General features: G+C 58.4%; 3 protein-coding genes across 6 annotated transcripts in view; 1 reads left to right on the forward strand and 2 right to left on the reverse strand.

Annotated features, from left to right (window-relative positions):
• Positions 1-502: 502 nt before the first annotated feature.
• DSTYK (dual serine/threonine and tyrosine protein kinase) lies at positions 503-27,052 on the reverse strand. 2 transcript variants are annotated; one of them, XR_014227046.1, is made up of 14 exons: positions 26,738-27,052; positions 18,496-18,875; positions 10,732-11,374; positions 9,106-9,380; positions 8,680-8,763; positions 7,406-7,582; positions 7,006-7,135; positions 6,682-6,838; positions 5,847-5,979; positions 5,415-5,528; positions 4,905-5,019; positions 3,963-4,097; positions 1,027-2,694; positions 503-987 (listed from the first exon to the last, which is right to left on the reverse strand). XR_014227046.1 is itself a non-coding variant. In XM_082296200.1 (13 exons), the coding sequence occupies exons 1-13, from the start codon at positions 26,961-26,963 to the stop codon at positions 2,507-2,509; spliced, it is 2,757 nt and encodes a 918-aa protein (XP_082152326.1). In that variant the 5' UTR covers positions 26,964-27,052; the 3' UTR covers positions 503-2,506. The 2 variants fall into 2 exon arrangements, 1 of the variants encoding a protein (XP_082152326.1); XM_082296200.1 differs by having other exon boundaries at positions 503-2,694.
• Positions 27,053-27,814: 762 nt separating this feature from the next.
• TMCC2 (transmembrane and coiled-coil domain family 2) lies at positions 27,815-51,860 on the forward strand. Of its 3 annotated transcripts, XM_082296255.1 has the most exons (5): positions 27,815-28,076; positions 35,764-36,270; positions 48,640-49,574; positions 49,816-49,951; positions 50,605-51,860. In XM_082296255.1, the coding sequence occupies exons 1-5, from the start codon at positions 27,912-27,914 to the stop codon at positions 50,914-50,916; spliced, it is 2,055 nt and encodes a 684-aa protein (XP_082152381.1). In that variant the 5' UTR covers positions 27,815-27,911; the 3' UTR covers positions 50,917-51,860. The 3 variants fall into 3 exon arrangements, with proteins under 3 accessions (XP_082152381.1, XP_082152383.1, XP_082152382.1); XM_082296257.1 differs by lacking the exons at positions 27,815-28,076; positions 35,764-36,270 and adding an exon at positions 43,474-43,592; XM_082296256.1 differs by lacking the exons at positions 27,815-28,076; positions 35,764-36,270 and adding an exon at positions 44,831-45,196.
• Positions 51,861-61,398: 9,538 nt separating this feature from the next.
• The window catches only part of NUAK2 (NUAK family kinase 2), a gene marked incomplete at both ends in the record, with an annotated part of 9,680 nt that continues 2,882 nt past the window's right edge, over positions 61,399-68,196 (reverse strand). Inside the window, 6 exons of the mRNA XM_082296070.1 lie at positions 61,399-62,507; positions 62,583-62,715; positions 62,947-63,066; positions 63,917-63,982; positions 64,819-64,970; positions 66,208-66,328. Coding sequence (XP_082152196.1) covers positions 61,399-62,507; positions 62,583-62,715; positions 62,947-63,066; positions 63,917-63,982; positions 64,819-64,970; positions 66,208-66,328 — 1,701 coding nt within the window. The remainder of the gene's footprint in view (positions 62,508-62,582; positions 62,716-62,946; positions 63,067-63,916; positions 63,983-64,818; positions 64,971-66,207; positions 66,329-68,196) is intronic.

Consider the following 68,196-nt stretch of genomic DNA (forward strand, 5'->3'; position numbering starts at 1 on the left):
AATAATGGAAAAGAAGGGGGGAAAAAAGGGGGGGAAAGAATAAAATGAAATTAAATTTAAAGGAAAAATAAAATAAAATAGAACAAAATACAATAAACCAAACCAAACCAAACCAATTCTTAGTGGTGCTCATTTAAGGGAAGGGTTGTGGCTCCAGGCAGGGGCTGCTCTTCCCATTCCCAAATTCTGCAGCCGGGGGTGGGATGAGAGCTCGGCCCCACTTTGGATTGAAAAAGCCTGGAATCTTTTCCCATCAAATGCTGATTCCCTCGTTCCCTTGCCCGGATTTCAGGGATGAAAAGGGGTTGGGGAAGCTCCGAGCTCCAATCCAGGCAGGCAGAGGAGCTTCCCACATTCCACCTGCCAAAATTCCCAACCCCCCCAAAAAACCAAAACCCCAAACCCCCCACAGGACTCAGGGAAGCTCCAAAAAAGGCTTCAGGGAATTGTCTGGGATGGTGAGGCAGGAAAAGCTCTGGAATCGCAGACTCCGAGGTTTCAGGTTTATTCAGACATTTTTTATTTACACAAACGCCCTCCCGCCCTTCCAAGGCCTCCAAGCTGGGCTCTCCCGGTTTTCCAGAGGTTTTTCCCGAGGTTTTTCCCCTCCCAGGCCCGGTGGCACACGGGGTTAACGCTGTTCGTGTGCCCGAGGGGTGCCCGGGGCAGGGAAAGTGGGATTGGGCTTTGGAAAAGTGGGGGAGGGCTTGGCACAGCAGCTGGGTGGGGATGGGAGAGCTGGGAATGCCAGAGGGGGATGGATCCATAAAATCCACCCTGGGAATGCCAGAGGGGGATAATGGATCCATAAAAAACACCCCAGGGATGCCAGAGGGGGATAATGGATCCATGAAAATCCACCCCAGGAATGCCAGAGGGGGGATGGATCCATAAAAACCCCTCTGGGAATGCCAGAAGGGGATAATGGATCCATGAAAATCCACCCTGGGAATGCCAGAAGGGGATAATGGATCCATAAAATCCACCCTGGGAATGCCAGAAGGGGATGGATCCATGAAAATCCACCCTGGAATGGCAGAGAGGGATGGATCCATGAAAATCCACCCTGGAATGGCAGAACAGAGGTTGGATCCACACAAATCCACTCTGGGAATGCCAGGAGAGGCTGAATCCATACAAAAGCCATGCTGGGAATGCCAACACAGGGATTGGATCCATGAAAACCACTCTGGGAATGGCAGCAGAGGCCGGATCCATCCCAACCCCGCCGGGAATGCCGGCACATCCCAGCCGGGAGGAACACAGGGGAGGAACACAAAGTAAAGCCGGGATTTTCTCTCCATCCAAAGCTCCCGAATCCATTTTTATTGCACAACGAAAGGAGAAGATTCCCACCAAAGCAGCCCGGCGTCCCCGGCCCTCGGCCACGGCAGCTGGAATTTCCAACCAAGGAATTCCACCTTCCTGCGCTGCTTTCCCGGGAATGCCAGGCCCCGCCCATCCTCTGGGAATTGCAGGGAGAATTCCCAACTCCCTCCCGGAGTCCCCACGGGGGCGTTTCCTGCTCCCAACTCCACCCCAAACAACGCAGGAGGCAAACTGGGATCTCCAGGAATTTGGGAAAGACAACCTTGCTCAGGATCCCCCTCCTTCCCTATCCCTATTTGGTTTTTAAATTCTTTCCAACCGAATTCCAGCCCTGGAGTGAATCTCAGGAGAAGGAGGAAGGATCTTTCTTCCCTCCAATTCTCAGGAAAAGCTGGGAAAAAAAAAAATCCTCATTTTTAAAAATATTCCTGTCCAGACTTCACCCAATTTAAAACTGCCACGACCTTTCCCGTTCATTCCAATCCCCAAATCCCGATCGAAAAGGAATTTCGGCACTTTTCCCACGGGAAAAATCAACCATTGGAAGGACTTTTTGTGCTGCTACAAAGTGGAACCTCGGAGGAGCCGAGAGTGGAAGCGAGGGCAGGTTTCTCCAGCCACTCCAAGAAATCTTAGGAAGCTGAAGGAGCGGGGCAAAAAGAGGAGGAAAAGCTGGGATTAGGGATCAATAGCTTATCCAGGCGGGGTTTTGCAAGTCCCCGGAGTAAAACACGGAAGCTTCGCTCCTGTCCATGTAAACATTTCCAGTGGTGCAGCAGCTCCTTGGAGCTTCCCAACACTTCCTTATCCTAAAGTTTGGTGCCTTTTTTCCTTCCTCTCCGAGCGCTCTGGAATTCGTGCCGCTGCCTGAGGAGCGGGATCCTTATCCCGGAGAGCACGGGAAGGCTTTTCCCATGGCACGGATCCCACGCCAGGCTCGGGGGGGCATTGGCAGAGTCCCCTCTCAGTCCCAAGGGTTTGGGTTTTCCCCACCTGGGCTGCACAATTCCATTGGGATAACGGGCTGGGATTGGGATGGAGCCCTCAGCCCCCTCCCCGAGCCACCTCTGGCTGCTCCTCCCTGTCCCACTCGGGGCTGGCACGGAGCCCCCGGCAGAGGCAGGGCTGGAATTCCCCCCCCCCCTCCGCAATTCCCAAATCCGGCCGCGCTTCCCGCTCAGGTGGAGTCATCCAAGCCTTTGTTGGGATGCTCGGAGCCGGCCCTGCAGAGCCTGTCCATGATTCCCTGGAGCATGGGCTGCACGATTCCCAGGAGAGGCCGTTGGGAAGAGTCCCCGTCCCAGCAGGCTTCCATCAGCTGCCAGCACTCCTCGTCAAACACCGGGAGACGCTCCGGACGAACCCCTGGAAAACACCCAGGGATCCATAAAAAACCACCCTGGGAATGCCAAGAGAAGCTGGATCCATAAAAAACCGCCCCAGGAATGCCAGGAGAAGCTGGATCCATAAAAAACCACCCCAGGAATGCCAGGAGAAGCTGGATCCATAAAAAACCACCCCGGAATGGCAGAACAGAGGTTGGATCCATAAAAAACCACCCTGGGAATGCCAGGAGAAGCTGGATCCATAAAAAACCACCCTGGGAATGCCAGGAGAAGCTGGATCCATAAAAAACCACCCTGGGAATGCCAGGAGAGGCTGGATGTGCACAAATCCACCCTGGACAAGAGCTGATCGAGTGAAAAAGGGAAGATTTGGATGGGATTTTGGGAATAAATGGATCAAAAACTCCTGGAGCAGCTGGAGCAGGACAGGGATTGTCCCCTCGCACTGGGGAGGAACTGGGATTGAATTCCTGGGTCCAGTTCTGGCTCCTCAGATCAGGGAGGACATCCTGGGCCTGGAGCGTGTCCAGGGAAGGGAACGGAGCTGGGAAAGGGCCTGGAGAATCCTGAGGGAGCTGGGGAAGGGGCTGGAGAGTTCCTGAGGGAGCTGGGGAAGGGGCTGGAGAATCCTGAGGGAGCTGGGAAAGGGCCTGGAGAATCCTGAGGGAGCTGGGAAGGATCTGGAGAAATCCTGAGGGAGCTGGGAAGGGGCTGAGGAAATCCTGAGGGAGCTGGGAAGGGGCTGGAGAAACCCTGAGGGAGCTGGGAAGGGGCTGGAGAAACCCTGAGGGAGCTGGGAAGGGTCTGAGGAAACCCTGAGGGAGCTGGGAAGGGTCTGGAGAAATCCTGAGGGATTTGGGGGGGCTCAGCCTGGAGCAAAGGAGGCTCAGGAGGGGCCTTGTCATTCCATAAGTCCCTGACAGGAGGGGGCAGCCAGGGGGGATTTGGGATTTTATCCCAGGGAACAGGGACAGGAGGAGAGGGAACGGCCTCAGGCTGGGCCAGGGGAGGCTCAGGGTGGAATTTCAGCAGGAATTTCCTCATGGAAAGGGCGCTCAGGCCTTGGCAGGGGCTGCCCAGGGAGGTTTGGAGGTGTCCAAGGAGTTCCTGGACGTGGCACTCAGCGCTCAGGGCTGGGATCAGGCCCAGCTTGGACTCGATGATCCCAGAAACGTTTTCCAACCTCAGGGATTCTGGGATTTTTCCCTTTCACCTCTCCAGCAGCAGAATAAAAGGGGATTTTCCCAGCACCTGAGGCATTCCCAGAGCCCAGCCCAGCCCAGGTACCTCTCCTGACGTTGTTCCACAGGTGATCTTTGCTCGCACACCTCTCGAAGGCCTCGGGTAACTTCACGTGGCCCGAGCACAGGTACCAGAACAGGATCCCAAAGGCATAAACATCCACGGAATTGTCGTATTTCCCTGGGAGAAAAAAAAAAAAAAAACCCACATGGGATCAGCAGGGAAAATCCCCAGGAGCTGGGCAGGCTAAGAAGTGATTCCAGTGTCCTGCTGTCCCAAATTTAACCCTGAATTCCACAGCAGGGAGGCAAAACTTGTGTGCAGTAACAGGGCAGGAGTTGGGATCAAAGTCAGGCTTTTCCAATTCCCAGGATTTATAAATTTGTCCCAGGAATTCCCAAACCGGAGCTCAGGTGTATTCCAGAGTTAAACACCAACCCCTGGGAGGTTCAGCTCTGTCAGAGACAAACATCAGCCTCCCATCCCAGAAATGCGGGATTTTCCCTAAATTCACACCAATCCAGCTGCTCCATTGGAGCCCAACCTTATCCAAGCAGGGACAGCTCTGACAGACCAGAAGGATTCTGGAAAAATGGGATTGGAACTTCCCAGTGGTTCTAAAACTCAGGAAAAAGCCTCGGAGCAGCTGCCAGAATTCCCAATGAACCCAAACTCGCTCCACAAGGCACGGACAGCCTGGGAATTCCTCACAGGGAATCCTTCCTGGAATATTTCCCTATGAAAGCCAAGGATCTCCAGCTTCCCCCTAACTGATCATTTACATTACTAATTGCAAGGTGTTAATTACCTCAGCACAGCTGAGCAACCCCATCGCTCTCTGCCAAGAGCCAAGCTTAAAACACAGGAAAAGCCCCCAGCAGGCACCAAAAGCAGGGAATTCCCCAGGGTTAAAAGGGCCTCACGAGCAACTGAGAGCTGAATTCCAAGGAATTGCCCACAGAATTCCAGGATTCAGGGGGGTCCTACCTGTGAAGAGCTCGGGAGCCATGTGGATGGGGGTGCCCACGATGCTGCCAGACATCATCGCCTCGGGTTTGCAGAACCCCAAATCCGTGATTTTGGCCCGATTCTTTTTGTCCAGCTGAGGAAAAAGGCAGAGGCAGGCAGGTGAGAAGCACGTTTCTCCCAGAAAACATCGATTTTTGGGATCAGTTTACACCATGAGGGCTGAGCACCTGCTTTGAACTCATTTTCTCGGGTTTCCTGGCTGCTCTGGGGCATTTCCCTGGAGGCACCTGGGGTGTGGCTGGGATTTAAGGGCAGCAGGAACTGGAAATCCTCCTCCTGGCTGAGGCTGGCTGCACTCCACAGGAGTCATTCCCTGCTCCCCTTGCCCCAGGCTTCCAGCCAGGAAAGGAGGCAGGGAAACCTCCTTAAAACATCCCATGTGGGGAAAGTTATTCCTTCACTTGGAGCTTGGGGTTTTTCTGCATTGAAAAGGCTCTGGGATGAGGAAGAGGCAGGGATTTTCCTTACCAGGACGTTTTTGAGTTTGATATCCCTGTGCACCAGCCCCTGGCTGTGCAGGTAGCGGATCCCTTCCACCACATCCAAGGCAATCTGCAACCGTGGCTCCAATTCCAGCCCAGCCTGAGGGGGGAAAAAACCACAGATTTCACACCTTCAAGTTAACTTTGGCCTCCTCTTCTTTATCAAAACACTGAAAATTGAGCAATTCCAGCTTCGTTTTACAGATTAATTTTAATAATCCGATTTTTATATTAGAGAATTATAGGGATTTTTTTGTTGTTGTTTTAAATTAGAGGAGCACAAGTTTGGGTTGGAAGGGAGATTTAAAGCTCATCTTGTCCCATGGGCAGGGACACTTCCCACCGAACCAGGTCACTCCAAGCTCTGTCCAGGGATAAAACAAACACAAAATATGAATTTAATCACAGAATTTGGCACCTTCAGCCCCGTGTAGAGGTCCCTGTGCAGCCTTTCCATGATCAGCAGCACAGCAATGCTGGAGCCTCCTCCGTAGCCGTAATCGATCACGGACCCGTGCAGGTGCACGAGCCTCTCGTGGGACTGCAGGGACCTGCAGAAGGTTCAGAACAGAAAATTTGGGTCATTTTTGGCCCCTGTCCCCCACCCCAGGCCAAGGAAGAAGCCCCCAGAGCTGCAGCTTCAGCACAACAGCAAAAATTCCCAGCACAACAAAAACGCCGAGCGCAGCTCAGGGCACAACAACCTCAGCTGTCTGAGCCAATTAAACTCAAAACCAACAACAACAAAAAGCCCTTTTAAAGGTCAGAGCTCCCAAAAAAAGCCCCACTCTTCTCTCAGCTGCCTGTGCCTGCAGCTGGTCACTGCTGCTCTCGGCACTGCAGAGCCATCCTGGGCTTTTTTGGGGATTCAGATGGGAGCAGGAGAGGGAAAGGAGGGAGGATTCCCCACCAGGAACCAGGGGAGGAGAACTGCTGAGTATCAGAGGCTGTAAATTGTGCTTCATTCTGAATTTGGGCAGCAGAGGATCAGACTGAGGCGGGAAGGAGCAGCTCTGCCCCTCACAGCCCAGGCGTCCTGCCCGGCTTAGGGACGGCTGAGCTTTCCAGGAGCTCAAATCCCAGATTCCAGAGCAGAACTGCAGCAAACCAGGGCCTGGATGTGGCACTCAGAGCCCTGGGCTGGGTGACAAGGGGGGGCATGAGCCACAAGCTGAGGGCTTTTCCAGCCTGGATGATCCTGGGAAACCTCAAGGAGCTGCCTGTGGGATGGGGGGAGCACTCAGGATCCACACCTCATGTAGTGAAACTCCAGTGCCAGGTCGTTCCAGTGCTTCTCATCCGGAGGGACGACGGATTTGAGGGCGCAGGGGAAGTGTCCCCCCCAGCTGTCACACAGGTACACCACCCCGTACTGGCCTCGGCCCAGCTCCCTGCCCAGCTTGGGCTTCCCTGCAAGGCACAAATCCCTGGAATCAGCCCCTAAATCCACGTTTTTTCCCTCCAAGTCAGAGGTGCCACTTGGAGCCTGGAATCCGGAGTGAAAAATCCAAGCAAGCTCCCACTGCTGCCTGGGGAGGAGGGAGAGGGCAGGAAAACATTCCCAGCGGGATCCTCACCGTGCAGCAGCACATCCTGCAGGGATCTGCTCTCCAGGGAGAGCCGGGCCAGCCGAGGAGCGTGGTCCTTCCTCACCTTCAGCCACAGGTCCTCTGTCCTCTCCAGCCGGCCAGAGTGGCCGTCCTCCAGCTGCAAGGGACACCACACACTCACCGGGAATATTCACGGATGCTTTATACATTTAACACACACAGCTCGACTTTGGGGAGGTTCTGGGGGCCTTGGCAAGTCTGGTTTAAAAATAAAACCCCGTATTAACGTTCCCATCAGCTCTCCCTGGAGAGCAGCTGCACCGAAGAGCACAAACTGCTGCTTGAGCTGTCCTTGCAACCAAAACTGCTCTTTGCCAGCCTGAGTGCAGAGCTGCCGGGCAGCTCCTGCCGGGCACTGCCCCCTGACCTGGCGCAGGGAGGCCGCGAAGGCCTCGTGGGAGCTGTTGAGGCGCGTGCGGAACTGGCTGCAGATGCTCTTGGCCAGTTTGGAGGCGCTGAGGCTCTCGATGGCATCCTGGGCCACCTTCCTCTTCCAGTCGCTGGTGATGGCCGGGGGGCTGACCCACGTGATCCGCTGGATTATCTGGGAAAAGGGAAAGCCAAGGATCCGTGGGTTGACTCTGCTCGGATTCCGTGCGGGAACGGTCGCCGTGCACGGAGCTGGGCTGAAGAATCACTTTGATTCATTATTTACTAATCATTTAGTTCACTAATTACTTACTCACAGGGTGGGGAGGCCCTGGACCAGAGAATCCGTGGCTGCCCCATCCCTGGAAGTGTCCAAGAGGGGGCTTGGAGCAGCCTGGGATAGAGGGAGGTGTCCCTTGGAATGGGATGAGCTTCAAGTCCTTCCCAACCCAGCCCAGCCTGGAATTCTGGAATATTTAATTTAATTATATTGATTAAATATTTATTTTAAAGCAAACCCCTTCTTCAGTGGGGTTTTTCCTGTTCTGGAGGAGCACGGGAATGATTTGAAGCATTTGGAAACTCCAGTTTTGGGCAATTTGGGGTTGTGGGGTTGGGTTTAGGACCATTCCCTCTCCTCCCCCCGGAGCAGACGAGATTTGCTCTGGTTTGGTTTCCAGCTCTGGCTGTTAAAGCTTTGATCTCTCTGAAATTCCTGCTCTGAGCTGAGGATGAACTTCATTCCCTCCTTTGGGGGGATGAGGAAGCAGAACACGACGTTCCCTCAAATAATTGCTGGAGTGGGAACAAACTCTGGATTCCTCCTTCTCCCTTCCCGGGACAGGGATCCACACGGGATCCTGCAGCTTCTAATGAGGGCTGAGGCAGAGCAATTTAATTACCCACTAATTACAGCAAGTGCTGCATCCAACACCTGGAATTGCCACACCCTGATGAGGTCCAGGAAAAAGCTGCTTCCCTGGAGATTTTGGGAACACCTCTCCCTGATTTTTAGGACACCGTTGCGCTCAATCCCCTCTGGATTTGAATCCTGGAATCCCAGAAGGGTTTGGATTGGAAGGGATTTGAAAGTTGATCCCATCCCACCAGCCCAGCTTGCTCCAAGCTTCATCCAGCCCGGCCTGGGGCACTTCCAGGGATGGAAATCCACGGGAAAAAACCCACAGCTCCCGGTGCCTGAGCCCAGAGTGAATTTAGGGAGCAGCTGGGAGGATTCTTTGCTCCACAATTAACTTTTCCAAGTGTCTATACCTGTTTGATCTGCTCCCACAGCATCCTGGTCACCGTAGAGCCGGAGTGGAAAGTGACTTCCACGTGATAAGCTGCATTGAGTATCTGCAAAGCAGGGAAAAGAGGAAAAGATGGGAATTCTGCCAGCCAGGAGCTTCGCTGGAGCCTGTGAAAACGGCAAACTTCGTGTTCTGTGGGATACTCCACGAATCACTTGGAGAACTGATCTCCTGTGTCACCTCTGGGGTGTTTCTACGCTGTGATTTGCTTGTTTTTTACAGATTTAAGGAAAATTGCACTGTTAACCCCCCCCATGGCTGCATCAGCAGCCTGGATTCCCACACATTCCCGAGCTGCTTCCCTGATTTCCCTGCCTCCATCTCCCCCCCACCTTCCCAGAGCAGGACAAAGCCACCACTGAGGAACATTCCAGAGCCACCCCAGCACCTGTTTGAGATAATTGCTCGTGATGTGCACGGAAACATCCTTGGGCTTCTCCAAACTCCTGGCGGGATGCACGGCCACCTCCCAGGACTCCTCCAGGCTCTTCAGGCACCTCTCCAGAGTGCCCACGAAGCTCTCGCGCAGATAATCCACGGAGCTGATCAATTTGTTGGCCACGGCTTGGTTGAGCCTGGAAATGATCAGCTCCTGGATCTGTTTGATGCAGCATTTGATGTCCCTGGAGCTGACGGGCTCGCCGTTCTCGGGGAGGATGATATCTGCACCGAAAGAAAGGAAAAGCGGCCTCTGCAGCTGGTTGGGTTGGAATAAGCGCAGCTGAGGGCTGCTCGGAGGAGCCCCAGCCCAAAGTGCCCCAAACAGGGTATTTTTAGCATTTTATCCAATAGTATTTCTTCTTCTTTTTCCCGGTATCATTTATTCCTATTCTTTTTCCCAGTATTTTTCACTCCTCTTTTTCCCAATATTATTTATTATTCTTTTTTCCAATTTTTTTTTCCAACACTATTTATTATTCTTTTTTCCAACACTATTTATTATTCTTTTTTCCAATATTTATTTATTATTCTTTTTTCCAATATTTATTTATTATTCTTTTTTCCAATATTTATTTATTATTCTTTTTTCCAATACTATTTATTATTTTTTTTCCAATATTATTTATTATTCTTTTTTCCAATACTATTTATTATTCTTTTTTCCAATATTATTTATTATTCTTTTTTCCAATATTCTTTTCCCAATATTTATTATTCTTTTCCCAATATTTATTATTCTTTTTCCCTATATTTATTATTCTTTTTCCCTATATTTATTATTCTTTTTCCCTATATTTATTATTCTTTTTTCCCTATATTTATTATTCTTTTTTCCTATATTTATTATTTTTTTCCCAATATTTATTATTCTTTTTTCCAATATTTATTATTCTTTTCCCTATATTTATTCTTTTTTTCCCTATATTTATTCTTTTTTTCCCTATATTTATTATTCTTTTTTCCCTATATTTATTATTCTTTTTTCCAATACTATTTATTATTCTTTTTTCCAATACTATTTATTATTCTTTTTCCCTATATTTATTATTTTTTTCCCTATATTTATTCTTCTTTTTTCCAATACCATTTATTCTTCTTTTTTCCAATACCATTTATTCTTCTTTTTTCCAATACCATTTATTCTTCTTTTTTCCAATACCATTTATTCTTCTTTTTTCCAATACCATTTATTCTTCTTTTTTCCAATACCATTTATTCTTCTTTTTTCCAATATTTATTACTTTTTTCCCAATATTTATTCTTCTTTTTTCCAATACTATTTATTCTTCTTTTTTCCAATATTTATTCTTCTTCTTTTTTCCAATATTTACTATTCCCTTTTCCAACACTTCTTTTTTCCCCAATATTTATTCCTCTCCCCAATACTACTCATTCTTCTTCCATCCAACATGTACCATCACTCCTCCATCCCAAACTCCAATCATTTCACCCACGAACCTCCCCATCCCCAACCTCTCCCCTCATCCCTCACCCGCACCACCCTCAACAGAACACCACCAACCCCAAACCCTCCTCCTCCTCCTCCTCCCACCCCTCTCCACGCGGGCATCACCTCGGAATTCCATGCTGGCAGCATCCTCCAGCAGCTCCTCCTTCATGCTGCCCAGGGTCTCCACGATCATGTCCTTCATCTCCTCCTGCTTGCGGTTGGCGATGCCCAGGAGCGACTCGAAGAGCTCGTTCTCCTTGCGCCGCGTGTACTGCAGCCGCTTGGGCGTGACCTGCAGGTCGCGCTGCATGTCGAACGCCTGGTTGATGAAGATGTTCAGGCAGCGGCAGTGAACCTCGTTCAACCTCGTGGCCGCCTCCACCAGGTGTTTCTGTAGCACCTGCCTACAAAAAGAGCTCAGCAGCCGCAGTTTTTCCGGCTGCTCTGCCAGCACGGAGCCGGCGGCGCCGCATGAGCTGCAGGGGCTCAGGTATTCCAGGTGCAGCAGCTGGAAGTAAAGGGAGGATTTGTCCTTGTCGGGTTTTTTGGGAGAGATCAGCTCGCTGCCGGGCTCGGGCACTCGGAAGAAGAAGATGGGGAGGGAGAATTTTTCCTTGATTTCCCGCAGCTCTGTCTCATCCGACGGGGACAGCTGGGGCTCGCTGATGGCGAAGGTGACCACGGGCAGCACCTGGTTCACTAACTCGGCCAGGGTGGCTTCAGCTGACTGGAACCCCCGGCACGGAGCCACCACGATGTCCACTTCCTGCGGCAGGGAAAACCAAAAGGACGAGGTTTGGAGAGGTTTTTTTCCCGTGGAAAAACGCCCTGGGATTCATTCCCAAAGCGGAAAAAAAACCAGAGCTCTTCAAAGCAGATCTGGGGTCTCACCTGCAAGGCTGATCCCTGACTCCAAATTCCTTGTTTTGCTTTGGAATTTTAGGCCAGTTTAGGATAAAGCTCAGGACAAGTGTCCCAGGAAAGAGCCAGCATGGAAAAGCTGGAATTTTTTACCATGGGAAAACACCCTGGGATTCATTCCCAAAGTGAAAAAAAATGGAATTCTTCAAAGCAGATCTGGGGTCTCACCTGCAAGGCTGATCCCTGACTCCAAATTCCTTGTTTTGCTTTGGAATTTTAGGCCAGTTTAGGATAAAGTTCAGGACAAGTGTCCCAGGAAAGAGCCAGCATGGAAAAGCTGGAATTTTTTACCCTGGGAAAACACCCTGGGATTCATTCCCAAAGTGAAAAAAATGGAATTCTTCAAAGCAGATCTGGGGTCTCACCTGCAAGGCTGATCCCTGACTCCAAATTCCTTGTTTTGCTTTGGAATTTTAGGCCAGTTTAGGATAAAGCTCAGGACAAGTGTCCCAGGAAAGAGCCAGCATGGAAAAGCTGGAATTTTTTACCATGGGAAAACACCCTGGGATTCATTCCCAAAGTGAAAAAAAATGGAATTCTTCAAAGCAGATCTGGGGTCTCACCTGCAAGGCTGATCCCTGACTCCAAATTCCTTGTTTTGCTTTGGAATTTTAGGCCAGTTTAGGATAAAGTTCAGGACAAGTGTCCCAGGAAAGAGCCAGCATGGAAAAGCTGGAATTTTTTACCCTGGGAAAACACCCTGGGATTCATTCCCAAAGTGAAAAACATGGAATTCTTCAAAGCAGATCTGGGGTCTCACCTGCAAGGCTGATCCCTGACTCCAAATTCCTGATTCTGGGCCAAATTCTTTGGAGTTTAGTCCTGAGTTTTATCCTAAACTGGGCTAAGTGTCCCAGGAAAGAGCCAGCACGGAAAAGCTGGAATTCTTTAGATTATCCCTGCTCCATTTTGCACCAAGCCTCCCTCGACACCTCCAAGAGCTGCCACTTCCTGAGGCAGGGAAGAATAAAAACCAGAAGGTTTGGAGAGGTTTTTCCATGGAAAAACACCCTGGGATTCACTCCCAAAGCAAAAAACTGGAATTCTTCACAGCAGATCTGGAGTCTCACCTGCAAGGCCGATCCCTGACTCCAAATCCCTGATTTTGCACCAAAACTTGGTGCAAAAATTTGGAATTTGAGCCCAGTTTAGCACAAAACTCAGGACAAGCGTCCCAGGAAAGAGCCAGCACGGCAAAGCTGGAATTCCTTAGGTTATCCCTGCTCCATTTCTCAGCAGCCCTCCCTCGATGCTTCCCAGAGCTGCAGCTTTCCCAGTTTTCCACGTCTTTTCCAACAGCAGGAAGCACCACCTGACCCCTGAGGCACCAAGGGAAAGGCAGCACAGCAACCAATTCCCAGGAATTTGCAGCCAGCGGGAAGGGACGGCTGCAATTCCCTCCAAATCCAAGGAAAAAGCTGCGAGGTGGATTTTATTCCGTTGTTTTCTCACTGCTCCGGCCTCACTCCACTGCTGGACGGGGCCACTTTGGGATCTGCTTCCTCCCCTCCCAGGGAAGGAGCCTCTGGATGTGCAGGAACAGTGAGAATTCCACGTGTCCCTCCTGAAAGAAGGGATGTGAAAGGTTTTTGGGAATTTCAGAGCCGTCTCTGGCTCCTGAGAGAGGTGATGATTGAGGATTCTTCCATCGTTTTTCCTGACCGTGTCTTCCATCCCAGGAGCTCCCAGGAAGCTCCTCCCATCCCAGAATTCTCTGGAGCTGATTCCAAACCTTGCCTGGGATGCACAGAAGGGGATGTGCAGGGCTGCAAAATCCACCAGGACCCAAAATTCCATTTCAAACCTCCAAAATTCCATGTCAAACCCCCAAACTTGACGTCAAATCCTTTAAAATTCCACGTGAAGCCTCCAAAGTTCCACGTCAAACCCGCAAAATCCCATTTCAAACCCTCAAAACCCGACATCAAACCCCTCAAAATTCCATGTGAAACCTCCAAATCCCATGCCAGGCCCCCAAAATTCCATGTCAACTCCTCAAAATCCTATGTCAAACTTCCAAATTTGTGTCAAACCCCCAAATTTCTGTGTCAAGCCCCCAAATTTCTGTGTCTAACCCCTCAAATTTCTGTGTCAACCCCTCAAATTTCTGTGTCAACCCCTCAAATTTCTGTGTCAACCCCTCAAATTTCTGTGTCAACCCCTCAAATTTCTGTGTCTAACCCCTCAAATTTCTGTCTAACCCCCAAATTTCTGTGTCTAACCCTCAAAATTTGTGTCAACCCCTCAAATTTCTGTGTCAACCCCTCAAATTTCTGTGTCTAACCCCTCAAATTTCTGTGTCTAACCCCCCAAATCCCGCCTCAAACCCCCAAAATCCCCGTGTCAAGGCCCATGAGTCACCAGAACCAAAGGAGGAAGCCAGAGCTGTCTCCAGGAAACAGAAAAAACCCAACACCCACAACCCCCAACCCCTGCTCCTGCTGCTCCCGAAAAACCTTTTCCGAGGAGAATTCCAAGGATATTTCTCACCCAGCACCTTTTTTTTGGGGGGGGGAGTTGTTTTCCAGCTCACAAATGTCCTACAGGAGTTGAAGCAGCTCTTAAGGATCAAGAGAATACAGGGAATACCTGTGAGTCACAGGATTCCTGGGATTTTTGAGCTGGTTCCCACAAGGTCACCCTGCTGTAAACACCCCGGGGCTCTCCTGACAGAGCTCTGGGCATGGAATTGTTCTCCAGGCGCTCCATCCCTGTTTTCCTTCACTAAAATATCCAAACTTCCCATACAGAAAGAGGGATCGTGGAAAATCCTGAGGTGGAAGAACCCCCCAGGATCACAGAACAATCCCAAAATCCCACCCTGCACATCCCTGGGAGTGTTGTCCAACCATTCCTGAAGCTCTGGAAGGTTTGGAACAGTGACCATTCCATGGGGAGCCTTTTCCAGGGCCTGACCCCTCTCTGGGGGAACTTTTCCCTGATATCCACCCTCAGTTTCCTTGGGATCCTGGCAGAGGTCACGGGGAGTTTGAAGAGGAAACCACACAGATGTTCTGTGTTCTCATCCGTGGATTCCAGCCTGCAGTTCCTGGAGGATCCCAGCACCCCAAAGAGGAAGGAAAATCAGGGACTGAGCAAATCCTGACCCACATTAATTCCATGAATTCAGTGGGATTCCAACCTGCAGTTCCTGGAGGATCCCAGCACCCCAGAACCCCAAAAGGGAAGGAAAATCAGGGACCAAGCAGATCCCAGAACCCCAAACAAGGATGAGAATCAGGGATTGAGCAGATCCCACCCCACAGTAACTCCATGAATTCAGTGGGATCCAGCCTGCAGTTCCTGGAGGATCCCAGCACCCCAAAGAGGAAGGAAAATCAGGGACTGAGCAAATCCTGACCCACATTAATTCCATGAATTCAGTGGGATTCCAGCCTGCAGTTCCTGGAGGATCCCAGCACCCCAGAACCCCAAAGAGGCAGGAAAATCAGGGAGTCAGCAGCTCCCACCCCACAGTAACTCCGTGGGCTCATGGGGATCCCTCAGGGCCCGCCGGAGGGTGCCCGGTTATTGAACCCCCAGCGAATTCCTCTTTCCAAAGCAGTTTAAAGCATTCCTTGGCTCCATCCCAAGGAGCCGTGTCCCATTTTCCCAGGCTCGGGGCACTTTCATCACTGTTTGCTCAGCGAGCTGAGGTGCAGCAAACCCAAATCTGGGCCCTTTTCACCCAAATCCCTCCTCAGACGACGCCTGCAGGCCCAGCTCCGTCTTTTCCTGCTCCAATTCCGTATTTTGCCTTCCAAGAACAGCCTGTGACTCACCCCAGTCTGACAGCTCCTGTTTTTATTCCATTTGGGAGCTCATTCCGTGCCTCCCTACTCAGCTGAGCCACTTTTAGACCCCCACATTCCACTTGAAGCTCTTTTTGTTTGGTTTTACACAACTTCCCCCACCCAGTTTTGCTGAAATCCCACCCATTTCTTCTGTTTCCATGGGGATCTGAGGAGGGAAAAGTTGAGTCACCAAGAGAATCCCACACCTGCACCTCTGGCATTCTCCAAAATCCCACATCAAACCCCCAAAATCCCACCTCAAACCTCCAAAATTGTGTGTAAAATCCCCAAAATCCTACCTCAAACCCCCAAAATCCTATGTCTAACCCCCAAAATCCTGCGTCTAACCCCCAAAATCCCGCCTCAAACCCCCAAAATTCCATGTAAAATCCCCAAAATTCCACGTCAAGCCCCCAAAACTCCATGTAAAATCCCCAAAATCCCGCCTCAAACCCCCAAAATTCTGTGTAAAATCCCCAAAATCCTGCCTCAAACCCCCAAAATTCCATGTAAAACCCCCAAAATCCTGCCTCAAACCCCCAAAATCCCGCCTCAAACCCCCAAAATTCTGTGTAAAATCCCCAAAATCCCATGTCAAGCCCCCAAAATTCTGTGTAAAATCCCCAAAATCCCACCTCAAACCCCCAAAATCCCACCTCAAACCCCCAAAATCCCATGTAAAATCCCCCAAAATCCCGCCTCAAACCCCCAAAATCCCGCCTCAAACCCCCAAAATCCCATGTAAAGTCCCCAAAATCCTGCCTTAAACCTCCAAAATCCTGTGTCTAACCCCAAAATCCTGTGTCTAACCCCACTGGATCAGGGAATTTCATTTTTCCCAAAGAAACCCTGAGGTGCCCACACTCCCCACGCTCTTTTCCTGACCGTGAACTCTTCCCCTGGAAAAAATCCATCACAATTTTGCTCCAGAAATTAGGGAAAAGCAGGACTTCCCTCAGAGCTGTTCTGCAGCCCCAAAATCTTGGAGAGGATCCAAAAAAAACCCCAAAAAACCTCCATTTCTGGAGCCAAATTCCTCTGGTTCCAGAAGCTCAGTCCGGGCCTAGCAGAGCTTTGCTTAAACTTAGGCTGAGCAGAAGGGTGGGATAATCCAGGCCTTGGAACAACAGCCCAAACTCCTGGAGTTCCACAGGAATTCCACAGGAATTCGTCCCCACCTGTAAAATTCATCATCCTCTCCTGTAAGCCATAAAAAAAAAATCCCAAATCTCTCCTTCCTTCAGCCCTTGAATTCCCATCGGGAATCCTTGGGAATCCGTGATTCGCTCTCCCTCTCCTCTGGAAGAGTTCCTGATTCCAGCAGCCCTTTTGAATTCCATCTGAGGAGTTGTTTTCATCTAAACGTCCCCAAAATATCCGAGGGAGCACAGAGGGATCTTTGTGGCTCCCAGGAGAGCTGAGGGAGGGCTGCTGGAGCTGGCCCGGGGCAAGAAAAACAAAGAAATCTCCAACTAAAAATCCCCTTTTCTGCCTGGCAAAGCAGGATCTGGGAAGAAGATGCAGGCCAGGCGTTTCTTGGCCGAAATTTGGGGGAAAAAGGGGATGTCCCACCCATAAATAGGGAATTTCTGTCCTTTCAGAGGGCGCTGGGAGCCAGCAAGGCACTAAAATTGTCCCGATCTTGTTAGGACAGGCTTAAATTTAGGTTTATCAAATGTATTTCCAGCTGGGCCTTCACTTTTTGCTCAATTCCTGGATCCAGAAGAGAACTCCCTGGATGTTTCCTTGCTCAGGTGTGGAGCTCCTGCTCGTACTCAGGCGAGAACAGAGCCTCTCTCTGCACTTAATTTCTGTTTAGGAATTAATTAACTGCGAGCTGCCTCTCACCTTCCTGCTCCGGACAGGCTCAGGACTGAGTTTAGCTCCTGTTTTCTTTTAAAAAGTCCTAAATCCAGCTTTGAAAAAACCTAAACCATCACTTCCCATGAGTTAAAACTGAGTTTAGCTCCTGTACTCTCTTAGGACTGAGTTTAGCTCCTGTTTTCTTTTAAAAGACCTAAACCCAGCTTTGAAAAGACCTAAACTGTCACTTCCTGTGATTTCAAACATTCCTGTGCTTGAGAATCGGCTTTGGCAGGGCCAGAAAGGGACCAGGGCAGTGCCACCCCAAATTCCCAACAGACCATGGCAGGGACAGTGGCAGTGCCACCCCCACAGACCAGGGCAGGGACAGTGGCAGTGCCACCCCCACAGACCAGGGCAGGGACAGTGGCAGTGCCACCCCAAATTCCCAACAGACCAGGGCAGGGACAGTGGCAGTGCCACCCCAACAGACCATGGCAGGGACAGTGGCAGTGCCACCCCAAACTCTGCACAGACCATGGCAGGGACAGTGGCAGTGCCACCCTAAATTCCCCACAGACCATGGCAGGGACAGTGGCAGTGCCACCCCAAATTCCCCACAGACCATGGCAGGGACAGTGGCAGTGCCACCCCAAATTCCCAACAGACCAGAGCAGGGACAGTGGCAGTGCCACCCCCACAGACCAGGGCAGGGACAGTGGCAGTGCCACCCCAAATTCCCAACAGACCATGGCAGGGACAGTGGCAGTGCCACCCCCACAGACCATGGCAGGGACAGTGGCAGTGCCACCCCAAATTCCCAACAGACCATGGCAGGGACAGTGGCAGTGCCACCCCCACAGACCATGGCAGGGACAGTGGCAGTGCCACCCTAAATTCCCAACAGACCATGGCAGGGACAGTGGCAGTGCCACCCCAACAGACCATGGCAGGGACAGTGGCAGTGCCACCCTAAATTCCCAACAGACCATGGCAGGGACAGTGGCAGTGCCACCCCAAATTCCCAACAGACCAGGGCAGGGACAGTGGCAGTGCCACCCCCACAGACCATGGCAGGGACAGTGGCAGTGCCACCCTAAATTCCCAACAGACCATGGCAGGGACAGTGGCAGTGCCACCCCCACAGACCATGGCAGGGACAGTGGCAGTGCCACCCCCACAGACCATGGCAGGGACAGTGGCAGTGCCACCCCCACAGACCATGGCAGGGACAGTGGCAGTGCCACCCCCACAGACCGTGGCAGGGACAGTGGCAGTGCCACCCTAAATTCCCCACAGACCATGGCAGGGACAGTGGCAGTGCCACCCCCACAGACCATGGCAGGGACAGTGGCAGTGCCACCCTTACCTTGAGCAGCGCGCAGGGCAGCATCACCTCGAGCTCGGCCGCCCTCTGCGCGGGATCCTCGGCGTCCGCAGCCACCCGCAGGTCCTCCTCGGGGATGGTGTCCCAGTGCCCGCTGTGCGCTGCCAGCGCCTGCACCAGCTCGTACTGCCCGGGCAGCGCCAGGCTGAGCCGCGTCTGTGCCCCGTGCGTGAAGCGGACGCGCCGGCGCCCGCAGCGCTCCTCGCTGCCGCCCTGGGCGCCGGGCAGCAGGCGCTGGCCCAGCAGGGCGTTCAGGAGGCCGCCCTTGGCGTTGCAGTTCTGGCCCAGGATCAGCAGGCACGGCTGCCAGCTCACCGAGCGCTGCAGCTGCTCCTCCTCGTGCCGCGGGAACGAGACGGGGCCTGCGGGGGGAACGGGGCGTTAGGGAGGCGTGGGAGAGGGGGCGCAGCGGGATCGCTGCCCCGCAGCCCTGGCACGAGCACCCGGAGGGAGGGAATGTGTCGCTGGATGCTGCAGTGCCCGCTGTGCCAGCACGGGGGGGGCACGGCGGGGCCATGGCCAGAGAGCCCTCAGAAGAATTCATCATTGTCACGGGATCACGGAATGAAGCAGGATGGAAAAGAGCTTTGAGATCATCAAGTGCAACCTGGGAATCACGAAATGCCAGAATCCCAGAATCATGGAAACCCAGAATCCCAAAATCACGGAAACCCAGAATCCCAGAGTGAACCACGTTGGAAAAGACCTTTGAGATCATCGAGTCCAGCCCATGAATCACGAAAACATGGAATCCCACAATCCCAAAAATCCCAGAATCCCAAAATCACGGAAACCCAGGATCCCAGAGTGAACCAGGTTGGAAAAGACCTTTGAGATCATCAAGTCCAGCCCATGAATCACGAAAACATGGAATCCCAGAATCCCAAAATCCTGGAATCCCAGAATCCCACAATCACAGAATCGACCATGGAATCCCAGAATCCCAAAATCACGGAATCCCAGAATTCCAGAGTGAACCAGGTTGGAAAAGACCTTTGAGAACATCAGTTCCAACCTAGGAATCACGAAAACATGGAATCCCAGAATCCCAAAATCCTGGAATCCCAGAATCCCAAAATCACGGAATCCCAGAATTCCAGAATGAACCAGGTTGGAAAAGACCTTTGAGATCATCGAGTCCAGCCCATGAATCACGAAACCACGGAATCCCAGAATCCCAAAAATCCTGGAATCATGGAATCAATCACAGAATCCCAGAATTGCAAAAATCCCAAAATCCTGGAATGAACCAGGTTGGAAAAGACCTTTGAGATCACCAAGTCCAACCTAGGAATCAAGAAAACATGGAATCCCACAATCCCACAATCACAGAATCCCAGAATCAATCACGGCATCCCAGAATCCCAAAATCAATCCCAGAATGAACCAGGTTGGAAAAGACCTCCGAGATCATCACGCCCAACCCAGCCAACGGGCTGGGACGGTTCCCTGGTGTTCCAGGAGGCCCAACGGGGTTTAAGGCCCCTTCCCAAAGGATTTAAGGCCCCATCCCAAAGGATTTAAGGCCCCTTCCCAACAGGGTTCAGGCTCGGCTGTACAGAACGTTCCTGCCCCACGTCAGAAATAAATTCAGCCAAGCACGGATCAGCGACACTTCCACCCCCACTCCCAAACACCCGGCACTTCCCAAGGGTCCCGCTGCACCAAAATCCAGAAAAAGCAGGAAACCCTCCAGGGATGGGGGGGGGGGGAAGGGAAAATGGCAAAATTCCTTCTGCACAGCAGCAGAGAAGAGCGAGGCTGCTGAGAGGAGCTGCAGGAGGAGCAGCAGCAATTCCCTGGGACTGACAGGATCCTCTGGGAAGAGGCAGCATTCCAGCAGCCCGGGAAGGGATGAGCCCCAGGGAAGGCACTCTGCCGACAGCCAGAAGCTTCTGGAGCAGCCTCAAACCCAACCAACTTCCCTCCCTGGCAGCTCCAACAATAAATAAACACCTTCCCTGAGCTGGCACAGTTTGCCAGGGACTGGTTTTGGGAGGAGGAAAGGAAATTACTCAACAGCTGCCGCTTTTGCAGAGCTCCCTGTAATCACCCTCCTTACTCACCTTCCCTCTCTGCAGCATCGCCGACGAAGAATTCCAGGGGCAGTGGGATGGAACAACTCCCTGCACTCAGCCGGCTGCGGTAATTCAGGCTCAGGAGTGAGTTTAGCTCCTGATTTCTTTTTTAAAAAGTCCTAAATCCAGCTTTGAAAAGAGCTAAACCCAGCTTTGAAAAGAGCTAAACCCAGCTTTGAAATTCAGCTTTTCAAAGACCTAAACCCAGCGTTACCTCGTGCCCAGCAGCAGAACAACTCTGACAGCACCAAAAGCATGGACACCAACAAATTCCTCATCTGCTTCAGGAACACGAAATTCCAGGGACGCACAGCCCAGGAATGAAGAGAGAAACGGGAAATGGAGCCTCCAGTCCCTAAAAATTCCCATTTTGAGAGCTACAAAGCACCAGGACGGCCCCGATACCGGCAGGAACAGCAGGGGTTTTACGGGGAAGGTGCTGCTCCACCAGGGCTGTTAAAATTCCTTCCATGAGTCACTTTCTGGCAGCCCAAAGGGCCTCAGCCCCAGGAAAACAGGATCCTCCCCTCCACCAGGATCCTCCTCACACTCCAAACCCAGTTAAAGAGATCCTACCACACCTCCTGCTCCTCGGCCTGGCAGTTTAATCACCCCGGTTTAATTAAACGCAGCCAAATTTGGAGCAGCGCTTTGGGTAGTCTTAAACCAGCCTAAAGCTTAACACCCTGCCTAAGGTTTGCCTTCCCCTCAAACAGGATTTTGGAGGAATTTTTCCACTCTGAAACGAAGGAAAAACCCTCTCTGCGGCTCAGCAAAGCCCTGTCCTGCACCTCTGGCCCACACGAGCGCAGATCTGCGCCCCGAATTCCCCCTAAATCTGGGAATGGTGAAGGGAGGAATCACTGCTTGAAGTGTGATTTTTGGAACACATCGAGCGACCCAAGGGGCTGGAAGGATCTGGAAAAATCCCACAAGCAGCACATCCCAGCCCTCGTCTGCGGGAAGAGGGATGGCTTTGATCTGGGGATGTCCATCGCATCCTCCCCTGGGATTCAGACTCCCAAGCATGAAAAAAGCAATTCAGGGAGGGCTGTGCAGGCAGAGCCTCTTCTCTGTCGAGGTTTTTGAAGGGAAAAGAGGCAGCAGAGATTCCTCTCCTCATTCCAGGCAATTTGTGGATCCTTAATTCCAGGGGGGGAAAAAAAAAAAAAATCGCAGAGCTACAGCAGCTTCATTGAAATGATCGAGGAATTGTTTATATGGATGTGTAAATGGAATCCTGGGATGGTTTGGGACACATTCCCCTATCCCAGCATGCTCCAGGCTGGCTTTGGACACTTCCAGGGATGAAGCAGCCACGGATTCTCTGGGAATTCCATCCCAGCCCTTCCCCAGCCTCACAGGGAGGAATTCCTTCCTATATCCCATCTAAACCTTCCCCTCCTTCAGCCCGAGTCCATTCCCTTTATCCACGTGAAAATTCCCCTTCCAGCCTTCTTGCAGCTCCTTTGGATACTGCAAAACTGCTCCAAGGTCCTCCCAAATCCATCTTTTCTCCAGGATCTGGGGTTAAAATTCCTTTTAATCCAAGGTTAAAGGTTCAAACAACTTTCCCAAGGTGCTCCCAAATCCACCTTTTCTCCAGGATCTGGGGTTAAAATCCCTTTTAATCCAAGGTTAAAGGTTCAAACCCCTTTCCTGCATTCCCACACCCCACGGACACGGATCCGGGCAGGGAAGGACCTGGCACAAAGCAGGATCAGAACTTCCCAAAGGGAGTGTTGTCCAACCATTCCTGAAGCTCTGGAAGGTTTGGAACAGTGACCATTCCATGGGGAGCCTTTTCCAGGGCCTGACCCCCCTCTGGGGGAACTTTTCCCTGATATCCACCCTCAGTTTCCTTGGGATCCTGGCAGAGGTCACGGGGAGTTTGAAGAGGAAACCACACAGATGTTCTGTGTTCTCATCCGTGGATTCCAGCCTGCAGTTCCTGGAGGATCCCAGCACCCCAAAGAGGAAGGAAAATCAGGGACTGAGCACATCCTGACCCACATTAATTCCATGAATTCAGTGGGACTCCAGCCTGCAGTTCCTGGAGGATCCCAGCACCCCAGAACCTCAAACAGGAAGGAAAATTAGGGATCAAGCAGATCCCAGAACCCCAAACAAGGATGAGAATCAGGGATTGAGCAGCTGCTGCCCCACAGTAATTCCATGAATTCAGTGGGATCCAGCCTGCAGTTCCTGGAGGATCCCAGCACCCCAGAACAAGAAGGAAAATCAGGGACCAAGCAGATCCCAGAACCCCAAACAAGGATGAGAATCAGGGATTGAGCAGATCCCACCCCACAGTAACTCCATGAATTCAGTGGGATCCAGCCTGCAGTTCCTGGAGGATCCCAGCACCCCAGCACCCCAAAGAGGAAGGAAAATCAGGGATTGAGCAGATCCTGACCCACATTAATTCCATGAATTCAGTGGGATTCCAACCCGCAGTTCCTGGAGGATCCCCGCACCCCAAACAGGGATGAGAATCAGGGATCGAGCAGATCCCACCCCACAGTAACTCCAAGAATTCCCAAAGGGATGGAGCGACGTTCCCGTGCCCACAGGAGCCGTGCCAGGGGTCGGAGCCCGAGCTCCATCCCGGATCCGTGTGCTGGGATCGGCCATGTGACGAACACTTCAAACCCCAGCGCCGCGTGCATCCCATGAATTCCCCGGGATGAAAGGAGGCCTGTGCAGGGAACAAGGGCGGCTCTCACCAGGACTCCTCTCCAAATCCGCTCAAACGCTTGGAGAACAACCTCAGCTTGGATTTGCGGAACCTATGGAAGTTCTATTTGTGGAATCTACGGAAGTTCTAAGCGCTGCCTGATCCCTGTTTCAGCACTTTGATGGCCCCACACGTTGTTATCCCATTTTCCACGGTGCTCAAGGACAGCCAGACCCTGTTATCCCAAATATTGAGGATTCCCCAAGGATTCCTTTCACCTCCCTGAGGAGTTATTCCAGAAATCCCACCCCAGCCAAGCTCTCCGCTGCTCTCAAATCCAACTTTTGACTCCCAAAAGGAGCCGTGGTCTTTAGGGGATCCTGGTGCTGCCGGCTCAGCAGGAGAAGCTGAGGTTGGATTTATGGAATCTATGGAAGTTCTAAGCGCTGCCTGATCCCTGTTCCAGCACTTTGATGGCCCCACACGTTGTTATCCCATTTTCCACGGCGCCCAAGGACAGCCAGACCCTGTTATCCCAAATATTGAGGGTTTTCCAAGCATTGCTGCCATTTCTGAGCTGCTGCCGTGACTCCCAGCAGGCTTTGACCACCTCAGCACATTTGTACGGCCTGAGGTGGCCAAAGCCGGCCTGGAGCAAGCTGGGACAGCGGAATGTGTGGGGCTGGATGGGATTTAAGGTCCTTTCCAACCCAAACCAGTCTGGAATTCGAAACAAACCCGATTTAGCTCCACATCTGCACAGAGGTGTTAACTCCAGCAGAAAACAAATCCAAAGAATTCCAACTTCAGCCGCTCCAAAGGCTGCGGAACCAAACTCCATCCTCCGAAGCTCCTTGGGAAGTGCCGCCTTTCATCTCCCTGAGGAGTTATTCCACAAACCCCACCTCAACCAAGCTCTCCACTGCTCTCAAATCCAACTTTTGACCCCCAAAAGGAGCCCTGATCTTTAGGGGATCACAGCGATGCCAACAGAGCAGTCACACCTGAACAGGACAGAGCCTTCAGTCAGCAGAGATCAGCAGGAAAACGCCTCCAAACCCTCTGGATAACTCCCTAAAAAATACATTTATTTAGGGAAGCTGAGCTCAGGGCTTTCCCCTATGACACAACATTAAGGGAAGCCCCAGTTGCTGCCCAAAACTCCGGGGGATTTTCTCAAAAATTCCTCAAACAAAGCAAAAGAAACCTGCAAACCCCTCAGGCTTCCAGGGCAGAGCGTTCAAACTGTTACAGAGCACCGGGAACAACCCCAATTAGCTGAAAATCAATTGATTTTTGTTTTTTTTTCTTAGTGCCTTGACCTATTTTATACTGCAAGCTCTTCATTCCAGCTTGGTTTTTACAGCTCCCCAAGAACCCAAAAACCTCGAGGATCGTCACAACCCTCGAGGAAAACATTCCCAAGAGGCAATTCCGGCCCGGGAAGAGCTGGAGCACAGACAGGATTCTGCTGACTCCCTCGGAAGGGCAGACAGAGCAAACAAGACTTTCCCTTCCCTCACAAACAGTAGCTGCAAGGCAGTGACTGCCCTGGGATTCCGCTGAGTTCTGCTACCAGGAGTAACCTCAGAGTAACCATCTTTGAGTGATGGATGGAGAGTCTGTCACCCTCCGAGCAGGGAAAGAGAGAAATAAAAGGATTTATTTGCTGCCTGAAGCGCCAGCCCTGGCTCTGCTGAGGGGTCAGGGCTGCTACTCAGCAGATACTCAGCAGATACTCAGCCCTGTTTGTGGCCAGAGCAGCCCAGGCTGTGTTGGGAAGCTGATCCAAAGGGAATTTGGATCAGCTCTGCAGGTGCCTCACAGGCAAACCCTTCCCGTCTGTTTGGTTTCCAAGACATCCACGTTTGCTCCCAGGGTTTATTTGCCCATTCCAAGCCGTGGGTGTTGTGTCCTGTCCACTCCACTTCGCATTTCCCTTTGTGTTGCACAAAACTCACCCTGCAGAAGTCCTTGGACAAAATTCCTCTCCCTTTGGTACCGCCTAGAGGGTGGAATCCGGGAAAAAGTCAAGGGAAACTGTGCTCCTTAAACCTTCTGACACCTAAAGATCTCCCCAGGGGAAGAAGGACACCTTCCACTATCCCAGTTTGATCCAAGCCCCGTCCAGCCTGGCCTTGGGCACTTCCAGGGATCCAGGGGCAGCCACAGCTTCTCTGGGAATTCCATCCCAGGGCCTCACCACCCTCACAGGGAAGGATTTGTTCCTAAAATCCCATCTAACCCTGCCCTCCGGCACTCCATCCCTTGGAAACATTCCCTCTCTTTCTCATCAGCTCCTTCAGGTCACCCCAAATCCTTCTCTTCTCCAGGCGGAACAACCCCAAACTCCAACATCACAGGTTCACCTGTCCTGGCTCTGCCCCTTCCCAAAATCTCACTCCCCACCCAGCCCAGTGAGAGGGAGAAGCAGCCACTTCCCAAAATCCTGCTGGTGTTCCCAACACCTTCCCAGCTACAACTCCACAGCACCCCAAGGGGAAAATTAACCCCAAGTCAGCCAGAAACACCCAGTGTTTTTTTTAAACACACCGACAGAAAAACTCAACACTTCAAACACAAAACCACAACTTGGGAGCACGAGACAAGCGGAGAGAAGAATCCTGGTCAAGTAGCCAAGAGATGACTCAGGAGGCGTTCGGGAATGAATGGAGATGATCTTTATGGGTGCTTCACGTCACACCAAACTCCTCTCACAAGACAGTCTTATGGGAAGACCAAGTCCTGCCCGTGGCAGGAGAGGTCCCACCCGCAGCTCTTGTTTGTCAACAGCAGCAGATGACCAGAGAGCCGCTGAATGAAGCCACTCTTGGCACGCAACTCCGGAACAAGCAGGCCCCAGGGAACGCCAGCCCCTCATCCCACCCGCTCCAGGTGCTGCCTCTTCCCAGCCGCCCCTCCCTGCGGGGCTGGAGCTGGGGGTCAGGGAGAGGGTCCCCAACATAAAACCAAGGGATATCCTGAGCTGGAAGGGACCCACACGGATCACGGATGCAGCTCCTGGCCCTGCACAGACACCCCAAAATCCCAGCCTGGGCATCCCTGGCAGCGCTGCCCAAACGCTCCTGGAGCTGTGGCAGCCTCGGGGCCGTGCCCATTCCCTGGGGAGCCTGGGCAGTGCCCAGCACCCTCTGGGGGAAGAACATTTTCCTCATATCCTTCCTAAATCTCCCCTAAATCACCCCCTGCCCTCCACGCTTCACCCCACGAAGCCTCTCACACCCTCAAGGCACCCCCAGCTCTGGAACCCCCATTGGAGACGCCGCGTCCGCCCCCCCGCTGGACACTTCGCTCCGCACCGCAACCCCCACAAGCACCCCCAGAGACCTCCGCTCACCCCCACAGACCGCTCACCCCCACAGACCCCTCACCCTCACCCCTCCCACCCCGGCGAGGCCTCCCCGGCCCCGCCCGCTCCGCTCCCCGCCCGCCCCCGCCCCTTTCTCACCGCCGTCCCCGGGACCCCCATCCCCATCGGAGCGGGGGCCGTCGCCGGCGGGCGCCGAGGCGAAGGGGTGTCCCTGGGAGTGTTTGACGTCGCGGAAGAACCTCTTGGTCTCTCGCAGGTTGTGCTGCAGCCGCGCCAGGTGCCGGTTGTAGTGGCCGAAGGAGCGGCAGAGCTCCCGCACGGCCCCACCGGCACCCCGCCATGACGGGGCCCCCTCGCCCTCCATGTCCTCCGAGTCCGCCCCGCTATCCCCTCCCCACCGCGGGCCGCACTCGGGCCCTGCCAGGGCTGCCGCCGATTCCGGGAGGAACCTCCCCGAGGTTTTCCTCGCCTCCCGACCCCCCCCACCCCCCCGCCCCTCCCGCCTCCCCGACCCCCGCGGCCGCCGCCTTCTCCCGAGGGGAAGCGCCTCCACCAGCCGCGCTGCGTGTGCCCGGAACCTTTATCGGCGCGCCGCAGGGCAAAGGGGGAGGAGGCCGGGCGCACCCTGCGCGCGAGGCGCGCCGGGAGATGTAGTTTATTTATATCTAAATTCATTATCACGCGCGGCGCGCTCGGCGATGTCGGGAGTTGAAGTCTGTCGCGCCGCAACGCCTCATAGGAACTGTAGTCTCTCGAAGCCCGGCCGCCGACCTCTCTCCGCGGCCTCTGCGCACCCCCGCGAGGGGCGAGAGAAAACAGACAAAAAAAAGAGAACGACCATAAAACGACGCGTTTAAAAAGGGGAAGCAACAGGGGAAGCTGAAACGTCGCCTCCTGCTCCCCCATCCCGCGCTGCGCGGACCGGCTCGGCAGGAGGCGGCGCGCCCGTCTCAAGCCCCGCTCCGCCTCCGCCAATCCCCAGCGGCGGCCCCGCCCTCCGCGCGTCTTCATTGGTTAATTCACCCCGCCAGCACCGCCCCCCGCTCCCTCTTAACCAATCAGCGCGCCGTTCCCCGCCTCCCTCGCGTCACCATTGGCCGTCGGCGCTGTCCGTCAGGCGCGGCGGCGGCGGCGATGCCGGTGCCGGCGGCGGGCGCGGAGCCGCCGCGGCGCGGAGCCGCCGCCCGGCCCGGGCTCGGCGGGGCGGACGGGCCGGGGCCGCGCAGCCCTTGGGCCCCGCAGCGGCCGCCGGGGAGCCGCCCCCCGCCGCGGCCATAGGCGCCCCCAGCGCCGCGGGCACGGCGCTCCCGGGATGAAGCGGTGCCGGTCGGACGAGCTGCAGCAGCCCGAGGAGGATCCCGGCGCCGCGGGGGAGTCGCCCGGTCACGGCGTGATGGAGGGCAAGGCCGGCGAGGCGGCGGCCCCCGAGGCGGGCGCTGTCCCGCCACCGCCGCGCTCCAAGCCCCCCGACCTGAAGGTGAGCGGCGGGAGCATCCCGGTGGGACGCGGGAGGATCCCGGAGGCTCGGCGCGGGGGGGTTCCCGGTGGTGGCCGGTGTGGTGAGATCCCAGCGGGGTCACCGGTGCGGTGGACCCTGGGGGTGCCATCATCCCCACCCCCCCCCGGTCCTACAGGTGTGACCTTGGAGAATGCGGGATGGTTCCTGGATAGGCGCGCTCCCGGATTGGGATGCTCCTGGGAACAGGGTGCTCCCGGATGATGGTACTCCCGGGAATAGGGTGCTCCTGGCGTGGGGGTGCTCCTGGCGTGGGGGTGGTCCCTTTACAGAGATTTTTCTGGGATTAGGATGCTCCTGGGATTGGGACGGTTCTTTTGCGGGGATCCTACTGGATGAGGATGCTCCAGGGATGGAGGCACTCCTGGGACGGGGATGTTGCTGGAACAGGATGCTCCTGGGATGAGGATGCTCGTGGGGTCGGGATGGGGATGGTCCTCGAATGATGCTGGTCCCAGCATGGGGCTGGTCGTGCAGCGGGGATACTCCTGGGATAGGGGTTCTCCTGGGATGAAGAAATCCCAGGCTGGGAACAGGGGTTTGGGGGCTGCCCCCCTGCAGAGGGGCTGCGCAGATCCCGGGAAATCCCTGCCGGGAGCGGGGCGGGGTGGGGGGGGAGGCTCCGGGAGGATCCGGGAGGATCCGGTGCTGCGGCACCGGGAAGTGACGGTGTGGAAATGGCCCCGAGGCTGCTCCTGCCGGGCCTCGGGGCTGGGGCCGGTGGATGAGGAGAACAAATCCCGCGGCACCGCAGCGCTGCGGGAGGGACGGAGCCCATCCCGGAGGGGGGGTCCGGCCTGAAATCAGGCACAGAATTCCCCTGGCTTTGGGAAAGAAGCAGCTCCGACCCCCGGCTGCTCAACAGGGTCCCGCTGGCACGGTTTTATCCCGCAGGGATGAATTCCCAGCGTGGAACTTCAGGGTGTGCAGGCGTGGGAATGCCGTGGGCAGAGTGGGATCGGCTCAGAGGCTCCCTGTGCTGGGACGGAGGGGATGCTCCCACTCCTTGGTTTCAAAGAGAGCTGGAAAAAGTGGGAAATGTCCCTGCTCAGCCGTGGGATCCAGGATGGAGCCCCTCGCTGCGTGGCCTAGAAGGTGTCACCGGCGCGGTCAAGGTCACGTGGAAGCCGAGAAGCTTGGCCAGGACTGACAGAAAGGCATCCCTTCCAGAAAGGCAGCCGGGAAATAAAGTCCCTGTTCCCAGAGGAAAACTCGGCTGCTTTGAGCACCAGGAGCCCCATGGCTGCTGGGGGTCACACGTGGGGCCTTGTCCTCGATGTCCCAGCAGCAGCTCCTGCTCCTGAGGCTGCTTTGGGTTTGCTGGTGAGGGGGACAGCCAAGGCCAGGCACATCCATGGGCTGGGAGGCCCTGGCACAGAATTCCCAGAGAAGCTGTTGCTGCCTGTGGATCCCTGGAAGTGTCCAAGGCCGGGTTGGACGGGGCTTGGAGCAGCCTGGCATGGTGGAAGGTGGGGAAAGGAGTGGAACAAGAAGATCTTTAAGGTCCCTCCCCACCCAAACCATTCCATGGTTCTCTGATGCCGTAATTCCGGGATCCATGGGGTTGTGGAGCTCAGGCTCGGTGGCTTGGCACATCCTGGCTTAGCCAAGGTGTTGTTTCCCACCCCTGTCCTTCCTCCGCCCCACCTGGGGCACAGAGGCTCGGAAAGGGCTGGGAATGTGGGGCCAGAGGAGCTGCAGCTTCCCACGGCTGCACCCACCACCCCAAACATTCCAGGGCTGGCACATCCCGCCCAGAGCTCCGGCTCCGCAGCCTCATCCGGCAGCAGCATCCAAGGCCAAACGCCATTGATTTTATCGAGCTGGCTGTGCCACCCTCCCAGTGCTCACCTCTAATGCGTTTGGAGCTCAGCAATTAATTACCTGCATGGAATAAATCCTCAAGCCGGCAGAACACAGGAAGAGCTGGGGCTGGCTGCTGCCCACACCGGGCACTCTGCCACGGCCACCACGAGCCGGCCACTTCACCCCTGCTGCCACAATGAGGGGCATCTTTAATAAATCAGAGTTTTCCTGCCCCAAACCCCCTCTGGAGCTGCTGGTGGGGTGGGTTCAAGCTGGTGCTTGGTCCCCAAACCCACAGACTCCTGTTGCCGTGGATGGGGAAGGATCAGAGGAAACTCTTCTTCCGTGCCAGCTGAAGATGGATTTGAGGTGGCACCCTGGAAACAACAGCCTGCCTCGTGTCACCTCCGTCCCCGCACTCCGGCAGATCCGTGGCAGCTCTGCCTTCCCCAGCCCTGGCTCCAGCTCCTCTGCCGACAGCCAGGGCTCCGTTAGGGAAAAAGAGGGGAAAAAATAAGCTGTGGCCAGGAGCAGAGCTGGTGTGTGGCAGCTCTGCTCAGGAATCCGTTGGTGGCAGGGATTCCTGCGGGAGGGACGGGATCCGTCCAAAACGCTGCAGGAGACTCCCAGCTCCTCGTGGCTGCCGTCCCACCACGGCTCGCTCCCATCCCACTTCCCCTGAGCCAAGGCTTTTCCCTGGATCTCTGTTTTCCCCAGCAGTCTGATCTGGCCCAGGGCTGGAGGTTGAAGCCTGACCTCAGTCCCCTCTCCCAGTTCACGATTTTGGTCTTCACAGCTCCTGAACCCAAAAGCTGGGAGCAGCAGGAGCCCGGAGGCATTGGCCTAAGCTCTGCCCTGTTCCCAGGGCCTGATCCAAGCCCCACATCCGTGGGCAAAAAACTTCTGCAGGGCTTTGTGCAGCTGGGGAGCCTCTCCTGAGGAGGGGGGAGATGAGGGACGAGGGGAGGTCCCACCGCAGGAGCAGCGGGGTTGGGACAGGGGTGGCTGCAGGGGACGGGGTGGAGCTTTAACCTCCCAGTTCCTCCCAGCACATCAATCCCACTCAGCTGGATTATATTTTTGGAGATCCCTTGCTGGGAAGGGATGGATGTGGGGGTGGAGACCTCCGGGTGGGATTCACCATCCCAGCCATGGCAGTGCAGGGAGGATGAGAACTTTCCTTCAGCACGGTCCCTATTCCGAACCCTCGGCGCGTTTCTGTTTAATCCCTGGCACGAACAGTTCCCAGGCGCATTTTGGCGTGGAAAGGACGCTGCCAAGGTGAGCTGGCTCCCCTGTGGCTCCGGGCTCGAGCTGTTGTCAGAGCTGAGCAGAGCAGAGCGATCTCTGGAGCAGCCACATCCATCATTCCCATAGGGAATCGCACTTCCAAAGCTCCCAGGCTGCTGGAAAGGACCTCAGGTGGTCTCCAGCTGTGCAGCTGCACCTCCCGGATCCTCAGGGGCACAGAGCATCCTTCCAGGCTGGATATTCCCTGGAGTTTGTGCCAGGCACAGCCGAGGGCCAAGATCTGAGGGTGGGATGGATGCTCGGCCTTCCCAGGATCTGAGGATAGGATGGATGCTGGGCCTTCCCTGGATCCAAAGATGGGATGGATGCTGGGCCTTCCCTGGATCTGAGGATGGGATGGATGCTGGGCCTTCCCTGGATCTGAGGATGGGATGGATGCTGGGCCTTCCCTGGATCCAAGGAAGGGATGCTTGGCCTTCCCGGGATCCAAGGATGGGATGCTGGGCCTTCCCTGGATCCAAGGATGGGATGGATGCTGGGCCTTCCCTGGATCCAAGGATGGGATGCTGGGCCTTCCCTGGATCCAAGGATGGGATGCTGGGCCTTCCCTGGATCCAAGGATGGGATGCTGGGCCTTCCCGGGATCCAAGGAAGGGATGCTGGGCCTTCCCGGGCTCCGCTCGGTGCATCCCAGCAGGAACAGGCTCGTGGGGGTGTGGCTTCTCCGTGCCTCTGATCCCAGCCCTCCCAGATCCCATCCCGCAGGATTTCCATCCTTGCTTCCCACCAAATCCCGGCTCTCAGCATCCCCGCAGAGGCGGCAGCCATGGCAGAGGCCGCCCGCTGGTCGCTCCCCCAGGGGCACAGCTGGCACAGCTGGCACAGCTGGCAGCAGAGATGCCACCCGCAGATGCCAGCTGGGATCCGGAGCTCACAGGGATCTGCACCCCCTGGGCAGGGCATTCCCTGCTACTCCTGAGAGCATTCCCACACCTGAGCAGTGAATCCCGATATTCCCCAGAGCATTCCCACACCTGGGCAGTGAATTCTGTGTCATTCCTCAGAGTATTCCCACTCCTGAGCTGTGCATCCTGATATTTCCAAGCATTCCCACACCTGGCCAGTGCATCCCAATATTCCCAAGCATTCCCACTCCTGGGCAGTGATTTCTGCGTTATTCCCCAGAGCATTCCCACTCCTGGGCCGTGCATCCCGATGTTCCCCAGAGCATTCCCACACCTGGGCAGTGAATTCTGTGTCATTCCTGAGAGCATTCCCACTCCTGGGCAGTGAATTCTGCGTTATTCCCCAGAGCATTCCCACTCCTGAGCCGTGCATCCCGATATTCCCCAGAGCATTCCCACTCCTGGCCAGTGCATCCCGATATTCCCCAGAGCATTCCCACTCCTGGGCAGTGATTTCTGCGTTATTCCCCAGAGCATTCCCACTCCTGGGCCGTGCATCCCGATATTCCCCAGAGCATTCCCACTCCTGGCCAGTGCATCCCGATATTCCCGAGCATTCCCAGCTCCGGGTGCCCAGCATGACTAACGTTTGTCACATGCCGGTGCTCTCGCGCTGTCCCCGGGAGCAGCAGCGCCTGTGGGGGAGTTCTTTCTTTGCCATTTCACAACATCCCCGCGTTTTCAGCGGGAGGAGCGGCAGCTCGGGATGCTCCGAGGGACGGGGCTGAGCCGGGCTGTTTGTCCCCCCTTGGGGACAGCCCTGACCCTGTCCCCCCGCCTGCCTGGGGGTGCTGGCTGGTGGCCGGACCCTCTTGGTGCTTCCAGAGGAGAATCAGCTGGAGAAGCAGCAGCAGGACCGGGAACCCCACCCAGGATCTGCCAGGATCCTGCTGCTCTTTGGGGGCTGTGGCCTCGCCCCCGTGCCCTAAAATATGGAATGCTGAGGGGTGGGATGGGGTGGGAAGGGATGAGGCTTCCCCACGTGTTTGTGTTGTTCTCCGAAGAGCTGCAGAGCCTTGGCTGGAGCCTCTGGGCGGGCCGGGGATGTAAATAATGAATAATTAATAATTAATAATCCTAACCATCGAGCAGGATTTCGCAGCTTGGGGCCGAGCTGGAAGGTCGTGGCAACCAGATCCTCTCCTCGTGTGTCCGTCTGAAAGCCGAGGAGGGGGGTTTGGGTGCGGGGCAGAGGTGGGGAATGTTCAGAGAGGAGCTGGGAGGTCTCAGGCTGAGTGGCAGCAGCAGGAAAAGCACCCTGGAGAGCCTGGCACGGCCAGGTATTGCCAAAGAGTCCCGAACCCTCATCCAAGTGCCAGTTTTCCTGCAAGATATCCCGGGTTGGGCTAAAATGGGATTTTTCCAGCTCTTCTCGGTGCAGTGGGACCTGGAGCAGGGGCTTTGAAGTCCATAAAAACGAGTCCCCAGCACCAAGCAGCAGAGCGTGGCTGTGCCAAGGAGAGAGTCCAAAGAAATAAAGATATTTTTGGATTCCCCTCGGTGTTTCACAGCTGAGCAATTAAGCTGTGTCCATTGCCTCGGTTATTAAGCAATGGCTGTTCCAAAATAGCCTCTGCTCCGAGCCACGAGCGGTTGCGTGCCAGGAAAATGCCTCTGCTTGGGAAGCACAGGAATATCCTGGGAAAACACGAGAAAACAGAGCTTTTGGAGCAGCAAAGGACTCGTTTGTGGCCACCACTCCCGGCCCTTCAATGCAGACCCACTCTGAGCTTGCCAAGCTGTTGATGGAGCAGCAGAGCTGGAATCCCTCCTTGCTTCCCTCCTCTTTCCCATGCAGATCCCGTGCCTGCCGAGCCCCTGAAAGCCTCTTTCAGGAAAACTTGGAAAGGGCCTGAGGAGAGTTTGTTGGGAAAGGTGAATTTCTGATGGAAAAGGTGAATTTCTGTTGGAAAAGGTGAATTTCGCTCGGGAGGAGCTGTTGGACCGAGGAGCCCTGAGGGCATCTGGCTCCCACCTCCGAGCTGCTGCTGCCAGGAGGGGGAGAAATCTGCCCTCCTTTCCTGCCAGCTCCGCTTTTAGTTGGTTTTCATCTCCCTCGGGGAAGGGAGTTGGTTGTTTCTTTTCACTTGGACCTTCTGCAGCTCTGGCTGTGCCTCTGAGGGGTCTGCGGTGCCCTCGATGGGAGGAATCTGGGGGTTTGGAGTTATTACCTCTCCAATGCTGCCTCTGTTTCCATAGAGACCCTATAAATAGAATAAAATTTAAATGGTTATTTCCTCGAGAAGCGAATCGGCACCGGAGATTTGTTATGTATTTCCTAGGAAAAGCCTAAAAGGACAGAGATTTGCGTTGTGAGTGGCTCAGGGAAGGATGAAAGGCTTTGCCTGCGGAGTTTGGGGACACAGGATCCCGTTGCTGATCCCTTGTCAGTGTTCTGGGTGTGGTGAGAATGGTGGATTCAGACTTTGTTTGGGATTTTTGGGAGAAGGAGCCCGTTCTGTGTGGCCATGAGCTCCTCCTCTGTCTGTAGCTCCTGGAGGTCAAGTCTGGAATGTCACAGCTTTCCCAAAATCTGGAGTTTTTCCCGAGTATCTGCTGGGGCTCTGAGGAGCTCCCGGTTCCTGCTGGTTTGGGAGCAGGAATAAACGGGAACAGCATCCCTGGGGACAGTCCCTGCTGCAGGAAAGTGGAGGTGAGGTGGCCCCAGACGTCAGCAGGGTCAGGACTGGCGTCCTCACAGGGTGGTGACTCCAAAAGCAGGTCAGGATCGTGCCTTGTGATCCTCCAGCTCCTGCCAGAGGCTGCTTCAGGAGGGAGAGGATTTTTTCTTATCCCAAATCGTTGATTCGCTGCCTGGGAGCCGTGCTGGAGCAGGGATCTGGGCTGTGGGATGCGCTGAGCCCTTCGGAGATGCTGGAAGTTGCTGTCCCTGATCCACCTCACAAAATCTCCCGGGATGTAAATCTGGGTGTTCCAGTGGAACCCTGGCCGGGCTGACCCGGCCGTAATCGGGAGCAGGATCTGTTCCACCATCCATATTCATGACTTGGCCGCCGCCGGATTCCCGGGAGCCTCCCGTGTGTTTCCTGGGAATGTGGGAGCCGGCCCTTGGGAAAGGGAGACCTGGGGGTCCTCAGGGGAGCAGCGTGTCCCCGTGTCCTGCTGGAAACCAGTGGCTGCCCAGTTTGGACTGGATTTGGTGGCACAGGGCCACCAGCTGTGGTTTCACGCCTGGGGGGAGAGGCCAGCCGTGGGCCATGGAAAATCCCACAGGGAAAAGCCCCTTCCTGGAGCTCATGTCAGAGAGCAGCTGGAACGCCAGCCCGAGCCAGCCCAAACCACCACGCTCTGTGGGGTCATCAAATGGCCACTAACACTTTGTATTTCCAATATTTCCACTAATACTTCGCATTTCCGAGCACTAATATTTATTATTTCCAACATTCCCACTCATATTTCATACTTCCCATGTAAACATTCCCATCCTACAACAAGTGCTGGCAGCAGAGCTGCAGTTCCCTTCCACGGATCCCTCTGGGCTGCTCCAGGGGGTCCCCAGAGCCCTCTGGAAGCCTCGGAGCTTTGATTTGGGCTCGGGGCTCGTGTGGGCACCGTCGGCGGGGCGCTGCTGGGTAACAGGAGCCGTTCCCTCCCTTCTCCCGCAGAAAATCCAGCAGCTCTCCGAGGGCTCCATGTTCGGCCACGGCCTGAAGCACCTTTTCCACAGCCGCCGGCGCTCGCGGGAGCGGGAGCAGCAGAACTCGCAGGACTCGGGGCCGCCGCCCCACGGCGCCTCGGACCACGAGTCCCCGGACGAGAAGGAGCGCTCGCCGGAGATGCACCGCGTGTCCTACGCCGTGTCCCTGCACGACCTCCCGGCCCGGCCCACCGCCTTCAACCGCGTGCTGCAGCAGATCCGCTCGCGGCCGTCCATCAAGCGCGGCACCAGCCTGCACAGCGGCAGCCGCCGCGCCAAGAGCGGCTCCCTGGAGCCCCAGAAGGGCAGTCCCCACCTCGGGCGCAAGGCCCCCCAGGACAGCGGCCTCACGGCCATCCTGCATCAGCACCAGGGCAGGCCCAGGTCGTCGTCCACCACGGACACGGCCATCCTGCTGGCCGAGAGCGGGGCTGTCTACCTGCTCACCGAGGACACCGAGGGCCTGGCGGATAAGGTAGGGGTGAGGGGGTGCTGGGGGGGTTTGTCCTGGAGGGAAGGAGGGTCTGGGGGGATTTTCTGGCTCTCTGTATTTCCCTGAGGGGCAGTGAAGCCGGGGTGGGGTTGGGCTCTGCTCCCACAGAACGGTGATGGGACAGGAGGATGTCACCTCAATCTGTGCCTCAAGAGGTTTGGGTTGGACATCAGGAGGAATTTCTTCCTCTGAATAGTGATTAGATGCTGAAAGGGCTGCCCAGAGAGGTTTGGAGTGCCCGTCCCTGGAGGTGTCACCTGGACGTGGCACTCGGTGCTCAGGGTGGGGGTCGGGCACAGCTTGGACTCGATGATCCTGGAGGGGTTTTCCAACCTCAGTGATCCTGGGATTCTGTGGCTGCACCGGGGTTAGGGGGGCACGAGGACAGAGCAGGGAGCCAGGTTGGGCTGGGTGCAGAGCACCCCAGAATTCCATCGGGATGAGGTTGTCCCTCAGGGCAGTGCTGGTGGCACCGGGCAGTGGTGGCAGCCCCTGGGAACCACTCGTGTCTGGAGCTGCTGGAATTGACGCTTCTCTTGTGGGGAATTGAAGGCAAGGACAGAATTCCCAGAGTGGGATTTGAGGGAGAGAAAAAAGGGCCTGGCACGACTCTGTTCCCATGGGATGGGGCGGTCCAGAGGCGCGTCCAGAGTTCAGCCAGGCGGCTGCGATTTGGTCCCATCCCAAGTGATTTTGAAACCAGGCTGGTGGACAGGATGGTGTTTCCATCTAGTGTTTAGTGCCATTAATTATGCAACAGCCCAATTAGCACTCGCTGGGTTCCAGGGACAGGCAGTGGGAGGTGCTCTGGGAGCCGGGGAGATTGTCCCTGTTGGCTTCTCCCCTTGGCCTTCAGAGCTCGGGGGGGTTCCACACCCTGCAGCTGCTCCCTGCAGCTCTCAGGGCTATGAGGAACCTTCTTTTTGTGTTTTTACTTCACCCGAAAGTCCCAGCAGGGAATTGGCAAAGCTCGGGATGGGGAGATGGCCAGGCAGGCTCCGGCAGGGACGTGGGAATCGTGTCCCAGAGGATAAAAATGTCTCTGTACCAGCAGCTTTCCAAGGAGCTGCCCAGAATCTCCTCTCCCCACTTCGCTGTGAGCAAATCAGGGCACCCCAACCCTTCCCTGGCAGTTCCTGCTCCTCCCCTCTGGAATGTCCCACCCGGATAAAGCCATGCAGCGGCGTCAGGTTGGTCATTTGAGCATCCGAAGCCAAAATTCTTCCCTCGTGGCCTCCTCTGGGGTGTAGCCCGTGGCACTGCCTTGCCAGGATCCCAATCCCACTGGGATTATGGCCAAAGCTTCGATCCCGCTGGGGCAGAAGCGTCCAGAGGGAGGAAGAGCAGAGCAGATCCAAGTCCGCTCCCGGAGCAGCACAGAAAGGGGATGAATAATTAACTGCATATGACACAAAGAGTAATAAGAAGAGAGCCAACACCTTTGTGAGGCAGTGGAAAAATGACTTATTTAGAGAAACACGAGCCGTGTGATATTCCCGTGCCGGATTATTTTTCCAGGAGCCCTCAGGAAGCCCTGAGCCTGCTGCCTGCAGCAAACCAGCTCCTTTTCCTCAGGGATGGCTGGGTGGCTCCCAGAGTGGGGGCTTGGCATCATCCCTGCCTTGTCCCCTGGGATCTGGCACCTCCTCCCTGTTTCCCCTCCCTCTGGAAGCCCCACGGGAGCCGTTTCCCCACCCCCCCCCCCACACACACACAAATTTCATGCTGGATTTTCCACCCCTTCCATGAGGAGCAGACGCTGGATGGATCCCTCGTGGGATGGCTCAGCCTCACCAAGTGCTTTTGGGACAGCTGTAGATTATTCTTTATTGCTTTTAATTTTTTTTTTTAAATTAATTAACTGAGTTCCTGCAGTTCTCCCTTCTCCTGCACTGGTTCCTCACCCTATGGACCCTGCCAGGGCCTGGCACACAAAAATTCTTCCCCCTTGCACCCCCTAATTGCCCCCAGGAGCAGCCTGTGGTGACAGGGGACAGCCAGAGGGGCTCGAGGGGGTCAGTGGGACCATGAACAGTCTGGGATTTTGGTGCTGGGTGCCAGTTCTGGCTGGGGTTTGTGGTTTACCCCAAAAGCAGCACTGCCAAGTGGGTCACCCCCTCCTGGGGTCCCCTTCTTGGGGACCAGCCTTCCTTTTTTTGTGATTTTGTGATTTTCCCCCTCCCCAACCTTCCACCCCTCCCCGTGCCCACCTTGTGCTTGCCGAAAGCTGGGGGTGAGTTTGGGGTGAGCCGGCCATGCCCTGGCTCCCGCTGGCAGTGGCGACCAAGGGTTTGGGTGCCAGCTCTGCTCCAAGGGCCGTGTGGTCAGAGAGTGCCTGCGGGTTCCAGCAGCCGGGAGCATCCCTGCACCCCAAACACCCTCTCGCTCCCCCGTGTGCCACACGGAGCTCCTCGGCGTCGGGAGCACCCCAAACACCCGCACGGAGCGCGGCTCTCGTTCGCCCGAAGGTGGCGGCCCGTTTGGGGCGTACCCGCCGCGTCGGGAGCAGCGTGCGGCCGCTGCCGGTGCTCCCCACGGGGCCGTGCTCGCGGCACGTGTGACGGTGGCACCGCTGGGGCCGGCGGAGGCGGCGGCAGGGACGGCGCACGGCGCCGGGAGCGTGCTGGGGAGCTTTCTCCTGATCTCGCTAATCTCCTGCTGGTGACCCGCCAGGCAGAGGCGGGCTCACGGGAATTAGCGGCTGCAGCGGCCGCCGAGGCCCCGGCGCGGGCAGCAGCGGCCGGGGGTGTCCCCACAGCCGGGGCTCGGTCCGGTGCTGGCGGGGCAGAGCATCCCCGGGGGACCGCGGTCCCCGGCGGCGCGGCCGGAGCTGGAGCGGGGCGGCCGCGGGGTGCTGTGCCTGGTGCTGCCGGGGAGCTGCACGGACTGCGGGGACTGCGGCATGGTCCACGTCCAGGTGAGCCCCGCCTGGGCACCGGGGCCCCGCGGGGGGACGGGCGGCGCGGGGGGAGCGGCGGGGCCGGTGGCCGTTAGAGGGCGGCGTTACCGCAGCGGGGCCGCTGTCCTGCTGTCCGGCTGTCCTGCTGTCCGGCTGTCCTGCTGTCCGGCTGTCCGGCTGGCCGGCTGTCCGGCTGTCCGGCTGTCCTGCTGTCCGGCTGTCCTGCTGTCCGGCTGTCCTGCTGTCCGGCCGTCCGGCTGTCCGTGCGCGCTCCCGGCCGCCCTTTCCCCGCGTCCCCGAGGGGTGGATCCGTCACAAGTGTCACGAGTGCGAGTGCTCGGCTCTGGACCCGCCGAGTGTCCCCCGCGGGCTGCGAGGGGCCGGACCCCGGTCGGGCTCGCTGCCCTCGGTGTCCCTTGGCAAGTGACAGCGCCAGCTGCCACCGCCGGCCGTGTGCCCCCTCCGTGCCCCTCCCGGAGCAGATGCTTCTCCTGTGAGGCACTGGGGGGACAGGGGAGCAGGGGGGGCTTCCTGCCACACCTCAGGGTGGCTCCTGAGCTGTGAGCCACCCGTGTTTATGGGATCACAACCCAAGAGTGCCGTTCCCCTGCTCCAGTCTCCTCTCTCTGTGCCCCTGTCCCTGCTCCAGCCCTGCAGGAGAGTGTCCACAGTGTCCTGGGGCTCTCCAGGAGAGTGTCCACAGTGTCCTGGGGCTGTGTGGACCTGTCCCTACAGCCCCAGCCCCGCTGTCGTTCTGCCTCAAGGGCATCAGCCCTCGGGACACAGGGCGGGATTCATCCCGCTAAATTTAGATTCCCCCCGGGTCAGCGGCTATATCAGGGCCAGACGGATTACAGGGAGCAGGGAGAAACCCGGAGTCTCTGAGCACCCACCCCGGGGTGGCCGTGGCCCGTGGGGACAGAGGGGTTTGGGGTGGCCGGGAGGCTGCGGGATGGCTCAGGGATGTCAGGGAAAGTTCACGTCCCCTGCTCAGGCCTCTGCTCCCTGCCTGGGGCACGTCCAGCTCGGCCCTGGCTCCCTCCGGCCCTCCTGGCATCCAACCGCCGTCGGTTCCAGGGGGAGGATGTGGTTTCTGCCTCCTCCAGCTCCAGTTACCTGGGCTCGGTCAATAACTGGGACAGGGACAGGGACTCTGGCCCCACATCTAAGCCAGACAGAATTTTCCCAGGCAGGAGTTTTCCCTCGCTTGCTGCCTCAGTTTCCCCAGCTGGAATCCAGAGCCAACTCATCCATGAGTTTGGTGAAGTGTCTTGGATCTCCTCAGGAGGATTTTCTGGCAGATCCTCCCCTCCCACCCAAATTCCCGGCGAGTTCTGCTGTTCAAATCCCAGGGAAGGAGGTGAAACAGGCAAAAGGGAACAGAGGGAGTGGTGTAAAGCTGCCCTTCCTGCACCCCCCAGCCCCCAGGACATCCCTTTGGCACCCGGATCCCAAGGGGGTGATCTGGGGAGCACCAGGGTGAGGAGACCCTACAAGTGCCAGGGGGTTTTTTTTGGGAGGGAACTCCTGACCTGGGCTGCAAATGGAATCAGGTGTGAGAGTCCAGGTGAGCTCCCACTTCCCACTTCGCGCTTCCCACCTCCGTCTCCCCACGTGTGGCAGGGGAAGGAGTCCGTGAGCCAAGGCTGGGAGCTCGTTCCCCGCAGTCATTCCCGCGCTCCCGCTGGGATGGCGCTTGCGGGAGCGCTTTGGAACGAGCAGATAATAGCTGGAAAGACAAAGACACCCGAGATTGCTGCTTAATTAATTCAGGAGGAGAAGAATATCAGACTCGGGTACTGATTCACCCCTCAGCGAAGAAGACATCGTGTTCCTCAGCCTCGGTGACATATGGCTGTTGATTGCAGCCCACCAGCAGCTCCCGCTCCCGGCAGGCAGCGCCGCGATCCCGGGGGATTTGGGGGTGGATGCCCGGGGTGCTGGGCAGGATTTGGGGCGCAGGGTTTGTGTCCACACCGTGATCCCTCCAGGCCATTCCTGCTGCTCTGGGCTGGGAGCGGGATTTGGCTCCAGAGTGCGGATGAGGGTCCTGTTTGTGAGTCCTCACCTTGCTGAGGCTGCGGCTCGGCCTCTCCCTGCTTCTGCCTCAAATCCTCCGTGCAGAAGCTCCCAAAAATCCCCCCCAGTTGCACAAACCCTGCTGGAGGTGCTGGGTGGATTCAGAGCTGTGTCACCCAGTGAGTGCTGGAGCTCCCGGGGTTACTCCCTCTGGCAAAAACAACAGCGGGAATTCTCCCAAATATTCTCCAAGCACAGGCAGGGCCCTGAATGGCTTCACCCACGATGGGGGGGCACCGAATTGTCCCTTCAGAGGCGTCCCTTGCTGTGACCTGTGAGCCCAGGGCACAAGGGACGGTGCCCACCTTGGAGGATGTGGTGTGGAATTAGGAAATGCCGGGTTTGGCGTGGCGTGGACGGGCACGGAGGCACAGGAACTTCCCAAGGGAGAATCCCGAGATCTTTCCAGCTGTACAACCACTCTCCACCGAGTGCCCTGAGCCCTGTGGGATGGTGGCACCATCCCAGCTCCAACAGGGACCGGGAACGGCTGTTTGTGTTTGTTCCCTTTGGGAAGCAGCCGGGCCCGCAGCGCTGGCAGTGCTGTTTGTTCTCCCGGCACAGTCGGAGGATTGGGATCGGCCCCGTGGCTCCCAACCTGTTCCTGCTCCCCTGGGCTCCCCCCCAGCCTGTGCTTCTCGTTCTTGGCTGCGAATCCTTTGTCCCTCGGGCTCCTCGGCCATGACAGAGGGAGAGGATCCGGCTGCTTCCCGCAGCTCCGGCCCCGCAGGAGCGACCCTCCCGAGTCCTGCCCCGGGAAAAGGATTCTGCTCTTAAATTCTCTGCTGGGCATCTCTGTGAGTATTCTCCCCCTCTGCTCCCCTTTCCAGATTCCAGATTCCCAGATGTGGGATGTGCAGGGATAAGGGGTGAAGAGCAGGGCGGTACCTGCGGGAGGAGGCCAAGAAGCTGCTTGCTCCAGACGCCAAATCCACTCAGGAATGGGATGCTAAGGAGCGCTGGATTTGGCAGATCTTCACCTCTGTCATCATCCCAACAATCCAGATGCAGTTTTCCCAGCCCATTCAAGGAGGGTTTTCCTGCTGGTTTTAATTCCCACTTCTCTGTGTCAAGCCCAGCCCCAGGGAAAGCAAAGCCCAAGCCCCAGGTCTGCCCTGTGCTCGTGTGGCAGCAAAAGGGGACCCGTCTGGGGCTCAGCCCAGGACTTGGTAGCTGGATCCTGCACTGCCCAGCACCAGCACACACCAAATCTGCCGGGATTCTGTGGAAAATCCAGGGATTTCCTTCACATGGGAGCTGGCATTTGTTTGTTTGTTTATTTATTTATTTATAAATTTGCCTCGTACAGTCAGGCCTGAAAAACAGCTGCGGGGGGTAAGGATGCTGGGGTGTCTGACACCAACCTCTGGGGTAATTCCCTTGCAGAATTCCCATTTTTCCCATGCCGGGAAGGGTTTTGCATCCTGTGGAAGGGAGTCTGTGCCCTTGGCAGGGGAGATGCTGCCCCGCTGCTCCACCTCGCTGGGCTGGGGAGATAACCAGCGACGTTCTTTGTTGTTTGCAGTGATTTGTTGGCCTTCCCCTCGTGCTGGGGAGCTGGGAGCAGGTGTTTTCCTGGGAATCCAGCACCCAAGGTCCCCAGTAAGGCACAGAAATGCTCTCCAGGGCTCGTTGCAGCATTCTGCCTGCACGGGCTCTTCCTGAGCATCCCTGCCTTTATCAAGTCCTCACTCCATCAGCCTCCTCTGGGAAATTCCTGCTCCTCCCTCCTTCCCCAAGGCCAGGGACAGGCCAGGCAGGGTTTGTGGGGGGCTCTGAGCTGGCAGGGGGTGTGGGGGACATCACAGTTCCCCCTAGGATGAGCGAACCGCTCACTTCCCAGCCCCTGGCAGCCCCAAAAACCACGGCGGGAAGCAGATGGGCTGCAGGGCCGGCCCCAGCACCTTCAAGAGGGAAATGGAAAGCAGGAAGGGTGCTTTCCACAGTGTCCTGTGCAGCTGGGTCATTTTCCTGCCCTGCTGAGACAGCAGAAGAGCGATGGGAAGTGACCTCTGCCTCCTGTGCTAAAAGGAGAAGTGATGATGCTATGGCAGCCACCAAAGCCACGCTGAGCGGCCCCGGTCATCTGCCCCGAGTCATGCCAGAGGCATCCACGGCCCGGGGCTTGGCCGGGCAGCTCAATCCACCCCCTGGGATCAGAGGGATGGGCCAGGAGCAGCGCCTGCCCACCAGAGAGCCGAGGAGCCCCGGCTGCTCCCGGGGGCAGCGCTGCGGTGTCACCGCCCGGCCCCCGCGGCTCCGTGTGGCACCGGCAGGGAGCTCTGCCACGTCCTCACCCTGCCCTGGCACGGCTGAGCACCGCATGGTAGGCACGGCTGGGCTCCGGGCTGAGTTTACCAGGGAATCTTGTGTTTCCCGGTGCCCGTGGGGATGGACGGGATCGCGGCCGCGGGAGCTGGGGCTGGAAGGGGATGAGGATTTTGGTGCCTGGCAGCTTCACATCGAGCATTGGGCCACGCCATGCTGCTCCAGCTCTGCCTTGTGCCCGTCCTGTGGGGAGGGCACGCCGGGCACAGGCACCAGCGCTGCCGCGGAGGGCCTGGCAGTGCTGGGGGGCTGAAGGCAGCACAGCTCGGGGTGCACCCAAAGTGCCAGGCTGCACTGCCAGGGCACGGATGGGTGCGGGGACAGCCCGGCAGGCGATGGCAGCGCCAGGCTGAGCGGGGCCCGGCTGTGGGAGCAGCACGGGCGTCCCCATTAACCATGGATCTGGGTCACGGGCAGCTCCTGGGTCCGGCTTGCACCATTCAAAGGGCGCCTGCAAACGCTTCCTAAGCTGCTGTTGGGGTTTTTTTTGAGGAATAACTAAAGCAGAGAGCGGCGAAGGAGCCGGGCTCAGCCAGCCCGCTGTCCTTGGCCACAGTGGGTTTGAGGTTTCAGACACGCTGAGGACTTTGCTGTGGCTCAGCACAAGCTCTGCGCTTCCATTCTGCTTCCCCGAATTGCTCAGACACCAGCCCTGCTCCGTGCAGGTCTGGGCTGAGTCAAACACTCAGCTCAGGTCCCCTTCTTGGTGCCTCCCCAGCTCCTCTGGCCTGGCAGAAACGCAGCCGAGCCTGCTCGGGGCCATCCCTCCTTGCTTTCCATCTGTCCTGTTTAACGTCTCCGGAGCCGCTGTGAATCTCCACACCGCTGTCTGGGCAGTGGCTGGATGTGTTTTCTGTGCCGGCTCTGTGGCACAATGGGGTCAGTGCAGCCTTTCCCTTCCCACTCTCGTGGGGTGACAGGGACAGATCCAGGTCCGGGTCCAGGACACCTCCTGGTGCTGGCACGAGAGGCCAATTCCCGGCTTTTAACTCCCTCAGGCTGCCCAGCTCCTTGCTCGATGATTGGATTTTTTCCCCCGGCTGTTTTCCACTCGCGTTTTTCTTTTCTGGATGCCTCCCCCTGCCTCTCCCAGGCTTTTCTGTCCCGCTCTGTGTCACAGCAGATGACACCAGCCCGTGCCGACCTCCTGCGTCAGGGCACAGGCAGCGTATGGGGCTGGAGGCGTATGAATATCCCGGCACGGGGACGAGGGGGGTTTTGCGTTACAGCCCTGAAAGCTGCGCTCGCTGCGAGCTGTAAACAGCTCGGGCAGATTTCCTGAGTCGGCAATCCCGCCGGAGCCAGCGCCTCCGTCCCTGCGCGCCGGGAACGCGCCGGGAGCGCTCCGGGAACGCTCCGGGAACGCTCCGGGAACGCGGGGCCAGCCCTGACGGGGTCTGCAGGAAGCTTCTACTCCTCCTCCCTCCGTGCTGCTCCCCCAAACTTCGCTGCCATCCGCTGCTGCCTTTCCCAGCCGGGAATCCTGCCATGGCAGCCGGCACTGCCCGGGCAGCGCTGCCAGCCTTGGGGACACCGCGGGGACACGGCCGGGCAGCCCACGCCAACTAGCCCTGGGGCACCCCAGCCCTGCCCGCCATGGAGGTAGGTCCTGGCAGCTTTTGGGGTTCGGATGAGATGCTGGGGAGGATGGTGATGGGTAGAGAGACCCACGGGGGAATTTTCGGTACCTCCGTTCCTCAGGGAATGAAACCGGGACTGAAACCCCCCCCAGCGCCGCCCGTGCTCGGTGGGAAACTCCAGTGCAGCTGGAAGCCTGAACGTTAATCCCTGCGTTATGTAAGGAAAATTATTGTCAGACTGGGAATGAGGAGGGAGCTGCTGCCAGCCCGCTGTGCCCAGCCAGGGGTGGCACAGAGGGGGACACGGCGCTGCCGGCCCCGGGCGGTGCCGCGGGCTCGGAAGGAGGGTGGGAAGTGTGAGTCAGGGCTCCTGCTGCTATTTTCAACACCTGAGGTGGGTCTGGTGGGAATAACAGCTCGGCTCGGCTCGGCGCAGGGCTGGGAGCCTGTGTGGGGACGGGGACAGGACGGTGTCCCCGGTAACGCCGGGCGGTCCCCGGCTCAGAGGATGCTGTGCTGGAAAAGTGCTCTGAGGAGCAGGGGCCACATGAAATAACTGCCCCAAAATCCCCCTCCCCACGTCCCCCACACACCTGCGTTTCTGTGCTGGCCGTGGCCTCTCCCCAGTGGCCACCAAGTGCCTCGGGCACGATGACACTTGTGCTGCGGAGCTGAGAGATCAGGGCAGCAGCTCCCTGGATCTGCCCTGGATTTGGCATCTCTCGACAGCTCGGTGGCACCCGTTGTTGTTTTTTCTATGCTGGAAGGTGCCCGTGGTCCTTCCCACGGCTGTTTTGTCCCTGTGATGGATTCCAGCCAGGAATCACGGTGGCACTTTGTAGGGTGAGTCCTCGCTCGGGGCGGATGCGGCCACGGCTCATCCACGGCGCTTCCCAGTGGGCTGCAGGGCATGGAAAACAGAGCAGTTCCGGGGGTGATGTCAGCGCCTCCAGGGCTTTGCTCTGAACTTTGCAATAATTGTGCAATTTCTGAAGAACGGGGTTAAATCCAGGCGTGGATGTGCTGGGACAGCCACGGCCCCGAGCTGCTCACCTGCCACCTGGGCTCGGTTCCATCCGAGCTGCAGCACCAAGGAACCCAGCATTGCATAATTGTGCCCGGCTGCAGCCCTCTAAGTGCCGTTTGCTCAGCTCATTAGCTCGAGCCTTTTGCCTGTCTCAGCTCTCCTGGGCTCAGCTCTGTTGATAAGAATAATTTCCCTGCCCGTGTCCTGCATTCCTCCCGCATCCCACATCAGCCCCGGCTCTGCCCTTCCCGGCCTGCCTTGGAAAACAAGCGCTGGGAAACATCATTTTCATCGGGCTGTGCCTTCCAGAGGGTTTGCTGCATGTAGGGAAAGTGTGGCTTTCCGTAATCCCCCCGTTAAATCCCCTGCGCAGTCATTTGGGCTGGCTGGGATTTAGCAGGCAGGGCCCGTTAATGCCGCAGGGATCCACATCCAGGCTTTTTTTGGGGGGTTGTTTTCAAAGCCATAACCTGATGTGCCTTTCCCCAGTGTGGCAGAGAGCAGGGGGCAGGATTTGAGCCCAGCGCTGGGTCCCTGCTCCTCCCTACCCATCCTGCCCTCCCAGATGTAATCCTGTGGATAAATCGTGGAATTATGGAGCGGTTTGGGTTAGGAGGGGCCTTAAAACCCATCCAGTGCCACCCCTGCCAGTGGGCAGGGACACCTTCCACCGTCCCAGGCTGCTCCAACCTGGCCGTGGATGCTTCCAGGGATGGAGCAGCCACGGATTCTCTGGGAATTCCAGCCCAGCCCCTGCCCACCCTCCCAGTCAGGAATTCCTTCCCAATATCCCATCTAAACCCCCCGTTTTCCAATCCCAAAGATTGGCTTTACAGAGGGCACCTCCCTCTTTGGAAAGAGGGCTTGAGCAACCTTTCCCCTCCCCTCCCCAGTGGGTGTTTCCCGTTTCAGCCTCTCCAGAGCTGCCTTTTCCTTTGCCACGGTCACTTTTTCCCTTCTCTGCCCAGAGAATTGCACAAAATCTGGGCAAAAAATCTGTTTCCTGCCGTTCCTAATTTCTGCCTCTCGATAAGAAACCAAAACAAAACCCTCCGTGGAGGGCCCAGCCTAAAAATAGCCTGGGAGTGAGGTCTGAAAACCACAAGTTTGTTATGACTTGGATTTTGTTTTTAAAAAATTGCCACTCCAGCCTGAGCCCGTCCAGCTGGGATCGGCCTTTTCCTCTCACCCTCCAGCCCTTGCTCCATCACCGCTGCAGCGAGGAGAGAGGAAAAGCCTTGGGGAGCAGCTTGGGGGAAGCTGAGCTGAAATCCCAACGCCCCCAGACTCCCAGCAGGACACGAACAACAGGGAAAGGAGGAGATGGAAGGGAACAGCAGGGCCCTGGCTTTTCCAAGCCCCTGCTCCAGACGGGAGCGTTCCCAAGCAGCATCTCGAGAGAACATTCCTCCCCTCCTGCAGCCTGCGTTTCCTGGTGATAACGCACTCCCAACGTGATCCCGAAGCATTATCCCTATTAAAGGGTCATTCGGGGAAAGTGGGATGGAAATGAGAAATTATCCAGATCTGCCAAGGGTATTTAACTTTCAAGCAGCTCTTAATTAGAAGCCAGGAGCCATTTACACAACCAGGGGGGGATTTTGCATAAGAATCTGCGTTTAAAACCCAGCAACTGGGAAGATTTAGGGGATTTTTTTTTGGTTGTTTTTCGTTTTTCCCAACTGGGCAAGCAGCATGTCCAGGATGGGGAGCACAAGGCAGGGCCTGGCTTGCCATCCAGGCTCTGCGAATGTGGCTTCAGGCGAGTGATTTCCTCTCCCAAAGCTCCAGTTTTGCCATCTGTGAAATGGAATTTTGGCGTTTGTCCAGATTTCCTGCAGTGGCAGCTGGTGTTTGCAACAGGAGCTGGGCACTGCCAGGTGAGGGAGCTCAGAAAAGCAGAGGAGTCCCTGCAGCTGCAGCGCTGGGAGCAGGAGCTGTTCCCCAGTGCCCCACAAATTGGGGTGAGGGCAGTTTCTCTTGGGCTGGACAACTTTGGGGTGCACCCAGGCTAAAAGCAGGACCGAAATACCTCTGGGTTGCTCGATCCTCGTGCTCTGCGCTGGTCTGGGGGGAGATTTGGTGATGATTCCTGGTTTTCCTCACCCCTTTTCCCTGGCTGGCTGGAGAAATCCCAGTTCCCATCTCTGCACAAGGCGAGGGTGGAAAGGCAGAGTCAGTGGCTGCTCCTTGCCGAAACCCACTGGGAAAATCCAGCCCTGAACTGGCTGCTGTGCTCTTTCACTGCTGTATTCCTGGGATTCCAGCAGCGGTGCCGTGGCTGGGAAATCTCCAACCAACTGGAAAACTCCCCAGCTACTCTGGTTAATTATTCCCCCGCCCAGTTCTCGCCTCTCCCTCTGCATCCCAAGCCCGGTTCCCTCCTGGGGTTTTTCCTCCCTCCCCTGAGCATCCCCCTCCTTTTTCTCCTCCTCCAGCTGGACAAGGGCGACGTGACCACCCTGAACCTGCCCTCGGGCGCCGGGCACGGCGACGCCGACGGCCCCGTGTGCCTGGACGTGCCCGATGGCACCCCCGACCCTCACCGCACCAAAGCCGCCATCGAGCACCTGCACCAGAAGATCCTCAAGATCACGGAGCAGATCAAGATCGAGCAGGAGGCGCGGGATGACAACGTGGCCGAGTACCTGAAGCTGGCCAACAACGCCGACAAGCAGCAGGCGTCGCGCATCAAGCAGGTGTTCGAGAAGAAGAACCAGAAGTCGGCGCAGACCATCGCGCAGCTGCACAAGAAGTTGGAGCACTACCACAAGAAGCTGAAGGAGATCGAGCAGAACGGCCCCTCCCGCCAGCCCAAGGATGTTTTCCGGGACATGCACCAAGGGCTGAAGGATGTGGGCGCCAACGTCCGCTCCAGCATCAGCGGCTTCAGCGGGGGCGTGGTGGAAGGGGTCAAGGGGGGGCTCTCGGGGCTGTCCCAGGCCACCCACACGGCCGTGGTGTCCAAGCCGCGGGAGTTCGCCAGCCTGATCCGCAACAAGTTCGGCAGCGCCGACAACATCGCCCACCTGAAGGACACGCTGGACGACGGGCACCCCGAGGAGGCCTCCCGGGCGCTGAGCGGCAGTGCCACCCTGGTGTCCAGCCCCAAGTACGGCAGCGATGACGAGTGCTCCAGTGCCACCTCGGGCTCCGCTGGTGGCAGCAACTCAGGGGCGGGGCCCGGCGGCTTGGGGAGCCCCAAGTCCAACACGCTGGACAGCCACCACAACAACTTCGACACCATCCTGGAGGAGCTGCGGGAGATCAAGGACAGCCAGTCCCACCTGGAGGACTCCATGGAGGACCTCAAGGCCCAGCTGCAGCGGGATTACACCTACATGACCCAGTGCTTGCAGGAGGAGCGCTACAGGTAGGGACGGGCGGCTGCCAGGGGTGGTGTCACCCGGGGTGGCTCTGTGGGCACCACAAGCCGCTCTCCTGGGCTCATCCAGCCAAGAGACACGGGGAGCTGCAGCCCTCCTCACTGCCAGACCTCCGTGGAGGACCTTGAGATGTTTTCCCACAACCAGGGGAGGGTCAGAGGGGCTGGGTGGTGTCCCCAGTGCCGGGGGGGTGTCGGGGAGATGTCCCAGCCCAGCTGCCCTGCGCAGGTACGAGCGCCTGGAGGAGCAGCTGAACGACCTCACGGAGCTGCACCAGAACGAGATGACCAACCTGAAGCAGGAGCTGGCCAGCATGGAGGAGAAGGTGGCCTACCAGTCCTACGAGAGGGCACGGGACATCCAGGTAGGGCTGTGGGAAAGCTCAGCCACCCTCTGCTACCTCCAGCCACGGGGTGAGGGAGAGACCCTGGGCTGGGAAGGAGGGTGGGGGAATGGGATTCCTTCTCCCAGCAGCCTCCAGGTGAGGTGGTCCCTGCAGTGCTGTCACAGCAAGGAGCAGGTCACTAAACCTTGTCCCCAAAACCAGGCAATCCCAGACTGGTTTGGGTTGGAGGGACCTTAAATCCCACCCAGTGCCACCCCCTGCCATAGGCAGGGACACCTTCCACTATCCCAGGCTGCTCTAAGCCCCATCCAGCCTGGCCTTGGGCACTTCCAGGGATCCAGGGGCAGCCACAGCTTCTCTGAGAATTCCATCCCAGCCTCTCCCCACCCTCACAGGGAGGGATTTCATCCCAAAATCCCATCTGCCGCTGGGAACCCATTCCCCCTTGTCCTGTCACTCCCATGCCCCTGTACACAGCCACTCCCTGCCCTCCTGCTGTGCTCCAGCTGGGTGACCACATCCCAGGGCTGTGACAAGCCACGTGTGGGCCAGCACAGTCCCGCAGCACCCAGCCCTTCCCCAGCCCAGCAGCGAGCCCCGGGGTCCCCGGGGAGGCACCGAACCCCTCCAGGGACACCTCTGGATGCGCTGCCACCGCTGTCCCCCGGCAGGAGGCCGTGGAGTCGTGCCTGACGCGGGTGACCAAGCTGGAGCTGCAGCAGCAGCAGCAGCAGGTGGTGCAGCTGGAGGGGGTGGAGAACGCCAACGCCCGGGCGCTGCTGGGCAAGTTCATCAACGTCATCCTGGCCCTCATGGCCGTGCTGCTCGTCTTCGTCTCCACCATCGCCAACTTCATCACGCCGCTCATGAAGACCCGCATGCGCATCCTCAGCACCGCCCTGCTCGTCCTCTTCCTCTTCTTCCTCTGGAAGCACTGGGACTCCATCAGCTACTTCCTGGAGCACGTCCTGCTCCCCAGCTGATCCGCAGATCCGGGGGGTTTTCGTTTCCCGACGAGGAGAGGGACAGGGGGATGAGGGTCCAAAGCCTTCTCCGCACGCTCGGTTCGGCTGCTTTCCCAGCCCTCCACAGCTGTCACCTGGATCTGGGATCCATCGGCCCTCGGGGATGTTTGGGAAGGGTGGGATGGGGAGCGAGGAGGAGTTTGGGAAGGCACCGGTGATTTCTGGGTTTTTATGAGGGGGTTTTGGGTGGTTTTTTAAAGGTCAGCCTGAAGTCCCTGGGAAGGAGATCTTCTCCAGGGGTCTTCAGTTGGTGGGAAGGATTGAGCTGGACCAAACCTGGCTCTGCAAGAACTCCCAGCAGGGAGAGGAGAGGAGAGGAGACGAGTTCATTGGGGCAGGATTTTCCCTTTCGGCCTGGACAACCAAGGTGGCAAAAAGTCCTGGGACGGAGCGAAAGCGAAGCAGGTGGAGATGGAGGCCGCGGGTCCGGGGCAAACACAGCAGGACACACACGTCCCACCAGCCTCTGCCACACCCAGCACAGCCCAGCCAGGACACAGCCCCGGTGTCCCCACGGGGGGCTGGGCACACCCAGGGCACTCAGCACAGGCACGGGCACCACCCCCCGCGCTGGCTCCATTTCTTGACTTCCCAACTCTTTGGCTTTAGTTGATCCGATCTCTTCAGGGACACCAGGGACTCTTCCAGCCTCTGCCCCGTGTCGTGTGCGTGTGCGTGGTTTTTAATTTAACTCCAGACTCTGTTTCCATTTGTGAATCAAAGCTGGTGGGGCAGGGGGAGGAGGGGGAGCGGCTGCCCCCCAGCCCCCCCAGCCCCACCCCGGAGCACAGCATGCTGTCTCGGGTGGTTCTTAAATTATTTCATACCTATATATTTATGTAATATATCTATACACACACACATATATAAATATATATATAAAATACCTGCACAGCCAGGGCCTCCTCTGCTGCAAACGGGAGCTGCTCCACTCGCTCTGAGGCCCTGAACCGCTTGGCCTCAGGTGAGAATTTGGCCCTAAACCTTTGCCGTGGTGATTCCCAGGGCTGGCACAGGGTGTTTGGGAGGGTTGGGGGTCCCTCTGCTGCCTCCTCTGTGCTCCCAGGGCCAAGCCAAGCCCTCCTGTGACCCCACACAGGAAGGGACCTTAAAGATCAGCCAGTGCCACCCCCTGCCGTGGGACACCTCCCACCATCCCAGGGCTGCTCCAAGTCCCATCCAGCCTGGCCTGGGACACTTCCAGGGATCCAGGGGCAGCCACAGCTTCTCTGGGAATTCCATCCCAGCCCCTCACAGGGAGGGATTTCATCCCAAAATCCCATCTAAGCCTGCCCTCTGGCACTGTGCAGCCGTTCCCTCAGTGCTTGAGCATCGCCTCTCACACCAGCACAGCCTGAGCATCACAGCTGGGAGGTGATAAAGGTTTGGTATCAAAGATAAGGCTCAGCCCAGCCCCAGGGCAGGAGCAGGGCCGTGCCCAGGTGGGATGCACAGGGATGGATGGACAGGACAGAGCTTTGGGGAGGCTCCCGGGAGCTCTGGAGGGAGTGGTTACCTGAGCCTGGGGGGCTTGCCCAGAGCTGGGGGATCTGTCCCACCCTCAGCTCCAGCAGAATTCCCTCCTCTGCCTCATCCCAGCCAGGTGCATCCAGCACCAGGTCAGCCCTGAACCCACGGGAGGAACAAAATCGTGAGTAACTCAATTCAAAATCCCCTAAACTCCGCTCTGTGCCCTGCCTGGCTCTGCCTGAGCCCAGACCGGGAGCGCGGGGCTGCAGCTGCTCCAAGCCCGCCGGCCCTGCCCGGAGGGAGGGAGGGAGGAGATGGGGGGAAAAACTCTGTCCTGGGGGTTTTCAGCGTCCGGACGGGCACGGGGCTGCGGGAAGGGGGAAAGGAGGAAGGGAAGGGGATGCAGCGGGAAGGGGATAAAGGGATGCGGGGATGCGGCGGGAAGGGGATAAAGGGATGCGGGGATGCGGCGCTGCGGCCGCAGGGGGGCCCCCGGTCTCCGCCGCAGATCCCGGAGCCGCTCCGGAGCATCTTCCCTGAACGCCGGGCAGGGGCAGGGGCGCGGGCAGGACCCGAGGTGGGGTCACCCACCCCAATTAACGCATTAACCCCTTCCTGCCCGCAGCGCAGCGTCAGCGATCGTGACGTCACAGGATGGTTTGGGTTGGAGGGGACCTTAAAGCCCATCCAGGGCCACATCCATGGGCAGGGACACCTCGCACTGCCCCAGGGTGCTCCAAGCCCCATAACCTGGCTTTGAACACTCCCCTGGGACAGCCACAGCTTTTCTGGGAATTCCATTCCAGGGCTTCCCCACCCTCTCTTTAGGAAACGCCTTCCCTCCATCCCATCCGAGCTGACCCGGTTTTAGTTAAAACTCTTTGTACCCCTCGTGCTGTCCCGCAATCGCCGTGAAGCGGAGGAGGTTTGGGGGCAGGAGCCCCACACGTGTGAACCCTGCCACCCTCCCCTCCCCCCGCCGCCTGTGACACTCGGGGACATTCGCATCATGTCCTGGCACTGCCCAGCCCCTGTGACCTCCTTGGCAGCAGCCGGAGGAGGCCCCACTGTTGGGGCAGCGAGAGAGCTCCTCCAGCCGGGGCGATCCCATCCCTGTGGGAATTTCGGGATCTCTTGCTCACGGCCCCATGTCCAGCTGTCCACTCCTCCGCTCCCCTCCCTCCAGCCCCAGCGAGCAGGGTCGTGCTAGCCAGGAGTGCCATCCCTGCTGCCCCTCCAGCACCCTCCGGCTCCCCAGGCCGAGCCCCGCTCTGATGGGCGAGCAGCTGGCACAGGAGGCCACTGGCACCTTCCCATGCCCAGCAAGGGGGAGCTGCGAGCCAGCAAATCCCGCGCCGGGAGCCGCCGGTGACATTGGTGACAATTCCCGCATGGCATGTGCGGCGCGGGGCTCCCTGAGGACTCGCGTTCTCCCGGCGGGGTCAGGGGGGCTCCTGAGGGCCCCCTTTGTGCGGGAGGCGCAGCTTTGACGTCAGCCCGGCAGGAATTCAGGAATTCCTTAATTCCATTCAGGCCTCCCTGCCCGCCGCTAATTGCGCTTTATGTAAGAGCCGCAGCTGCGCTCCCGGCCGCCCCCGGCACCGGGATAAGCGCGGGGGACAGGGAGTGGGGGAGCGGGACACGCCGGGCTGGGGCCGCCGGGCACGGAGACCCTCGTGGGGCACATGCAGGGATTGGTGCACTCAGCGGGGACATCGAGGGACAGGCTGGGGGCCTGCGGGGCCGAGGGGCACCTGGCGTGGCACAGCAGGATGTCCCTCTGTCTTCTGTTTGGGGCTGCTTTGCCGCATCCCAAGGGTGCCCCGGGGGTGCCACCGCTGTCCCCGTCCCCTGCCCTGTGTGTCACCGCGGCCAGCCTGGCTGAAGTAATTATAATAAATTGTTTTGGTGTCTCAGGGTGATTGCTCCTCACGGGGACAAAGCGAGCGCGGGTTCGTCTCCGGGCGTTGTGGTCCCGTTTCCAGCTGCACCAGCCCTGCACTGTACCCCTGCTGGGAGGACTCCCAAACACCCTCGTGCTGTGCCCACGGGGATCGCCCTGCGTGCCCAGGGCACCCGGAGGTGCCCACCTGCGTCCCCAGTTCATCCCAGTTCAAGCTGGACATGGGTACCCTCACCCGATCCAGGCACAGCGCGGGGGAGTTTTCCCAAGGAGGAGGAGGATGAGGAGGAAGGGATTTGGGAGGGGGAATGCTGGCAACCATCGATGGGGACACGGCGCGTCCCCGGCTGTCCCCTCCCCCCGGCGGCGTGGCCGAGCTTAGGCCGTAAAAAGCGGGAGCTGGTACCAAGGATAACATGCCACGCATTCCTGCGCCGTCTCCGGGGGAATTTCGGCCATTCCACATGAAAAATACTCCCGGCCCTCGGGTCAAAGGGTCTGCAGGAAAAATTTCCGAGCGGAAAAGCTTCAAGCGGTGCAGAGCCATGGCTGGCGGCCGGCCCCGGGCGCTGCGGCTCACCTGGCGTGGCCAGGGCCACCACGGCAGGTGCCAGGGCCACTATGGCCAGTGTCAGTGCCAACACTGCCAGTGCCTGGGCTACTGTGGGCCGTCCCCATGTCGCTGTGACCAGTGCCAATGTCACCACGGCAGGTGCCAGTGCCACCACAGTCAGTGTCTGTGCCACTGTGGGCCATCCCCGTGTCACTGACCAGTGCCAATATCACCATGGCCAGTGCCAATGCCACCGTGAATTGTGCCTGTGCCTCCATGGCCAGTGCCTGTGCTACTGTGACCAGTGCTACCATGGCCAGTGTCTGTGCCACTGTGGGCCATCCCTGGGTTGCTGTGGTCACCACAACTGGTGCCAATGCCCAGTGCCAGTGCCTGGACTACTGTGGGTCATCCGCGTGTCACTGTGACCAGTGCCAATGTCACCATGGCCCCTGGGACCAGTGCCACCACCACAGGATGACCAGCAGTCCCTCGAGCTCGTGTGACCCTGGCAGCCCCGAGCTCGCCCCCAGCACCGGAGCAGAGCCCCGGCCGTGTCCCACTCGTGGCCAATCCAATTATTTAATTGCACGTTTAAAAATAAATCATCGTCCGGGGTTGGCGGGGAGAGATGCTCGTGGAGAAAAATGGAGAGGAATTTAATTAAGGGCAGTGCTGGGAATGTCTCTACCACAATAAAGATAAGGAGGATCAATTGCTCCTTCCCGGGATCAAAGCCCAGGGCTGGAGCGGGGAGCGGGGCTGGCGGGCGGCTACAAAGGGAGGGGAGGGGAGGGCAGCGAGGGGAGGGTGCGCAGGGGAAAGCGGCAGAGAGACAGCGAGATAAGATTAGAGAAATCCTTGATCGCGGGGCTCCCCGAGGGCTGGCGGGACTCGCGGGTCGATGGCGGATGCCAAAATCCCACCCTGGGCATCCCTGGCAGCGTTGTCCCAACGCTTCTGGAGTTCTGGAAGGTTCGCGACAGTGACCATTCCCTGGGGAGCCTGGGCAGTGCCACCTCTGCGGGAAGAACCTTTCCCTAAAATCCAACCCAACCCCCCCTGGCCCAGCTCCAGCCATTCCCTGGGTCCTGTCAGTGGCGCGGGGAGCAGAGATCGGAGCTGTCCCTCCAAGCTCTCCGTGCCCACCTCAGCCCCCTGCCCTGCACATCCCACCCCTCCTCGACCCCGGGGAATGCCGGGCACGGCTGCCGGGATCGCTGCCCCGTGGGAATAACCCCGCGCTCCCTTCTCAAGCCCTTCCCACGCGTGCAAAGCAGGCACGGGAGGCTGGCGGGGCTCCCCCGGGGCCGCGGCGAACCGGCCTGGCGAGCGCGGGGTTGCCACCGGCTCGGCGCGGAGGTGGCACACCCAGATGCTGTCGCCGTGCCAGGATGCCAGCCCGCTCCTCCCCGCCAGAGCCGGCCGAACCGCTTCCCCCGGCTGCTTCTTGCAAAAGCAGGTGAGGCAAGAGCCCAGCCCGCTTCTCAGCCGGAAATTCCCACCGGGATGCAAACCTGGCCCCGCCACGGCAGCGATGTCCCAGCCCTGGCAAACCCCTGAGCGCGGAGCAGCCGCCCGGGCCCTGCGGGGAGCTGGGGGTTGGCGTTCCCCGGCTTCCAGCTGCACCAGCCGGAGCCCCGCGGTCGCTCCGGTGCCGGCGGATGCGAAGCGTGGCCTCGCTGGATCGGCAGCATTCCCAGCCCGGCTTGGCTGGGGACCAGCGTCCTGAATTCGGGATCCGCCAGGCCCGGCCCTTCCAAGAAACCTGTCTGGCTGCTGCTTTGCATTCCCAGGCAGCCGGATCCGCTGGGAAAATCGCCCTCGCCTGCAGCTGCCAGCGGTGCCGCGCTCCCTTCCCGTGTGAGACACGGGATGAGCGCTGGGATGGGGATGGAGCCTCCCGGATGAGGCAGAAATGGCTCCGGGCAGAGGCTTTTGGAGCCTCCCGCTCTGCCTGGCCGGGCTGGCAGCAGCCTCGTGCCCACCACCGGGCAGCCCCAGCCGGGAGGGTGGCGGTGTTGGAGTCCCTCCGGTTTTCCCCGTGCGCTGCGGAGCCCTGGGGGTGCCGGCCTGGGCACCGCGGAGCTGCCATGGCCGTGACGTGGTGGTGACAGGAGGTGCCACAACCCCCGGTGACCCACAGGGCCACCTGAGTCACTGCTCTGTCAGGGCTGCTCCCAGACGGTGCCCGAGGGGTGAGAGCCAGCGGCTTGTGCCAGCCTGGAGTGTCCCGGGAGCAGCCGAAGGGCCGGCATGAGGGGCCGTGGTCGGGAGTTGGCTCCATGATCCTTGTGGGTCCTCCCAGCTCGGGATATTCCGTGGTTTTATGGTTTGTGGTTCCCACATCCCATCAGCTCAGGGCAGGCATGATGGGGTGGATCCTGGAAGGGATGGGAAGGACAGGAGATGTCCTGATGGTCCCACAGCCACAAATTGTGCTCCAGCAGTGCTGGAGCTGATCCCCTCCGTCCCATTCCACTGCACATCCCAGAGTTTCTGGCGTGGAAGGATGGGCAGAGTTGTCCTGCTTGGAGAAATCCGCCAGCAGAAACCCAGCAGCCCAAAGAACATCAGCACAGCTCCGGGAGGGCACAGGAGCTCCAGAGTGACCACCAGAGCTCGGCTAACCAGGTCCCCAGTGGGGTCTGGGGTTGCATTTTCGGCTCAGATGTGACGCAGCCATTCCCTGTGCTTCAGGAAATTGGGATCAAAGCTTCCGGGCGCCGCTTTCTCCCCTTTTTTGGCTGCTCCGGGCTGCAGCTCGGTGCCATTGAAGATGGGAGGACTTTCATGTGGGGATTTCTCTCCTTCAGATCTTCAAAGAAATCCGCAATCAAGCAGGTGGTTGTGGAGGCACCTTTAAAAAGAAAAAAAAACTACAAAAAAAGGGAAAAAAAACCCAACCAAACGCACTTTGAAAGAATCAGAGGCAAAGGAACGCCTCAACTTTGTTGTGTTAATTGTTCCGGCTCTCAAAGTTCTGACAAAATGTCTCAGAAACATCCCTGGCTCTGGGCCCACGATGTGTCAGGCACACAACAAAGGGCTCCAGCACGAAACCTGAGGAAGGGAAAACCGACAACGGGAGATTCCGAGCGGAAGGAACAATCCCAAGGTTCCAAGGAAGGAGCGTGGCCGGAGGGGAGGCGACACCCAAATTCCAGAGCTCCAGGGGCATCCCTGAGCTGCTCTGGGCGTCATTAGGAGCCATCAGTTAATGAGCGCTGCCTGCGGCCCTCCATCCATCCCCTTCCCAGCGGTGCGAGAGGTTCTGGGAAGCTCCAGCGGGATCCAGCCCCGTCCCCACGCTGCATTCCCAACACGAGTGGTGGCTTTGGCTGCCGGATGTCCCCGGGGTCACCCCCGCGTCCCCCCGGGCCCGCTCCTCCCGCCCCGCTCCCAATCCCAAATAAGGGCTCGCTGGATCCGGGATTCCCGGCGCAAGCCCGGGCAGGAGCCGGTGCCGGGGCTGACTCAGGGCCCCGGCAGCTCCCCGGGGCCAGGGGAGCGCCCACGGCTCCTCTCTGCCGGGAAATCCTCCGGGAGTGGTGCTGGAGCCGCTCGCTCTGCTCCCCCAGCCAGCTCACGGCAGCTCCAGCCCCAAAACTTCCCTTCTTCCCCCCTTTCTCAGGGCGCTGCCGCTGCTCGGGGGGAAGGGGGGCGAGGGTCACACGGGGATGTGGATCCCAAAGCAGCCCCCAGATGAGGGTGGGGTCCAAGCCCGGGGTGAGCCAGACAGGCACAGACACACCACCCACCCCAGCATTCCCATGAAAAATCTTCGGGAATGCCCAATTCCCATGCCCGGAAGTCCCTACACCTGTCCTTCGAGGATGGTGGCAGTCCCAAATCCTGGGATGCAGCAGTGGGAAGCACCAGTTTCCCCCAGGACCAGCTGGGAGAAGGGTCCAGGCTGGCCTCACCTGGATAATCCCATGGGATAGCGACCAGGGAAGCTGGGATCAGTGGATACAAACCCACGGGACAACCCGCTGTGCTCCAAACCCGCCAGCATCCCCTCATCCTCCTGGACAATTCATCTCCGGGAGTTTCTCCCGGTTTCCCTGTTCCCGGAGCCATCCCGGCAGGAGCCCAGCCCCGCTCCCACACCCTGCTGGGCAGCGAACGCAGCATTTGGGGCTGAAGTCAGCCCCAAAAAATGGCATTTTCTCAGCAAAACGCGGCTGAGGTCATTTCCAGCCGCCCCAAACCCCCGCGGGGCCGGGCAGGGCGCGGCGGGGGCTGCGGGAATTGCCAATCCTCGGGATGAAAGGGCTGGATGGATGAAAGAGCCGTGAATAATGGTGGGGGGCTGAGAGGGGGGCTCGGAGGCGGCGGAAATCAGCGCTGGGATGAAAGGAGCGTTTCCAGGGGCTGGCGGGGGAATTCCTGGAGCGCAGGGATGGGGGGCGGTCACCGCACCCCTCCCACGGACACCGAGGTGCCCTCGGGCTCTGGCTGCCTCCTCATCCAGCCCTCCAAGGGCATTTCCCACCCTTCCCAGCGCTGTGGCCCGGGATAAGGCGTGAAGGGACTCGGAGCAGCCCCAGGGAGCTGCCACAACTCAGGGTCGGGCTGAGCTGACCCTGACCCCAGCACCCGGGATGGGGCGGGCAGCGCGTTCCTCGCACGCAGCGGTGCCCACCCAGAGCTGCCGCGGCTCCAAACCAGCGCGCGGGGACGTTTTCCAGCAAATCCCGAAAGAAACGGGGCTGCGGCATCCCGGGATACTCCCAACACCGAACCCGAAAAGGAGCCTCTGCTCCAGGCGCGGCTCATCCCATCCCATCCCATCCCATCCCATCCCATCCCATCCCATCCCATCCCATCCCATCCCACCCTGGCAGCTCCCGGGGCACCGGGACTTTGCCCAGGCTCAGCTGGCCGCCCTCGGAGCGGCTTTGAGCGCTCCCGAGTTTCTCGGCGGCTCGGGAAGCACGCGGGGAATGCGCGGCGGGGGGCCGAGCGCGGTGACCCCCCCCCCCAGCCGCAGCCTGGTGGGACAAGGGGTGGCATTCCGGGCATAGCCCTGCTGCGCCCTGGGAGGGAGGAGGCGCGGAAGGGCTCCGATTAACCCGACTGGAAACGGGAAATGGTTGCGGAGCAGTGAAATGGATTTCCATGGCGCGGCGGGGGAAGGGGGTGAAGGGAAAGGGTGGAGAGGCAGCCAAAACCCGGAGATATTCCCCAAATCTAAGCCCACCCCGGTCCAGGAATGTGCCGGCGGCGCTGGGACAGGGGGCTGCCCACAGTGGGGAGGGGAGAAGGGGTTCGTGATCCCCCACTGCCCCACTTCCATCACAGCTTTCCCTGAATTTTGGGCTCTGCTGGTCCAGCAGCTGCTCAGCCTCAAAATCCAGCTGGTCCCACTCCCGGGGGTGCTGAGTCCCCACATCAGGGATGCCCCCAGTCCCAGTTCAGCACCACAGAGCGCTGGGGAAGCACCAGTTAAACCCAGTTTGAGGAAGGGCTGAGCGCACAGAGTTGTTCCACCCTGCAGGACGTGTCTGAGCTCACCCACCCTCACCTGGGCCGGAGCACGGCCCCATCCCAGCGGGAAAGGAACAGGGACAGGGACAGGAGCCTGGCCCGGGCAGCCCCTCCCTCACCCCCAGCAATCAAGGTGACAACTCAGCTTTACCATTTGCTTTTAATTTAAAGTTTTGCTCCAGCCCGTGCTGTAGGAGGGAGGGAAAACGCCCGCACGCCCCTGGAGAGGGGAAAGGGCCAGCGAGCACACGCGGCAATAGTGCAAGGGAGCCGTGGGACACCGGGGCACAGCCACCTCCCCAGAAACACCCCTGGGAGGCCGCTGTGCAGCCGGACACCTCCCGTGCTGCTGCCCTCCACAGCAGCTTGGACAGAGGCAATAAATCAATAAATAAAGACCCAGTGCCTCTCCAAAGGCACCTTTTTTTTCTTCTTTTTCTTTTTTTTTTTTTTTTTTTTTTTTCTTCCACATGCCAGTGAGTTGTCGGCGTCACAGCCTTCCTCAGCCCAGGCTTTCGGCCACATCCAGTTCGGGTTTCTCAGCACTCAGGAGAGGGCAGAGCCGTGGCCTGGGCGCTTTGGCCACCAGCACCTCCCAAAGCCCAGCCCACGGGCAGCACCTTTGAGCCCTCCCAGCACCCTGCTACATCTCCAGCTTGTTTGAGGTATATCACCCGCCCCCTCCGTTACCTTGTGCAGCCAAAAAACAGTGCAAAGAAAACAAAAATGGCCCCCCTCAACCCCTTGCTTTCATCCCCGCCATGAGATGAGCCTGTTTGAGAGGGGAGGACGGCAGCGAGGCACCTCCGGGACCCCCCAGCCCCTCCTCGGGGGTCACTCTGGGCTCTTTGGTCCATTAAATGTCCTGGCCCTGGGGCACCCCCCACCACCACCGAGGCTGCCAAATAAATCCGTGGGACGTGGATCAGCAGCACCGGCAGCCCCGGGGAAGGCAGGGAGGGCTCAGCCCTCTCCCCAAAATGCACCACCCCGGGCGAGCCCTGCGGGGAGGGAGGTGGCCTCAGCTCAGCTTCACCCCGACGGCCACAGCGCACCGGTAGAGCTCGGTGACATTGTCACAGCCCGCCAGGGACGCGCTGCTCTCCGCCAAGGGGCTGCGGCAGTGGGTGACAGTCCAGCGGCGCAGCCGCCGCCCTTCCTCCCGCTCCTCCTCCTCCTCCAGCCGCAGGAGGCTGTCGGCGGACACGCAGCCCCGCATGGCCCCGGCGCCGGGGGGGCCGCGGGCGGGCAGGTCCAGCTGGTCGAAGGACTCGGTGGACAGGATGCTGTCCTCGCTGACGGCGCTGGCCGGCCGGGCGCGGGGGCCCTGCGGCAGCGGCACCTCGCTGAAGCCCCCGAAGCCCCTCCCGGGGGTGGTCCCCGGCTCGGCGCTGCCCGAGGAGAATTTCCCGTTGTGCTTGAGGATTCCTTTCCTGCGGGCTGGGAGCCCCTGCGGGCCCCGCGCCGGGGAGGGCGGCTCGGCAAACACGCTCTCGTCCAGGTCCAAGCTGCCCGCGTCCAGCACATCCCCGGACTCGCAGCACTCCAGGGACGAGTAATACCCCGACTCCCTGGCCGAGGGCTTCTTCAGGATTCCCTTCTTGGGCATGGCCGCGGGCGCCGCTCCCGTGCCGCTGCCGCGGGGCACCATTCCAGAGGACAGGACCCGGGAGAGCCCCACGGGGACCCCCTCCCCATCCTCCGCCGGCGGGGGGCCGGGGCCGGGCACCTTCTGCTCACAGGAGTTCCTCTTCTTCAGGATGCCCTTGGGCCGCTTGAGGATGGACTTGGAGGGGTTCTCGGGGCCCGCGGGTGGCTCCTGCAGCGCGTGGGAGACGTCGTTCTCCTTCTTGGACTTCTTGAGGGAGCGCTGCCGCTCCAGGGCCACGCCGGGGATGTGCTGCTTCAGGAAGCAGCGCACCTTGGAGCCGTTCTCCAGCAGCGGCCGGGACGAGCGGCGCAGCCACTCGGCCACCGTGGCCAGCGGGGATTCGCTCTCCCGCAGCAGCTCCTGCTCGCCCAGAGGCATCTTGTAGCCCCAGTTGACCCACCAGTGCGTGGCGATGTCCTCGATGGTGGCCCGGCGCTCCGGGTTCACCATCAGCATCCACCGGATCAGCCCGCAGGCATCTGGGGAAGGGACAGATCAGGCACGGGAGGGGACACGGGGATGGGGGACACACAGGGGGATGGGGGTGGCCCTACCTGAGAGCTTTGTGGGCTCCCGGTAGTCCCCGCTCGTGATCTGCTTGACCAGAGTCTTGTAGTCGTGGCCATCGAAGGGCATCGTGCCGTGGACCAGGATGTAGAGGAGGACACCCAGGGACCAGCTGTCCACCTGGGAAAGGGACAGAGGAGCCTGGAGGGGACAGCAGGACCGGGCTGTCCTGGTCCCCATCCTGCCACAGTCTCATCAGGGCTCCCAGGATGGCAGCAGCCACAGGAGGGGACAGGGCATGGGGCAGGAGCTCAGCACATGCACCCACCCCGCAGTGCCCGGGCTCAGGGGTCCCGTTATCCCAAAAACCCCCGGAGCGATTCCCACACCCGGCAGGGAGGCACAACCAACCTCGGGGCCCTTGTAGGGCCGGCCGTTGATGATCTCGGGGGATGCGTACAGGGGGCTGCCGCAGTAGGTCTGCAGGAGTTTGTCCTGCTGGAAAACGTTGGACAGCCCGAAATCTGCAATCTGGGGGGACAAACACGGCTGTCATCCAGCGGCAAAGTTCCCTTTCCCAAAGTTCCCTTTCCCAAAGTTCCCTTTCCCAAAGTTCCCAAGGCTGAAAGTTTCCCTGGACCTCTCCAGGGATGAACCTGCCCCAAACCAGGGCTGCCTTTGGTTCTGAACCCCCTCCGGCAGCACCTCCAGCCTGGTTTTCCACCCCAAGGTTGCTCCTGTTGCTCTCTGCCTCCCAAAAACCTCATCCCAGCCACGGCAGCGGCTGCCCTGCGGCCCTGGCAGTGGGAGCAGAGTGGGAAGGTGAGGTTGGAAGGGCTTCCAGGCTCTCCTCCAGCTCATTCCCAGGCACCCCAGGCTGTGCCTTGCGCAGGTACTCATTATCCTCATTACGGCTGTCACCTCACACCGAGCAGGAGCTTCTGTGGCTGCCCGCGAGCTCCCCATTGCAAAATCATCCCTGCTGGAGATAAATCCCGCAGCCCGTTATCAGTGACCGCAGGGATCTCCGGCCGAGGCTGCCCCATGCCCTTCCTCCCTGGCAGAAAGCATCACTCGGGGCCCCTGGAGCTGGGATTTCCTGGCTGGCATGCACAGAAACCAGGAAAAGAGCTCTTCTCGTCCACCCAGCGTTGATCTGGGTGTGCAGACTTTGCCCCCTTATCAGCAGGCAGGTATCACTTACGGCTTTGCCAGATCTGCCAGGCTCTGTTTTTCCCAGGCAAACCGCATTCCCAGGCAGTGCCAGAGCTCCGGGAAGCCCTGAGGGGACTGAGGTGCTGTGGTCACCCCTTGTCCCTCCACGCTGGGCAGCTCCCCTCGGGTGACCCCCGAGCGCGGTCAGGCCGTGCCAGCCCCTCACCTTGATGTTCCCGTTGGCATCCAGCAGGATGTTCTCCAGCTTCAGGTCCCGGTGGACGATCCCGTTCTGTGGGAAGGGCGGGAGAGACGGGGTTAATTCGCGCAGGGTTTGAGGGAGGGGAAGTCCGGCACACCGGGAGGGAGGTCACTGCCGGTCAGGGCACGGCGAGCAGGGCAGAGGAGCCGCGCACAGCGCTGGGTGTGGCCCTGGTGCCACCAGGTCTGGCTCTGCTCGGCAGCAGGAGCAGGGAGGTGCCTGCACCAGGTGCCACCCTGGGCTCCTCCATTGTCCCCAGCACCTGGTGCCAGCCCCACCAGGGCACAGCTCCTGCTTGGCCAGGGCCTGCTGCGCCCAGCTGAGCGAGACCCCGATGTGCCTTGGGGTCAGGAGCTGCCCTGCCACCCCCCCGCTCCCACCGAGGACTGAGGCACAGCCTTGGAGCATCCTCCTGGGAGACCCTGGTCCTGCCAGGGCATCATCCCACAGCCCCAGGGAGGGTCCTGCAGCTTCACGTTCCCGTCAGGAGCAGGACAGGTGACCCAGGGCTTGGCTTCCAGCCCCGCGGGCAGCCCTGGGCGTCTCCGTCTGGTTGGGTGGCAGGGGAGGTGACACCTCCCAGGCCGGGTTAGTCACCCCCACACCGCAGCAGCCGAGGCCAGGACCTCCCAAAAGCTGCCGGGGCACTGCCACACCCTTCAGACAAAGGCAGCATTAACCCTTCTCCTGGGAAAGGCGCAGAGCCACGAGCTCCTCTCACCTCCCGCGGGGCTGCATCCCTCCCCAGCCCTCTGCTGCAGGCCGGAGCTCTCAGGAGCCCATCCAGCCGCTCTCCCGCCGGGAAAGCACCGGGAAAGCACCGGGAAAGCACCGGGAAAGCATCGGGAAGCGCGGTGCCAGCCCACCTTGTGGCAGTAGTAGACGGCGGACACGACCTGGCGGAAGAAGTGTCGCGCCTCCTGCTCCGAGAGCCGCTGCCGCTCGCTGATGTAGTCGTACAGGTCCCCTTTGCTGGCGTATTCCATCACGATGACGATCTTGCTGCTGTTCTCAAACACTGCGGGACGTGGGGAAGGGTTAGGAGGGATCCTCGGGACTGTGGGAATGCTCATTAGGACATCGCTGTTAACGAGCAGCTGAAGCCCTGATTGACCCTAACGCTGCCCACCCCAATCGCTGCCCTCAGCCTTGGCCCAAACAGGGACCTGCAGGTCAGGGGAGCCACCAGAGCTGTCACCCACATCCCCCAGTGCCAGCGGGGCTGCTGGCCCAGCAGCTGTGCCACCACCGAGGCTCTGCCACCACCGAGGTGACTCAGGCGTGCGGCTCTTTGCTGGAATCCCCCTCCAGGGGGGAAGGCGACAGCGCTGGCACCGCCAGTGACCTTCCTGCCCGTTCCCACTGCTCCCAAAAAAGGCTCTGGCTGGAGCCAGGAGCCGGAGCGTTTTCTTCCTGTTTGCAGAAAGCCACCTCGGTGGTTTTGAATTCCAGCCGCCGGTGTGACTCAGCCCTCGCAAACACGGCGGAGGAGCTGCCAGCCCGCTCGCTTTTGTTTGGAGGACAAAAGGGCTCTGGAGCCCTCCCAAGCGCCGGGAGCAGGGGCAGAGCCAGCCCCGAGGAAGAGCAGGGGCACAGCAGGTTCCAGCCCAAGGACTCGGTGTCTGCAAAGCCTGACCCACCTGCGGATTTGGGCTGAGCCCGGTTCTGGCTGGACCTGGAGGAATCTCCCTTGGGTTATCCCAACCCCCGCCGGTAGCAAAGCCCGGCCCTGGCCATAAAGCCAAGCCCGGCAGCACCAGGAACTCTCCCAGCACTCTGTGGTTTGGTTTTCCAGTGCCCCGGGGGAGGGAATGAGGAGGACTCCAGGACTGAGATTAAATCCTGCCTCGGGCTCAGAGTGGATCCACGGAGATCCCAAATTCTCCGGGATGAGCCTCCGCCACAGCCACACACAGCCCCTGCTCCGCAGCACAGCTCAGCCTCCCTCCACAGCCCCACCGAGGCTTCCAGCTCCCAAAATCCACATGTGGAGCTGGATTCCCTGTCTGGGAGGGAGGGACGGCACAGGAAGGGCTATTTCTGGAGCAGGTATTTCCCCTCGGCGGGGAAAGCGCAGCCCGGGAGCATCTGCTTTCCCTGCTGAGTCACCGGGAACGGGAGCCAGGTCCTGGAAGGGAGGAGAGGGCCGGGCTGAACCCACCCAGCCGGGCCAAACCCACTCCAAGGGCCCCCCCCCGTTCAGGAGGCTCCGATCATGGATGCAGCTGGAAAAGGGAGGGGAGCGGAGGCCTCACCTTCGTGCACAGCGATGATGTGGGGGTGGTTGAGGGAGGACATGATCTCAATCTCCCTCCGGATGTGGACAAGGTCCTGCTCATCCTTGATTTTGTCTTTCCGGATGGATTTGATGGCCACCTGCGGATGAGCACAGAGGGGGCTGTGAATTCCCAAAGCAAGAAATTCCCCGCTCCCTATTTTAGGAAGGGGCTCACAACCAAGGTCCCAACCACCCAGCTTCCCCACGCGCCGTATCCAGGAGCTGAGCAGCGCAGCTCCATGGAAACAGCTCTGGGAAAAGCGAATTTGATCGATTTGGGATTTATCCTTCCCAGTTCCTGCTGCTGCACGCACGGGAGAAGCTCCCCCCGAGGGACACCCGTGCCTGCTCCTCGTTTTGGGGGGCTTCCCGAGCCTCCTCCCGCAGGTAGCGCAGCTCTGCTCCTCATTTTTGGGCTTTGCATGGATTTTATGCCGCCGCTGGAGCACGGCCAGGCGCAGGAATGCGCCCTGCACACATGACTCGGGAGATAACCACAACAACAACAGCCCGTTCCTGGGCTCAGGAAAGGGGGAACAAAACCCCACACCTCGCGTTTTGTTTGCCCCTAAGCCACTTTATTTCTAGGAGTAAGAGAAAGTTGGGATTCAAAAGTAGATCCCTGCTCGGAACGGGGTGGGAGACCCGGCGTTTTCCAGCCTTTCCTTTGGGTTTTCAAGCTCTCCTCCACAAGGAGGTTGAGAAAGGGGAGGAGAACGAGGAGTAGGTGCCGGAGAATAGACGCCTTCTAATCCCCTTTCAAAGGAGCTGTGGGCACACAATGCGCTCCCAGGGCTGAATTTACAACTGAATCCAGCAGAACCTTTCATTTTTTTTTTTCCCCCCCCTCTTTTCCCCTCCCAGACAAGAATGCGGAACAGCTTTAATCCCGCCAAGGGACCCCCGCGCCGGTCTCCCAGCAACGGTGAGAGGGGCCACAGACCCCTGCCGGCCCCAGCTGCCCGCACCGGGACCTTCCTCCTGCTCCGAGGGATGCTCAGCCTCGTGTCCCTGCGATTTAGGGGCGCTGGAAGCCTCGCTCCTCAAAACCCAGCCTTGCTAAGCCAGGCCTGTGGCAGCAGGCATGGAACCAGCGAGATCTCGGCAGGGAGAAGCCCCTGAAAGGGGGGCTCGGGTGGGCACTGAAGTCTTATTTTGGCCCCAAATCCCATTTTTATGGCACTGAACCACCTCAGGCAGCACCAGCCAGAGCAGGAATTGCTCCTGGAGGATCTGGGCAGGGCGGACTCTGGCCGGGGGAGGTTCAATAACCCCGGCCCAGGTTTCTGCAGAAAGCAATACTGAAAGTGTTCAACGCTTCTGGGAAGCCCAGCCAGGTTTTCGTTCCCCTGACCTTTGTTTAACAGGTTAAATTTTAACAATTTTTTTCGCTGCTGCCCAAGTTACCTGACCCCTGCAGAGCCTCCCTGCAGCCAGCCAGCCTCCCAGGCTCCTGCTGGCTCACTCCTTCCATCCCCCTGCTAGCGCCTGGCACCCAGCCCAGCACCCTCAGGAGTTTGGAGGGCTCACAGAGCATTTCCTTTGTGCCCCCCACACCCCCAAAATTCTGAGCCAGGGCTCAGGGCAAGAGCCACAGTCCACGGAAAGATGGAGCAGCTCTAAGAGATGCCTCCGGCTGGATCGAGCAGTGCTGGATCCTCACCATGATCCCAAAATCAGTGACCTCCAGGCAGATGCAGCCATCCCATCCTCCCCCAGCGGGGCCAGGCAGCAGCTTCGTTCCCAAACTTTCCCTGCCCAAGAGGGCTGGGAGCAGAGGATGTCCCCTGGAGACGGGACAGCAGCCTCGGGGACAGGCGGTGCCTCAGCCCCACCGGGAGAGTCCCCTGCAGGGGAACAGCCGCAAGGAATCCCACTGGAGCCTTCCTTGGGAGCCCAGGGAGCTCGGGAGCGCTTTCCAAGGCAAAAAAAAGCTTTTAATTAAAAGTTTTTTGGGGGCAGAACA

This window comes from Coloeus monedula (genome assembly GCF_965178545.1).
Source record: "Coloeus monedula genome assembly, chromosome: 23".
NCBI classification, from domain to species: domain Eukaryota; kingdom Metazoa; phylum Chordata; class Aves; order Passeriformes; family Corvidae; genus Coloeus; species Coloeus monedula.

Coding starts and splice junctions, on each gene's coding strand:
- DSTYK (XM_082296200.1), bottom strand. CDS start 26,963: ATGGAGGGCGAGGGGGCCCCGTCATGGCGGGGTGCCGGTGGGGCCGTG. Junction 7,136..7,405: donor TCGCGGCCTCCCTGCGCCAG/GTCAGGGGGCAG, acceptor TGTCCCTTGCAG/CTGGAGGACGGCCACTCTGG. Junction 5,529..5,846: donor ACCTCTACACGGGGCTGAAG/GTGCCAAATTCT, acceptor TTCCCCCCTCAG/GCTGGGCTGGAATTGGAGCC.
- TMCC2 (XM_082296255.1), top strand. CDS start 27,912: ATGAAGCGGTGCCGGTCGGACGAGCTGCAGCAGCCCGAGGAGGATCCC. Junction 36,271..48,639: donor CCGAGGGCCTGGCGGATAAG/GTAGGGGTGAGG, acceptor CTCCTCCTCCAG/CTGGACAAGGGCGACGTGAC. Junction 49,952..50,604: donor AGAGGGCACGGGACATCCAG/GTAGGGCTGTGG, acceptor GTCCCCCGGCAG/GAGGCCGTGGAGTCGTGCCT.